Source organism: Rutidosis leptorrhynchoides, chromosome 4, assembly GCF_046630445.1.
Source record: "Rutidosis leptorrhynchoides isolate AG116_Rl617_1_P2 chromosome 4, CSIRO_AGI_Rlap_v1, whole genome shotgun sequence".
NCBI lineage: Eukaryota > Viridiplantae > Streptophyta > Magnoliopsida > Asterales > Asteraceae > Rutidosis > Rutidosis leptorrhynchoides.
In genome coordinates, this window is record NC_092336.1 from 140,046,992 (window position 1) to 140,119,080 (window position 72,089).

Below are 72,089 nucleotides of genomic sequence, written 5' to 3' on the forward strand. Positions count from 1 at the left end.
AAAATTTCAAATCACATGATAAAAGAATTAGCCTAAGACTTAAGTGCGCACAAGTTGGCTAATGATGTGGGATTGAAGTCCAACCAAATCTTCCAAAGTGAGACGCCTAATTCCCTTCTAGTACAACGCTAGGAGCTGAATTCAATGAGGTAAGCTTACTTTCTGAAGATTGAAACACATAAATATTCTGATCCTAAAGTATGTGTTTAGACCCATAAGTGGAGTTAGGTTAAAGTTTATCTTCTTAATAGTTCTTTTGAAAAATTGCAAATGCGGGTGCAAGATGTAAAAGAACTACTTATATGAACATGAAGTTTTGCCGCTTCAATGGAGCTTTGGACTTAGCTGCCAATATGTTCACTGAAGGATTGGGACACATGGCTTATAATAGTGTCAAGATTGTCTTAGGGATATGTAAGAAACTGATGTGTATAATATTTTATAGTTTTCATATGAGTGGAAGGGTTCAATTTCTGAAACACCCTGATACTCGAACTCTCGTAAATATTATACTAAGTGAAAATTCAATTTCTGAAACATTTTCATTTATGCATTGGTTTGTTCTGTTTGTTTAATTATTTTAGTAAATCAAGGATTACACTAAAATGGGGGGATTTGTTGGTGATTTTAGTGTTATCAACAGTCATTTTAGTTAATTGGGATTTGCTAGAAAGCAAAGGCTTATCGAATTAAGCTCAATGATGAGTTTGGAGAGTGCGGAGTGCACGCTCGTTCGAGTTAATTCAATAAGGTCTTGGAAATTACATCTTTTGATGAAAGGTAACCATGAATGGTTACATCATTTCATGAAGAGTGATGTCATTTCCTAAATGATGTGAACGAAAGGTTGCGTCTTTTCGTTGAAGGGTTACATCCTTTGGTTGAAAAGTTGCGTACTTTCACTCGTACCTTTTCGCTTCCTATAAATATAGGAATATGTTTTTTCTTTCATTTTAATAAACAGAAAACACACACATACTCTCTGACAATTTGATCAGTGATTTCATTGCCAAAAACACTGATTGCGTTCTTGTCTTATCCCTGTAAAGATTTCGTGCAACCAAGGCAATCGTTGGGTCAAAATTTTTTATAGAGAAAGTGATTACACGATTCAAGAACGAATCCGGCAGTCAATTCTATCCGTTATTTCTAACAGTGGGTTTATTAGTAACACATACATTGAATTTCATCAATTGATAAACCTAGTTGCTCGACATAAATTGTTTATCAAGGACAGAAATAGAATAAAAAAATAAAAGTGAAAGGTATGTTAAACTGATTTTTGGTTTCAATAGACTGGAATCAATTTGGAGATTGGATCCAAAATCATCTACAGGATGATAGGAACATACAACCAATTCGGCTTCCAAATCCATTTTCACGATTTTTTATATAAATGATTTTAATAATTAATAATATTAATTATATTAATAATAATAATCTAAATAGAAATGATACAAATATTAATATTAATATAAACATAATAATAATGAAACTACTAATAGTAATATTAAAATAACAATCATATTTTTAATGTGTAATTATATTTAACCTATTAATAGTATATATTATAACTCTACCACATATAACCTATGTTGAATCTTATTTATTCGTTTTACTATAATACATTATATGATATGTTTTTGTATATTAAATGTAATTATCTTATATATATATATATATATATATATATATATATATATATATATATATATATATATATATATATATATATATATATATATATATATATATATATATATATATATATATATATATAAGTATTATACGTATATATTTACTTGATGTGTTATATTCTCTTATTAAAATAAATTGTGACATATAATATCTATACGCACAAGGACTAGCATAAAGTGCTGTGAAAAACCAAGACACCTCCTCCTTCGTATGGATGCAGCAGGTTATGGCTTGGAAATTGACCGCCTGTTGCTTCTTTTGTTGGGTAGGTTGGATGAGTCATAGGGCTTCCCCTCAGCTCAGTCTTTTTGGTTCTTGAGAAAAAAGAAATCTTTCTGTGAGATTCCAGGTATTCTATAGTTCCTTCCCGCGTCAATTGCTAACTTTTATATATATATTCACATGCATATTTATTTACAACCAAATATTCGTGAATCGTCGAGAATAGCCAAAGGTTACAGAGATTCATGTAAACAGTTCAGCACTTTTGAGACTCGTTCTAATAGACCTTGATTATCATGTCGAAACTATATAAAGATTAAGTTTAAATTTGATCGGAAATTTCCGGGTCGTCACAAGATTGAACTTGTAAACGTTGGAAATTGACTTAGAACAATGGTAGATGACAGATAGACTTTGTGTATGGCGAGGGTTGTGCAAATTTGTGTAACCTTGACTTGGAACCCGAAACTCTCTATTTATAGTGTCTGTTGACTAATCCGTACGTATGCAACTTACATCCGTAGGGATGTACCTGCATCCATTCTGTCGGGCCCGTCTGACTTTAAAAAAATGATCTAAAATCCTAAAACTAGTTCCAGCCGTTTCTCTCTACCAAATCAGTCTCATAATCTTTTGTCCATAATCTGTCCCTAATTCTTTAAGTTACCGACGTATTAGGGACGAACATTTATTTTATATTTTTAAAAAATACTATTTACATAAAAATGCATAAACACACACTCCTACATACAACTATATCACTAACTAAACATACCTGGAAATTAAAAACTTAAAAAATTCACGCACATGTGCCACTATACATACAACAACGGATCTTCAAGCCTGAAACTACAAACACATGTACTCCGAGAAAGGTTTAACCGCAACAAGAATATCATGTATTTGTGTATATATCGTTCCATTAGTACACTATATGTGTACAAACACTTATTAGCACTTCAACGTGCGTACAAGTGCTCGGGTATATGAGAAAACGAAATATTTCATAATCTTCTGTCCCTAATCTGTCTCTATTTCTTTAAGTTACCGAAGAATTAGGGACGGACATTTATTTTGTATTTTTTAAAATACTATTTACATAAAAATGCATAAACACTCACTCCTACATACAACTATATCACTAAATAAACATACCTAGAAATTAAAAATTAAAAATTCACGCACATGTGCCACTATACATATAACAACGAATTTTCGAGCCTGAAACTACAAACAAATATACTCCAAAAAAAGGTTTAACCGCAATAAGAATATCGTGTATTTGTGTATATATCATTCCATTAGTACACTATATGTGTACAAACACTTATTAGCACTTCAACGTGCGTACAATTGCTCGTTTATGTGAGAAAACGAAAAATTACATAATCTTCTGTCCCTAATCCGTCCCTAATTCTTTAAATTACTGACAAATTAGGGACGGACTTTTATTTTATATTTTTTAAAAATACCATTATATTACTAAATAAATATACTTAGAAATTAAAAACTTAAAAATTCACGCACCCATGCCACTATACATACTACGGATGTTCGAGCCTGAAACTACAAACACATATACTCCAAGAAAGGTTTAACGGCAACAACATTATCTTGTATTTGTGTATATATATTGTTCAGTTATTACACTATATGTGTACAAACACTTATTAGCACTTCAACGTGCGTACAAGTGCTCGTGTATATGAGAAACGAAAAATTTCATAATCTTCAGTCCCTAATCTGTCCCTAATAGGTATCGTCGGATTTGGGACGAACAATTATTTTTATATTTTTTAAAAATACGATTTACACAAAATTCATAAACACTCACTCGTACATATAAACTATATTACTAAATAAACATACTTAGAAATTGAAACTTAAAAATTCACGCACGTGTGCCACTCTACATACACCTAATGCGTCCCTAATTTATTAAAGTTACCGACGGTTTAGGGACGGATAAAATTTGGTCGTCCCAAATCTGTACCTATGTATATTATTTACTGACGGATTTGGGACGGGCTTTATTTTTTATATATTTTCTAGTTGACTTAAAAAGTCCGTCGGCAATCCGTCGCTATCACTCAAATTTACCGACGGATTTTAGATTTTTTTTTTTAAAGTCAGACGGGCCTGACGATCGACTGTCGGCCCATATGAGTATATAAGGGAGCTTATGTATTCATTTGTGGCTAATGATCCTATAACCCTAAAACTAGTTCCAGCCATTTCTCTCTACCAAATCAGTCTCAAAAACCTACCAAGTCGAATAACGATTTTAGGCGTCGATCTAATCCGATCTACACAATCCGGTTCGACTAGGATCTAATTCGATCTACGCAATCCGGTTCGACTAAATCGATACCGAAAGTCAACGATTCTCTAGAACATCGATCCGAAGATCCGAATAGCTCCAACACATTCCAAACTGATTGATCCGTACGAATGGCTTCCTAATCCATAAGGATAGATACAAACAATGTATCCTACATATAGAACGTATATACTTGATTACTTAACGATATAACAAACATGATAATCAATAACCAAGCATATCATCATTCACATTGTTCAATAACATCCATGAATGAACTAGGAATTTACATTATGCACTAACAGTTTTTTCATGAACGTACAAAGCATCTTGACATTGATTGTCACTTTACTTGTGACAAAATTCAAGAAGGTTTCTTGCAGGCTGCTTAGATCCCCACAAATTTATTGCTTGTTGATGTGATGACCAAAGCATTGGGGAACAATCAACATTCATTTCTTATTGACAAATTGGCACTTGAAGACTTCAAACTTGAGAGGAGGATATGAAATATTGTAGGTTTTACGCCAGGTTTGTACATTTACAAAGGAAAGGGTAGAAAATGTTAATATTTCGTTACCAATGTTTAGGCGGCTAAATTAGTTTGAAAGTTAGTTACGTTCTCGTTAGCTAGACTGAAATTAGCTAGATGCTCCGGTAATTAGTCGTATATATAAGCTTGTAAACTTCTCAACTTTATAATTAATGAAATCATATTAGCTTCCGTTTATATAAAATTGGGGAAAACCCAAATATTAAGCTAAAAGGGAACATGACAAATGGGTTGAAACTTGAAATTATCCCTAAGTGCATCCTAAATGATTATCTTAGTATTTATTGGTTTCTTATCTAAATCATATATGAGACACTACTAATTTCCAGCAAACGTGAGATATTAAACAACAAGTGTTTGGGTCAACCCAACTCGACCTCTTAAATTGAGTCTCAATGATTCTATGATACTAGTTACCTGAATATGTTATTTCCTTACTGGCTGACGATGCACAAATGCACAAAGTAACTATGTTTTCTAGGTGTCTCTTAGAACATATTAATTCATACACTTGAAGAGCCAACCTCCTCTGAACAGCAGCCGGAAAGCTCAACTGTAGGTGGTCATTGATAAGTTGAACCATATAATAAGGGTGTAAATGAACCGGGTTATTAGAGTTCTGCTAGTCAAAAGCTCGATTATACTCAATTGTAAATGGTCATTGATAAGTTGAACCATATGATAAGTAATGGTTTAATTGAACCAAGTTTTTCGAGCTCAACTCGTTAAAAGTTAGATTGAGCCGAGCGTAAATGAGCATGAACAAATTTTGGATGTCGTTTAGTAAATGAGCTCGAGCTTTTTACGTGTAGCTTGAATAACCTCGCGAGCTTAGCTTTCATTTATATACATTAATTATTATTTTATTAAGATATAATATAATAACTAATCTATCTATATATACTTATATAAAAAAGAGATTTCATAGCCTAATTGTCAATAGAGGAGCATTAATAGGGAACTATGACAAGTGAAATTTACACATGTCAAAATCCTATTTTTTTATTATAATTAATCTATATAATTAACAACTTAATAATTAATAAAAAAACTTCATTGAAAAGAAGATTCATAAAATAAATCGATTAGAAAATATACGTATAGATTATGAAAACGTGCATACCCCATCATTTTTTCAAAAAACTTATCTGTTGCTAAAAAAGAGTTCTCTCTCACCCCAATCATACCCTAAAAACCCGATCTGAAAAAACGATACCAAAATTCACAATGAATTGTCAAAGGCTGTGGTCAAAGAATATGGAAAAATTAAAGGCTGTAATCAAATTGCTTAACATCCAGCTAACAATTGTATAACTTGGCATCAATGATCTTATCTACAACCCGTATCTCACTTCAAAAAAGTAAGAAATCGATGATTTTAATCTATATATTTATGTCATAATGAAAATCAATTGTTTTAAAATACGATATGTTTGAGGTAATTTTTGCTCAGTATTGTGGATTCTTTGCTTTAGCCGTAAATAGTTTGAAATCAACACGGTATTTGTTTTCTGCTTAATCATCTCTATCATGCAAGGTTAAGTTTTGTTTGTGGATAATCTATAGCATATTGGCATTCATTCAATAATACATTGCCTGTAAGTTTGATAAATTGTTTGATGTATGCTCTAAATATTGCTATGTGATTTATACATACGGATGATGTTTCATGGTCTGTGCTTGCGGCCATATTAGACTTGCATAAATATTTCCAGCTAGATACTACTAGAAAATCTCGAATTAGGGACGGCAAAATCTGTCCCTAATCCGTCCCAAAATGAGTTTAACGACGGATTTTTGACGGAAACAGGCCGACCCTAAAAACGCCCTCGGTAAAATTTAGGGACAGATTTGGGACGGCACTGAAAATTAGCGACTGATTAGCGCCGGACATTTTTGGGACAGATTAGCGACGAACTATTTAGGGACGGATTAGCGACGAACTATTTTGGGACGGATTAGCGAGTAGCGACGGACTTTTTTGAAACAAATTAGCGACGGACGTTTTAGGGACGGATTAACGACGGATGTTTATAGGGACGGTTAGCGACGGACCACTTTCAGACGAATTAGCGACAACTAGGGATGGCAATGGATCGGATATGGATCGGGTGAGGCCGTATCCATATCCATATCCATTTATTTTTTTACTTTTCATCCATCCATATCCATATCCGTCGGGTGAAGCGGGTTAATGGATAATTATCCATATTCGTTTAAATTTATTTTATTTTTAACAATTATAAGCGGTGGTTCACTATATACGATCAAAAGTAATATTTTTAATAGTTTATGCGACCGAAAGTCACATTTTACTAATCTATATAACAAATATTCAATAGATAACCTATTAAACGTGTAAAGATATCGATATGTAAGTTGCTTACTTTTAGTTACATGAAATCACATTTGAACCACCAAAGTACGATAAATACATTTGATTATTTAAATAAAACAAACTATAAGAAGAAAGTTATATTTTTAAAGAAAATATAAAGAAAGATGAATATGAATATGAATATAATTAATGAAATATCACTACATAAATGATACTAATTTGAGTGATAAATTTATATATTTAGTTATTTCGGGTGAAAGCGGGTTCATCCATGGATGAAATTTTTTTCATCCACATCCATATCCATATCCATTTAGATCGTCCATATCCACGAATAATCGGGTGGATCGGATGGATATCCACTGGATCGGGTATCCATTGCCATCCCTGACTGCCGACAACCCACTTAGGACAGATTAGCGACGACACCTTCCCTCTGCACAAATCCATCGCTAATGATATTTTCTGGGCAGATTAATTTGTTCAAAAAGTTCATTTTCCCAAATGTTTCTAGCTTTTACATCCAGTTTTATTCGTTCACAAATCAAAATGTAAACACTAAATTACAGTTCAATATACGTAAGACAAACAAAAGTTACCAAAATTCATGACCAAATCGTAGATTTATTATATTAATTAAGAACCAATAGAAATAACATCAACATCAAATGAAATTCAACTTAAACATCCTAAAAGTTCAACAACCCAAACCCAGACCATAACCATAGAAACCATACGATATACGGCCATGACTGTAACCATCTTTCTTCTTGCGTGTCCAGTATACATAAAAGCATATCTAATCACATTCTCTAGAAAGATCTTGATGACGCTAGGAGTCTCTTCGTAAATTAATCAGCTTATACGTTTCACTTCACCTTTTAATGCTAACCTTTTAATGCTAACCTTCACCTTTTAATCCTCCTGGGCAGCGATGGGGGCGGAGTTATTATCGCTGTATCGGCATAGTGTAAACGAAAGATGATCGCAACGGGTGATTTAGTCCCCTCAGGTGATCACAATCGCTCTTTAAAAAAAAAAAAACGGGGGGTTCTTTTACATATATGGATGGATGGAGGGACTTTTATGTTGGAGTATATAATACGGACTAATCAATAATAATGGACGTTGATGAGTAGTTAATCGCACGGTGGACAATTGTTTGATATCATGATCCGTGAGTGTGTTTTCTCATTCAAGTAGCTACTCTCTAGTGTCCCTCCTTTGACATACGGAGTAATATTTATCAAACTAGACTTTGAGAGCCCGTGCGTTGCACGGTAGCTCTAAAAAATAGTTTTTTTGTGATTGCTAATATATGTACAGCTTTGTTTGTTGTTGTTGTTAGCATGTTTATGACGAAACACTTAAGTATATGGGTTGATTGTCATCAAGTTCTGCAAGTGATGGTGTCTTCTTTCTTTGAATATTCGTGTTTGGCGTTTGAGTTATGTTGCCTAAATGTTTGTTGTGCATGACTTTTGTTTTGGATGATATAGGTTCCATGTATGGCTACAATTCAAAATCAATTATTAAACAGCACTGGCTTTCTTTGCTATGTGTATATTGAAATGTTGAATGCTTACATTAGTTGAGAGTTGCTCATATCGATATGTAGTGTTGATGATTGAGTTTAGCCGTGATTTAAGGTCTTCTATTAACCTATTGTAAAATAAATGATTTAGAAGGATCAAGGAATCGTTTTTGCGAAGATGATGTATGTTTTTGTATTTGAATATTAATAACTGGCACACTCACACATAATTAGCCTAAATAATAGGTAATATATAAAGTGTATCATTTGAATCACGGTTGAATAAATTCAAAACAATGATTTGGAAAAAAAATAATAAGTTCCTTTAATATAGTCAAATTAGTCGACTATCCATATACGACCAATGATATGATTATTGTGATCAAGTAATTAAGGAATATATGCATTTAGATATTATAACTGCTACTAAAATGATAGTTGAGATAAGATTACAATGTACAACCATTGAGCCCAGTGAGTTTACATTCAAAATGAAGCTTGTCATTTCCACACATAGATACAAACTACTAAATCCGACCTATTCATTATTTATTCTGCATACATATTTAAAAAAATAGCAAAGCCAAACCGATCTAAGCCCTGGCCAAAACCGGTGTAGTTATCTGAGTTTCCAAACCTGTGTGTTGTACGACAAAACAAAAAACAAAAAAAAAGAAGAAGAAGAAAATTAGTTATAAGTGTCTACACTAAAACTTAATGTTAGGATAAAAGGTAATATCACAAATCACTAACAAAATTGAAGAGAACTTAATTACACTATATTGAAACTATTAAGTTTGACAAACGCGATCTCATAATTTGGAGGGACGGTTGGCGTGGCGTAAACAAAATGGCATGTGACAAACAAGACCTCTTCAAATCGTCCCCCAAGTGAATTATCTTAAGCTTTAATTATAGGTTCGATTCTACTGATATCTTAAAAATACGACTCTATGTCACACTTCCCTTACTCATAATAAGGAGTAGTACGATTTAGGCCCCGCTAAATATAAATTTAAAACTATTATTTGCTACTCTGATCGCCGTACGGCCTAACGACACCGCACGAATAAAACCGTCCATTTCAGTCATATCACTTACCTGTGATTACCAATAAGCCTATAAGGTTACCATAATACATACTAAACAAAATACTTACCATAGTACAGCATAAGCATCAGCATAAGCATAAGCATAAGAGCCAACTCTAAAAAATAGTTGCTACACTCGTATCCGTGTCTCTGTTGCCAGTGGCGGAACTTGAACTCGGATACAGACGGGGCGGTGTAAAAACTTAATAAATTTTTCATTGTCAGCAGGGGTAAACACTAAAAAAAAACCTTATTTTTTTGAAAATTATTTTTTTTTAGTGTAAAATTTTTTGTTCCGTAAAATCCAGGTGGGGCGGATACCCCCTTTGGGTTCCACTAAGTACCGCCACTGTCTGTTGCACAATTTGATCAGCTCCAATATTTATATACATAAGCTATTATTCCATTTATTTAACAAAATAAATATAAGAAATTTACCATAGTACAACATAAGCATAAGCATAAGAATAAGAGCCAACTCGCAAAAACAGCTGCTACACTCGTATCCGTGTCAGTGTTTCACAATTTGATCAGCTACAATATTTATATACAAAAGCTATTATTCCATTTATTTAACAAAATAAATATAAGAAATTTACGTTGCATTATTAATAATTTATAATGAATTTAAGCATGATAAACAACTTTCCGATACTATAGAGACGTCAACAAATCTGTCCAAATCTGTCCAAATAATTTACAGAAGCACATAGTGGTCTAAACTTAAATTTAGTGTGCATTCAATCAACTATTACTCTATCAGTTATCCAACCTCCTACCTGACCCACCCATATTGCTATTTCTAAGGTCATTAACAACTTATCTTTAACCTCACACTATCTTTTTAGATTTAGTTGTCTATACTCTGTCATATATTACCTCTATTCTTCTATTTGGAATCTCAATTATAATATTTATAGGTGAAAAGCATTTTAACTAAAAGCACATGTTAAAGCCATGAATAAATCACTTACGTTTTTTGTTTATATCTTACATAGTTACATATATTATTAATGTTGCCAATAGCAATAGAAACTATTATAGCTATGAAATAGTAAAGATCGGTACATATTTATATATAAGATGCAGCAATCTAGTAATCAGAATAATGTTTTTTAACCTGAAACACTTACTGTTTGTGTTACCTTAGAATGTAAGTAAAATATTTAAAGTCAAACTTGAAAAACTTATCTATATGAGTATAGTAAAAATTACCATTCAATCTCTTTTAGTCTCTTTACATCATCAACAACCTGCATATTTCAATTCACATTCGAATGTAATGGCATACCTCAAACTCTGATAGTCGATAAAATATTAATAATACTAAAAAGTAGAAAAAAAAATACTTACTCGAGCTCTTAATTGATCAGCACGTTCCCTTCGTCGATTCTTGTGGGCATTTCCTTCAACTTTTTAAGCGATTAATGTGTGGCTTACAATACTGCATATACACATACACATTACTCGATTAAAATCAATAGCTATATAAACATATCATGATCCGGTGACCAGCTAGTCGCTTAACATAATTTAATTTTCAAATCATTTTTGTCCTAGATTCAAAAAACCTTAGGTAAAACTTATGTAAAGGGCTTTAACGAAATAGCATAAAATTAAAGACCTTAGTATTTTTATTTCTTTTTAAGATTCAAAGACATTTTCCAAAAAGTGTACAAAAGCAACTTCATATGGTTGGTAGCTAAACAATCGATTTGAAGTATTATGACAATCATATAATTAGCTGGGCCTCATAATGAGTCCAACTAAAAAATCAGATTACTTTTTAGTATAAAAATATAGTTAGACTAATTAAGTTGACTGAATGCACATCATATTTCTTTGATAAGTGTATATATATGATGTACATAATAAGCTCTTATCAACTGTTTTATGATTTTGAAGACGTGGGAAAACTCGATTCTAGCGAAAGGTATTTTTTTACTTCTGTAATCGTAAGTAGGCAACAGGACATTGAACAAATATTATGCGAATTTGACATACATTTAACTTATATATGGTCTTTCACTTTAGCAACTTGGGTTTCACATTCTCACTTAGTGAAGAGGGAACTAAATTCAGATTATGCTATCCTGCCACCACAATTTTGAGATTCTATAATCCATAGTAAAAATAAACAATTAACCGACCCACCCAATTTGTCACCTTTAGTTAAAAGATATCCAATTTAAAAAATAATAGAGAAAACAATGTGAAGATGTAGATGTATATATATACCATGTAAATATATTGAGTATATATGAAATAAAAGTTTTTTATTTTCAAAAAACAAAAGATGAATACCAGTATGAGCAAACACCACATATACAGTATTTGATACATTTAAAACAGTACACCATCATCATCATCATCATCATCATTATTTAACCATGAAAACAAAAGCAAAAAAAACATCATCAACAACAACAACATCAGCAAAAAAATTGAAATACGGAAAATAGAAACAACACATACCTTAAATACTTTCAATCACATAAGCACCATAAAATAACAAATACAAACAATCAAGAACAGTACGATCATAAAAATGCATCCAAACAACAATAAACTTAAAACAAACAGACATACCAATAGGCACGAAATCGAAATGTTGTGGTGATCCTATAACAAAAAACATATAATTACACAATCCAAAACTATGATAATTATACAAAAAAAGGAAATAGCACATAACTTACGCAGCTTATTCAATTTGCTGGACTAAAGAAAAAGCGAAATATGATAACCCTAATACAATGAAATTCAAACAAATAGGATTCAATGGATTAACGATAAAAAAAAATAGGATTCAATCAATATAACGGAAATCAAACAAATCAAAATCAATGGATTGAATATCATATTGGTTCAATTATAACATGGATTCAAACACAATTAAAATCATACCTGTTTAAGCACGCTACTTATTACTCAGTAATATATAAAAGGTCGCCAAAAATCGAAAAACCCTAACCGGAAAACGTCCCGACGAGTTTATGTATATCGGCAATATTATACAAAATTAGTACCGTTCTGTGCGTAAAATTGCAGCGATTAAATCTGCTGTGGTGGCGAGGTTTGTCACGGGCGCCGGAGGCCACAATCGGCGGTGTTAATGGTGTGGTTGTAGGAGCACTGAAGAGAGAGGGTAAAGGGAGAGAGGGAGGGATCGGTTTTAGGTGTTTTTTTTTTTTTTTTTTTTTTTTATAAATGAAAAGGCTAATGGGATGTTTGATTGGGACGCATGTAAGTATCTTGTGATTATCGGGAATAAATTGTAATTAGCAACTAAATTACACGTGTCATTATGGTTTCAGAAGTTCTGACAGACTGACATGTCAAATTTAAGCTTTATGCTTTGTAAAATGTAGAGATTAATTAATTTAATTTAATTTAATTTAATCTATATATAATAAGAAACACAAAATGAGTCATCACTAAAATAAAAAAATCATTCCTAGCCCTCCATTTTATACCTTTAGCTAGATCACAGCTATTAAAAATGACATCTCACCTTTATGACCTCATAATCTTCAAACTTTGAATTAAACACACTAAACTACCCCTAATATGAATAAAACACACGGGAAAGAATATCTAAATTAGGGGTTCACAAAATATCATTCAGTTGCAACATTCAGAAAAAAAAAAAAACCGAAACCTACTTGATTTCCCCAAATACTCTGATATCAAAATCCGCCAGAGAAACTAAGATTCCTGATCGAAGCATCAATAACTACACTACGATCGTTGATTTTATAGTATCAAACCCTAAATCGGCGTCAAATTGGTTCTTTAAATTTCCATCTATGATTCTTGCTAACAATCTAAATGATTTTTCGTTTGCATCAGGTAATCAATTCATATGATATTTAATCGATTTATAAATTACTGTAAATATTTTGCGATCTTCAGGTTAGTTAACAATTATTATTATTATTTTGGTATATAATGGCCATAAAAATACCATGTGTTCATTGTAAATGGATCTAATGATGTGTTAATATTTGTAACAGGTTTTAAAAAGCAAAAAATTTACCTTTCAAATCACACTTGATTCATATGTTTACGCATGAATGCCATTTTTTGATGTTTAAAATAGGAAAAAGTATATGAAAATGCATTTAAGTTTCACCAAATTTCTATTGTATGCATCTAACTTTGAAAACTCCTATTGTATGCATTTAACTTTTAAATATGTACTATTGTATGTAATCCATGACTTATTAATCAGGTAACAGGTTACTAAAGTTAATTTTTTGACGTAGTTAGTCCCTCAACATAACGAAATCAAAATAAACATCAATTTATCTAACGAAATCATAACGAACCTTATACATATCTTTTCGAAGCAGAATTTATTCACCCATCTACACATACGAAATCATCCAAATGAATTTATTGTGCAAATAAATTGCAGCTTCAAATCTCACGTACTTGCCCTAAATGGCTTCACTCCTTCAAACAATAAAAGGTCACTACCTCCTTGAAAATCAATATATGCCTAATATTTCAATTTAATCACCAAACACACCTGAATTTCAACAACCGTAAAAATTTCATCCCAACCTTCATCACCAAATCAATATATACCCATGACTTGTTCTCAAATCAAAAATCAAACTAAAACCTACTTCAAACTAAAATACATTTCGTTACCTCAAATCTGGAAGTTTGAAGATATACTCGATGACGAAGGAAGAAAATTTAGAAGGAATTGTCTATGAGTTGAAACCAAAAGCTTCAGATCTAATTTTGCTTCACATCTATTTTAGTGGTTGAAACCGACCACCTGCAACAACTACTGTTCAGCCGGACCTGGGTATTACGGCGGTGGGATGCGATTGAGGGTATTACGGTGGTAGATCCAGATCTAGTTAAAGATGTGTTATTACCTTTGATGATTTTCAAACACACATCTAAACAATTCACTGCCATTATTTGTGAGAAAGATTTGAATTTGGGTTCTCAAAAATGAAACGTGAAACATCAGTGGCTTAAGAAATGTGAACCGCTTCTAGAATCTGAAGTTAAGGCTCTTTTCTTGAAAGTAATGGAAATACTTAAAGAAAGAAATGTTCAATTTTAGGTTCTGGTGTACATTTAATTTGATTTTATTGTGAATATTATTATTTTTGTGATAATTTGTTGATTTGTACTATTTGGAATTGTTGTTGACTGTTGGTTTTTATTTTTAATTTTAGGATGTTGGTAAGAAACTTCGTGTGATGAATGATTCTAGAAATGATGAAATCTGGGAAATCTAGAATATCTAATGGAAGGAAGATGAAGATTAACAAACACGATGAAGGGACCAATGAAATTAGGATTTACAAACACGAGGGGCTAATAATATAAATATCTAATTGAATGTTACCTATTATAACAGGTTAAATACATACAATAGAACAGTTTAGATAGTTAAATGCATACAATAGCAGATTTCAAAGTTGGATGCATACAATAGGAATTTGGTGAAAGTTCAATGCATTTTCATATACTTTTCCCTTTAAAATAACACGTAATTCAATAGTTCGTAGTTCTCGGACATTTTATGGTTTCAGTTTGAAACTTTCACTATATATACATGTGTCTGTCAATGGATGGATATTATAAAACAAACTTCATGATGAAACAATTAATGAGGTGATTAGATGATAAATCGAGTATTGTGGAAGTTAGAATTATAAATATACAATTTTGCTTATATGCGTATCTGATGATCTGTTACTTGATTATATAGTTATATGCATTGCAATCTTCTTTAAGGCATAATTGGCGCCCTTATGAGCTAGAGGAGAGATGTAATAAGGTATACATGCGACAACTAATATGCGGCTATAGTTTCTTTGATATCAAGTATCAAATGGCAATGTATTTTGTATTAATCTATTTTTATTTTATAGCTTAGAGTGAACCAAGAAACTACTGAAGTAGAAAATGAAATGTCTATTCAAGTTGATTCTGAGAATTATGATGCTTATGTTGATGATGACAGAGCAATGCCGAAGCAGGTTTGTACAAGTGTTTGCAGAAGAATAAAATTTGTATTACGGAGAAGTTGCTAGACACCTAGAGTGACCAAAAATGACTTTTTTGAGGTGAAAAGAATAGTGGATGCCTCTTTGTCATGAAAATATGTGTTTATCAAATTAATTCTAAAAAATGGTTAAACAGTTAAAGATGTAAAAGTTTAGTTTATCTTTATATATTCATTTTGTATTAGATGTAAGTGGTGTATACTGATTATCCTTTAATGAGTAGGTTTCTATGCTAGGTTAGCTGCTTGGCATTTAATCATACTTAATGAGTGGGTTTTTTCAATGGGGTCGGCAGAAAAGACCGTTGAATTGTTTTAAATTAAGAAAATAATCACCGCCCTTCGTAACTTTGATTATCACAAGTAAGACGTTTTACATATTTTGTTTGGATTACCTTTCATTTATTTGGTTGTAATAGATATGGGTGACGAAGCCACAACTGAGAAGTGGAGGAAGAGGAACACTGGAGGAGGATGAGGAAGGGTAATGACGCGACTGTAGAAATGGGGAGGCCAGCTGGTGATGATATAGAGGAAGGGGCATGAAGCTAATCGATTTAGACATTGAGCCGACTTGCGAGATTGTTCCAAATGCGGCAGCTGTTGGAATTGGAATTGTAGAACCGGTTGTCATCGGATTTGCCGATAAAGATATTGCTTCTCAAGGTTTTCCCTATTCTGGCAGCTGCTTTAATGCTACTGCGTCAATGATGCTCGGGTACATTAATATCTTGCCATCAAAGTTTATACATGATACAAGGGGTTAATTTTGTTAATGATGGTTGCCTACATCAATGTTGGTCTAAAACTTTAGAAGTAATAGTTGATTAAATATTTGTCTGTTGTTACTGTAATTGTTCTTCTAGGTAGCAAATTTTTTATTGAAATTGTTTATTACATACAATCAATCAGACTGTTGTATATGCACGCTTAACTAAGGTTCGATCTTTACATAGAAGAACAACTAATTTTTGGTATATTGGTGTAACCGATGTTGGTGTACAGTTTAGTTGATAGTATATAAAACGGGAAAAAATGGTAGATTTTATTTACTTGACAGTATATAAAATGGGGAAAAATGGTAGATCAGTTAGTGTTAGTGGGCATACAATGCTGATCCTTCTACGCATCCGTCATAAACTATCCCTACTCTTAAGTAAGTAGTTCTTTATTGCTATCGTTATCTCCATTTGTTTGGGTGACTTGATGTCTATTAAATTATAGATTACTTAGGTTTTTCTATGAGCGAAATAAGTTTTCTTATATGCTTTAACTGTAATGTAATGTAGGTTTCATAATGTAGGTTCTTTTTGTCTATGTTTGTATGTAGGTTTTGTAATGTAGGTTTTTTTTTGTCTATGTATATATCCTTTGCCTATGTATGTATGATAGGTTGTTTTGTAGGTATGTATGTATGTTTTGTTTGTTCTGTAGGTGTATGTATGTACGTAGGTATGTTTCATGTAGGTATATAGGTAGGTTTATGCACGGATGTATGTAGGTATGGATATAGGTTTATATGGGTGTGGGTGTGGGTGTGGGTGTGGGTGTTTATCGCATCGTTCGGTGCATCTTGGGGTTATTATGGCTGAGGACGACCTTCCTTGCTCCCGAGCTTGATTGGTATTCTTTTAGCTGTGTGTCTTCGGGGATGTCTACTGTAAAGGTGCATGAGTGGTGTTCTGGTTAGTTACGGGTGGTTGGCTCTTTGCTCGCGCAACAACTTCCACCTGACATACCTTTCGAGTATTGTTTACAAGGTCCCTTGGCTTTATTTATTGAGGCAATACCAAGCGTCGATTAAGTAACGAATTGAATGCCGCTTAGAGCCTAAATTGATGTTTTCAGGCACACTTTTAAACCCATGGAAATTTGATTCTACCATTTTCATGGCGTCCCTTTTTTTATTTTTTTATTTTTTATTTATTTATTTATTTATTTTTTATTATTATTTATATTTTATTTTTTCTTTTATTTTTTTATTATTATTATTTGTTCATCCGCTCTGCCACTCCATTTTGTTGAGGAGTGTATGCCGTCGTGAATTGTCTTTTGATACCTTCTTGTTTGCAGAACTTATCAAATTCATCACCAGTGTATTCTCCTCCATTATCTGTCCTCAAACACTTGATCTTTTTACCAGATTCAAGTTCGACCCGCGCTTTGTAAACTTTGAAAACTTCAAACACATCTGCCTTCCTCTTGATTGGGTACACCCAACATCTCCTAGTGTAATCATCAATAAATGATACAAAATACTTTGCTCCTCCTAGGGATTGAACTGGTGCTTGTCACACATCAGAGTGAACTAATTCTAGAACCAATTTACTTCTAGAATTTGATGTGTTAAACTTCAGGCGATGCTGCTTGCTGATTACACAATGCTCACAGAAAGGTAGCGATACCTTTGTAAGACCAGGAATAAGATTTTTATCAACAAGAATCTTCATACCTTGTTCTGACATGTGTCCAAGCTTTTGATGCCATATTATAGCAGCTTTATCACTTGAACTATTCAAAGCAACAGATGCTTTCGCTTCCCGTACCGTCTCGCCTTTCAGAATGTATAGATTAGCACCCACCTTTTCTCCTTTTATAAGTACAACTGCGCCTTTCATGATTTTCATGATCTTGTCTTTTATCTCCATCTTACAACCAAGATCATCTAATTGTCTTAAAGACAAAAAGTTCTTCTTTAAACCCTTCACGTGTCGTACTCCTTGAATAGTATGAACAGTACCATCATGCATCTTCAGAATGATATCTCCAATTTCAATGATCTTTAGTTTATGATCACTGCAACTGTATACAGATCATCCTGAGATATGTTCATATTGTTTGAACCATTCTCTTCTAGGGGTCATGTGAAAAGTAGCTCCCGAGTCAAATAACCAGACATCAACAAATGTCTTTCTACCTTCATTTGCTACCACTGCTTCACTAACTAAAGCAGTCCCATCTTCTGAAATGCTTGCAATATTTCCTTGAGGATTAGAGTTATTTAAACTCCAACAATCCTTCTTCAGATGACCTTTCTTGCCATAATTGTAGCATGTATATGTCTTCTTCTTTCTAGACTTCGGTTTACCATGATTGTGACTCCCACTTGGGCCACGTTCCGTTGATCTCCCTCCTGAAACCACCAAGGCCTCCACTTGTCGCGAACCAACCTGTCTGTCTTCCTTATTATTGCGTCGATTTTCTTCTTCTAGAACGACAGCTGCAACATCATCATAGACTAAATATTCCGTGAGAATATTATTGGTTAGGTTGATAATGAGTTGATCATACGAGTCAGGTAGACTCTGAAGTAGAATTTCAGCACGTTTTTGTAACTCTATATTGCAACTCAATGAAGCGAGTTGAGAAAATAGAGTATTTAAGCTATTAATGTGCTCATTCACTGAAGTGGATTCACTCATGCGTAAAACATATAGTTTCCTTTTTAGGAATATCTTGTTGTGGAGTGATTTGGTCTCATACAATTTTACGAGGTGATCCCAAATCTCTTTCGCCGTCTTCTTTTCATCAATGCTAGACAAAACGCCATCTGCTAGTGCCAGATGAAGATTTACGATAGCCTGACCGTCCATCTCTTCCCATTTTTCATCAGTCTTGGATGACCGTCCACTGATTGTCACCAAAAACTTATCCTTTCTCATGATAGCTTTCATCTTTAATTTCCATAACGAGAAATTACTCCCGTTAAACTTTTCAAATTCAAATTTTGTAGACATTGTTATGATTACAATCTTCTTTTCGACAACACTATTTTTCGAGAAATAGTACTTGAAAACTTATATTGAGTGAAAATAATCTTACTTAGATAAGTAGATTAATACACACTAGATATAAGAACCTGGCTCTGATATCACTTGTTGAGAAAAGTGACACCGAATTATAGCAAATCGCTAGTAATAATTGAAATAAAGACTGTAAGTAACTAGGGGGGTGAATAGTTACTTGATACGTTTTTAACACTTTTTCGATTGATCACCAAATTCGATTAACTTTGATCAACCAATTCAACTCAAACTTGATGTGTGTAGTGTATATGTTCAAAATGATAAATGAAGTAATGTAAAGAACATAGACACAAGGATTTATAGTGGTTCGGGTAGATGTTAACTAATCCACCTTAATCCACTCCCCGATTACACTAATCGGGATTTGTTGCTTCACTAAGCACTTTTCTCCAAACCCGGTGGAGATCCGATTTACAAGTCTTCAACTTCTTTGGTATACAACAAACCTAATCTTTCTATCCCTTTGAAAGATCAACTCCAACTTAGATCAACTTGTCTTCACCTTGGACAAGTATTAATCTCCAAATGAGATTAATCAACTTCCTAAGTCCTTTTAAGGAAGTAGATCACTAAGCTAGCCTATGCTTCTACTAATTGAAGTTACAAGACTTATACACTTTGTAATGATGATCCTAAGACAATACTATGACATACATTACACTAAGTAAACTCACAAGATTAATAATTTTGATTAGTAAGTTTACAACAACCAAATTCTATATCTATAAGATCATAGAATCTTCTCTTGCTTGATCACATTTGAGTAGTAGTTAGAGCCCCTGTGATCTCTGGAAATAAGCCTTTAAAATATGCAAGAGGGTCAGCTTCAAATGCTCTTTAATGCTTGCCTTTTATAGTGGGATTCAAAAAGTAGCCGTTGATACACGGTTGCCTGCACGGTCGACCGTGGTTCGACCGTGCGTGCTCCAGTCCAAATTTAGTATCCGTTGTATAGCCGTTTGACTCAAATTTAAACACCACATTTTGGCATCTTTACTCCTTCTAGCACCTGCAAAAGAAACCAAACATCCTATACAATTACTATATGCATTAAGTGTGTGATATTTGGTCTTATTGCATGAAAGTGACATAACACTCCATTAGTGGTAAACCCAACATTCTTGGAGAAGTGTCTTGATTGATATTTTGAGAAATCTCATATTGGTCAAGACTTAGGTAGTCACTTTAATGCATTTGGTTCAATTCTAAAGACTAGTCAATATGTCATTAACTTCCTAGTTTCAATTAATCACAAGTCATGTTTGTTTTAAGCTTAGGTGGATTAATTGAATGATGTCTTTCTAAGATGATCATTAAGTATATAGAGACATCAAAGTTAAGTCATACTTGAACAAGCAATCACAATTTGTTACTTAGACAAGATCAAGTAAACAGTTGATCATAATTTTATTGTGAACCAATTTACACTTAATTTGTTGGAGTAGACTAGTTACTTGAATCCTAACTAGTAAGTACATAGCAAACATGTTAATCAAGTTGATAAATTTATGAGTATTAAACATATTAGCAAGTAGCAAGTAATACTCACACATAGCAAGAGATAGTTACTATAAGATCAATCATATAGATATTTGCACAACTTGTAATTTAAGCTTTTAGCAAGCTTACTTGCAATATAACATATTGTATGATTAATATGTAAGCACACTATAATGTCCAACACATGCACAAGGTAAAAGCAATCTCTAGTTGGGACTTGGTGACCATCCTAAATGTATCTAAGTGTATTTTAGAATTACAAGTCTTTACTAGTTACACTTGAGAACACTGTTCCTCATTTAGCCTTAATTAATCACTAAGTCTTTTTTAATAACAATTATTGTTCTAGTGATGTTGGCTTAAGTGTGTTGGTACTTGATGATCATACTAAGGATGTCTAGATAAGAATTAAGATCACAAGTTGTTGATTAACACTTATGTGTTATGCCTAATCTTGGTTAATTTGTCATTAAGATGTCATTAGACGTAATTAATCACAATTAGTGTTTTTATGACCAAAACTCAATTGAGTATGGAGAAGGCATCTATTCTAAGCATGTTGAGACAGGCTTCATGAATTATAGATGTAGGAAACTAGTCAAACTTTATTTGGTCAAAATTGGTAACAAAGAAAACTGATGTCGCACTGCGGTTGACCGTGGTGGCGACCGTGCAACATAAAACTGCGTTGCAATTCAGTTTGGGGTTCTACGGCTGGCTGTGCGGTCGACCGTACCTTGACCGTGTATTTAGCTGATCTTTTAATTTTATTCTTTAAGCTATGTTTGACTTGGTCATTTACAAGATAAAGTATGGATTAGTGACCTTGCGTGTTTTATATTAAGATGTCAGTCATCACTTATGCATATGTATGTGTCATTATCAAAACATATTCTTTGGTTAATCATACTTAAGTTTGTCGTTTAGTTCATTAACCAACATTCAACCAACAAAGACAATAATAGAAATACCGAGATTTAACTTGAAAAACCCCAATAGGATAAAAAACTACGGGCAAGGAAAGAAACGTTTCAATATCAATAATAAGAATAATAGGAATTACACTTCTCTCTAATTACAAGGATAAACACTAATCTTTATATCTCTTGTAATTAGGAGATTAACACTCACTAACTCTCTATTAATTCTTTAGTATACAAGGAAGAAAGAATTGATTTTGGGATGCATAAGTGTGCATGTATGATGCCCTATTTATAATACTTGGAAATGGAAGAAGTAGTAAACAAATTGACAACTATGTGTTAGTTGTAAACAAGTTGAGATAGTTGTAAACAACTTGACAACCATATGCTAGTTGTGATCAAGTTGACAACTATACGATAGTTGTAAACAACTTGACAACCATGTGCTAGTTGTGATCAAGTTGACAACTATATGGTAGTAAATGTTGTCAATTCAAATTTGTCTTCCACAATTATAGGCACATTTAGTTCATATGTATCCACACTATATTATTCAATAATGCAGATAGTATTTGTAATTTGTTACTACTTCCAATATTCATATAATGAGTGGTACTTGAATAGTTTAATCAATAATCTGATGTAAAATCAGAAAAAAAAAAAAAAAAAAACAACGAATCAATGATAGCAGTGGATGATACCTCCATGGAATAATCAATCAAAGTAAATTTGATACCGCTGCCGCCGCCGCCGCCGCCGCCTCCACCACCACCACCATCACCACTCGGTAAACGGATAATTACACTAAGAATATCTAAATTCAATAATTGTATTAGGCCTAATATACAGTCATGAATGATGTTTAACAAGAGTTGCTTAGCCCGCTTGTTGCCTCGGAAATTTACCATTTTTAAGTTAGTATTCAGTTTAGTCTTATGCAGTTTCATAATGCGAATTTGATGGATACACGTTCCTCATTTCTTACATCTCTCGAAGGCAATCTACAATCTCGTTGGCAACTAGAAACCCATTAATGATTTGGCGCCCTTCAATGAAACCGGATTGGTTTGGACTAATCTTGTAAATTACCTTCCTCATTCGATTAGCCAAGAGTTTGACAATTATTTTATATAAGCAACCAATTAGGCTTATCTGGCGGAAATTTATAAAGGAAACCGGACATTGACATATCATCAGAAATGACTAATCCACCCATTTACAAGCTCTTACATTGACAAATAAATTATGGTGTTTTCAAAATGTGAACCTGGCTATTTTCAAGATGTCAAAAGCTTAGCCCATGCTTTAGGTAGTTTCAGCTTTGGGCTTTGGCAGTTGAACCATGAATATCCAGTTTCAGCAATTTTCTTGATGACCAGGTAAGAAGACTCTGGTTGAAATTGTATGTCCAGTTTGGTGATTTAAGAATTCGGATTCATATACCGTTAAGCATGAGCTACCTCTGTTCCAAGTATACACTATTTATTCGAACTCAGTGGAAAACTTTGGGAGTCTGAACACATATCTTTTTGAACTGGAGTTCGAAGATGTTAGCTTGAGTTAGAACAACTTACTTGTTCGAATGGATGATGTATTTCAGAAAGAAAAAAAAAAAAATTAATAATAATAATAATAATAATAATAATTTAAGAAGTGGAAAACGTAATAAAATTTCATAAATTACACATCTGAGCTAATTCCCTATATAATTATAATTTAGTACTATCATCATTTAAATTATCATATTAGGCCCAATATTAGTATTTGGTAATTACTAAATCTATAATAATATTGGACCTAATATGAAATCAAATGAAGATGACTTATATATTTAAGAGTACTAGTAATGTAAAAAAAGGACCGTGGGTAAACAATGATAATAGGATAGATAGGTGATCAACCTTCTCGGCTTGATCGATTGGAATAAACCTTCATGGTTTAAGAAACGAAAGCTTCTCGGTTTTCTTTTTACTTAACGTAACTTTTTATTCAATAAAAAAAACTGAGTTACATAAACCCATACGTACACTATTTATAACTAATGATTACAATATAACTAGGAAACAATTAAAATATTAGGAAACAAAATAAGATATAATAAGAAACAAATCAAATTGGAATAAACTTCTACTTGCTCCTTAAGTCTTGTCAGCATCCTCTTATCCTTCTCCCCTACGTTTTCTAAACGTGTTTCTAAACTTGTTTCCAGCTTCCCAATTGTCCCATTCTGTGGCCCGAACAACAGCTTGGCCTAACTTATCATTAGATGCAGGCCCAACAATAATATGGCCCAAACCTACATCATTCTCTCCTTCTTCGAAAAGACTCGTCCTCGAGTCTGGGAGTGCAATCTTTCCGGAATACTCATTAATTTTTCCATCCCAAATAGCAGGTATAACACCCAATGGGAGATCCGTGATAAAAAAAAGAATACCCATCAGTTTCCTCATTGTGAATAATTTTTTCATAAACACCCTTTTCTTCCGTAAAAGTACACATCCTCGAGTCCGTCTCACCGATGATGAATGATCCTGAAGGCGACCAGGTGAGATGCACTCCGTCCTCTTATGCCTCTTCATCATCAGTATCATAGATGGGTTCAGAATCTTCATCCACAAGAGGTTCGCGAATAAATTCAAGATTAAAAGTTTGTTCAACCTTTATACCAATGGTATGTAAGGGATCATCATGATGGTCCCGTCTGAATCCTCTCGGCGCATTAGCGAATGGATTCATAACTTCCCACCGATCCTCTGTTTGATCCGAAGCATAGCGTGCATCATATTTATGATGTCGACACGTTCTAATTTTGCTATCCTTCGTTGCAAATGCTCAGTCTCTAGCTCCCTAACTCGTTGCTGCAAATGAGCAATCTCAGCATCACGAGGATCATGATCACTGACTCTCTCGGCGAATCTGTGGCTCGTACCCTTGTAATACCGACCAATCTGTTCTTGTTTAGCTATGCCTGGAATCTGATACCAAATAATGTAAAAAAAAGGACCGTGGCTAAACAATGATAATAGGATAGATAGGTGATCAACCTTCTCGGCTTGATCGATTGGAATAAACCTTCACGGTTTAAGGAACGAAACCTTCTCGGTTTTCTTTTTACTTAACATAACTTTTTATTCAATAAAAAAAACTGAGTTACATAAACCCATACGTACACTATTTATAACTAACAATTACAATATGACTAGGAAACAATTAAAATATTAGGAAACAAAATCTATATCTATACTTCTATCTATCTATATCTATATCTATACTATACATTAAAAGAAAAGAAAAATTGAGTTATACTTTTTTAGCATTATTGAATCTGGACCCTTAGATCAAAAAAATAACCTCCATTGCTCTTGCTTAATAACCATTAGATCTAACTATAACCTTATAACTAGGGATGGCAATGGGCGAGAAAAAACCCGTGACCCGCGGGTACCCGATCCGTAATGGGCGGGTAAAATCATAAAATCATACCCGCGGGCACGGGTACGGGTACAAAATTATACCCGCCAACGGGTCGCGGGCGGGTCGCGGGTACATACTACCCGTCGCGGGTAAAACCCGATCCGCTAATTTATGAGACTTTTTTTAATTTATCCGCGAGTTTATACATAGAATTATCAATTTAAAAGGGTTTTTACTTGAAATGCAATAATGATTAAAAATACAATATTATATATAAGTAAAAAACTTGACTTTCACATCATTTTACACGTGTTATTGGTAAATATTGTTTATAATTAATAAAATTTCCTAATTTTTCTAAATTTTTTTTAACAAAGTTGTATATTATTATTACCCGCGGGTTTACCCATGGGTCACGGGTATCCGCGGGTCACGGGCATGGGCGAAATATTTTTACCTGCAGGCGGGTAACGGGTCTCTACGAGCAAAAAAACCAACCCGACGGGCGGGTCGCGGGTATATAGAACCCGTGCCCATTACCCGCGGGTGCCATCCCTACTTATAACTATTTGTTATATCACTAGACTACCCATAATACCCTTTAAAGATTAAAAAATACAGGAGTAAAACAAAGAATAGGGGTCACGCTACTTACGCCATACACCCCAATTTCAATTTCAGGAGCCCTAATCTGGTTTCTCTCTTCAAAAACATACTGTTTATTCTTTTCTTCTCTACATCATCGATACAACCAAAATACCATCGCCTTCATACGAAAACGACGGAAATCAAATCCCACAATCAAGTTTGCATAATCGCGGGTGAGATCTCTTGAAATAATACTTCGATTAATAGGTGCGTATTTCATCAGGGTTGGCTGATTTCATCAGCGACTCACAAAATTAATTAGGGTTCTTTGATTCCATCAGCATGTTGCGAAAATTTTGATAGCAGAAATATGGAATCAGTCCAAATCCGATATAGTGAAGAGATTTACGCATTCAGGTTATTACTCTCAATTTCATCAATTCGATTATGATTGTTGTAGGATTATAGTCTTTCATTCAATTAAATGGAAACGTTTCTAACTATACGTACGTATATCTTATGCCAAAACTTTAATGAAGAGATTTCTAACTACAGTAAAGAGATTTCATCATCATGTAACTTTACTGTTGAGCGCAGGTATGTTGCAATACTAAAATATAATCACTTTTCTAACAAGTAAAAACAAGTACCTTTGATTTAATCCTCAGATCGTTATTTTTTCTTTATATCATCTTTGATTGAGTGGTTCCATTGTTAATGATTATTGATTGAATGATATATCTGCTGTAATTATTTTCTGTCATCTCAAATTTGCTAAGTCAGTTTGAATTATATGTTTGTATGTCTGTTTCATCAACACATCCAGAAGCATATATATTTGAATTTGAATTAGTCTATGAATCTTTTGTTGGTAAATTAATGGTAATAGCAAAATGCAGGTAGTCTAAAGTTCAAGCGGGTGAACCTTCATGTAAATTCACCATAGGTGTCAAAATAGACGGGTCAGTCCGGGTCATCTAAATTATTTACTTTAGCTTACGTCAATGTTAATGAATAGAATATAACCTACAACAATGTTAATGTTTTAGGTATTAATGGAAAACTATATAACATGAAATGCGATGTATGTAGTTTCCAGAAATCTACTATTCAATATTTGGTCCCTAAAAATAATCCTTTTAATTATGGAATTGATTATGTTAGTTAAGACTCATTAATATATTTTTAAATTTAAGGAATCAATATATTATCTAAAAATAAACTGTAACAAACTTTCTAAAATTTTGGCAATCAAATTAATTAACATAATTAAAACACGTATTAAAAAAAGATAACTACAAATCAATTAACCCAGGGAATTTCGTGATTTTCTTCAACTCTGTTCATTATATATAGGCCAATCATTCCTCATTTTTATTCATACTCTTAACCACTGGTTTTAGATAGGTTAAAGAAAATCCAATTTTATGTGTAATGAAAGATAGATATGAAGTCCAGATTGATACAGAAATTTGGGTCCGTTTACATTATCAATCTATTTATGACATTGGAGTGGATATGACTAGATTTTCCTCCATCATTTAATTTGTTATTGTTTGATACGCAAAGATAACCAACTTTTCTTCATACTCTTTTGCAACTAATTGTCTGTTTTATCTTTGTTGGACTCATTCTCTATTGCACCCCTATCTTTCATAGTACATTTTCTTAATCACTCCATTTGTCTTTTTCTACAGGATGATGAATCATACATATAATCTGTTCTTCTGCGTTTCGATGGTCAACCAGATGTGGATGAAGAGGTATGTAGCTAGATGATTGATAGTCAAACGATGTGCATATGGAAGTTGAAATGAAAAGAGTTACTTGTATAGTTCTTAGATTAATACGGCAATTTTTTAGCTATAAGAGTGGACGTGCACTTGAAGTACATGATATCTCCCTTAGAAGGAAGGTATTATTGAAAGTTCTTCAGTAATTTTAATTATCTGACTAAAATTTTCAAAATTTGTTCATTTTTTTTAAATAATTGATGGTTGTATTATTGGGTGTTTTGATAAGTGCTTTTATATATCAGCATGTATAGAATATATGTCCAGTTATTTATGAATGGGTCATTTTGAGATGCCTTTTATCTCTAATGTGTCAAATTGGCCATTTAAAATGAGCTTAACTAAAAGTGTAACGAGCCAAGTGGGTTTCAAGTGTCCTAAAGTCTTTTAACTCTAACGGGTCAAGTCTGTTGCGTTTGGGTTTTAGTGACATCATACTATAATTTAGGTATTAGTGACATCAAATTCATATTAGGTTTAAAATATTTCCTCACTAAATGTATTTCATATCTGATGTAATTGCAGGACTTTCAATGTTGTCGAAAGTGGTGACCCTAACACAACAGAGTGGATATCACTAAAAGCTGCGAGAGAAGTGAAAACATTGATTGACAAGTTTACAAAGCCCGAAGCGTATGTTGTCGACGATCTTAATCATTTAAAGAGGGTAATATGATTATTATGTTGATACAATTTATAAAGATGCACCTTTACAAGAAACGCGCACAATTGTAAAACTTAGTTGAACAACAATCACATATATCTTTGAATAAAAACATTCACATCACACTTATGTGAACACGATTCCTGAAAACAAACCCACTCACGTGTATGTTTTAATTGACATACAGACGGCCAGACAAGGTAAAATTGTGGTTCGTCGAAATGTCAGTAGAATTTGTGATAAAGATGGTTGGTTCCAGCATTGCTGCAAAAAATGTCAGAAAGGTAGTAGAGATGTCAGTGGACAAAGAGGAAGTTGTTTTTTGAGTGTCCTAACTGTAAAACTGAAGCTGAAATATGAAATATCTGCCAAGTGAGTGTCATTACTCATGAACTCTGAAATCTGCGTTTAATTTATTTAGTCACATTATTTAGATCAAAATTTTTGATGAATCATGTTTTTTATTAAACACGTCCATACTGCATTTGTTAACTGGGCAAGACTCTATTAACATGATTCGTGTTACCATCTGCATTCTTGATAAGACTGGATATTGTGAATTGATTCTACTCAGCTATTGAAATTGACTGCTAAAAGCACCACCTGGCTGAATGCGCTTGCACCTACTGTAAGTAATGTTTTCCCATGGTCTATAACCATAACATCACTATAAATAAATGTTGGGGTATACTAAGACTTAATTTCACATTTATTCATCATTGTAGTGTGTTATCCACGGGATATCCCTTAGGAGCTGTACGATGTCATACATAAAAACTTTGTTTTCATAATCCAGCTGTCTACTTTCAACCTTAACATCAATAATGATGGGTTCACTGTTGTTAATGTGACTGATGAAGGTGACAACATGGGCGGGACAAGGCTGATTACATGTCAGATTGAGAAAGGTCATTTTATCATTGGAGCCAAATTTTAATAAATGAATACATTTTGTAGAATTCAAAATTAACTATGGCTTATCTGCAGAGCCCTATAAGAGAGACTTTAAATATGTTGATGCTACTTGACCCAAGCATAAAAGCAAAGAAGAATTTATGAATAGTGAAGAAGTTTCAAAGTTACTATCAGGATAGTAAGAATCATTGCTATGTACAGTGTACATAATTTTTCTCTAATATAGCGAGTTGAAAGGCTTTCTCTAAAGCGTACATAGAGCGGCTAAACATGGTTGTGTCTGTTAGTTATGTTTATGCTGATATATCACTCAGGTTTTTCTGCTGCTGGTTTTTATAGATAGCATAATGGGTGGGTCAGGTGGGTTTTACAAGGTCAAAATAATCTAACTTGTGACTATATAAAACGTGGTTCGTTAACCCATCTTCAATCTTTTGTCCATTCATGGTAATTGAATATTTGTAACCAATTACAAATATTTATATTTATTTTAATTATTTTAAAACAGGTATAGATTCATAATTATTTTAAGAGAGGAGATAAAGTGAGATAACCTTAGCCTTTTGGTGTTGACTGCAAATAATCTGAACTGACTATGATTACCTACTTTCTAATCATTTGCATATGGTTTTGAAAGGTTTCAACCATGGCGACAAGAGAATTCTTTACCAAAAAGGAACATTTTCCTGGATTTGAATGGGCTTTTTTTTAATGGTTTTTAATTTAATGCCAATATCCTGCTCAAGTATGAAAATTTATGGTTTTAGTTATATAATGGGTGTTAATTTATTGTGTTTTGCTTAAGTTGTTTTTGGATATTGTAGGTTTGGGCTTAAGTCAGAAGCTAAAGTTGCCACAAGAGGAGCATTAAAGTCGCCATGGTGGGCTTTAGGTTGTGCAAATCAGGTTGTGGTTAGCATTCTTTTTTGAAAGCTTAACCCAAAGTTGTAGTCCATGAGGTTTGAACTTGGGCCCTCACTAAAATTAGTTAGTAGTTCAAAAGGTTAGCACTATTGTTACTTGTTAGTAGCCTCTTACTAACTTTTTTATGTGACGACCCGGGAATTTCCGACCAAATTTAAACTTTAATCTTTATATGTTTCCGACACGATAAGCAAAGTTTGTTAAGTTGAATATCAAGAATTTTAAACTGTGTTTATACATTCATTTAAACCTCAACCGAGTTTCGACGATTCACGAACAACTGTTTGTAAATATATATATAGATATATGTGTGTGTATATAATAACTTGAAAACTTTAACGAGATATTAAATGTAAATTGAATGATTTAAACTTACTCGCTTCAACTCTCAATATGTATTTAATATATATATATACAAAATAATATAAGAAGTTGAATAGTTAGTCCCATATATAAATTGTAACGATCACGTATATAGCTAGTTGGGACAATTGAGATTAGTGGCGGAATTTAAAACCAAACTTTTAAGGAGGCCGAGAACATTGATTTATAAATTTTTGCGGCATGTGCTACCAAACAAGTAAACCCATAAGAACCCTTAAACATTCGCTTGAGATATATATCTAAAACGTATACTATATTGGTTTATCCATATGATCGCGTTTCTAATTCATTTAACAAGTCTAATAAATGATCATTTAGTTAAACTACAATATAATTGACAATTTATCGTTAATAATAATGATGTAGTACAAGTTTGTTTAATGTCCACATCAACTTGTTATATAATATCATATATATATATATATATATATATATATATATATATATATATATAGTGTTACATGCACCTAAAACCCACTAATCAAAACTAACCATCTATCTATCTCTATTACAATAACAATCATCATATCAATCAATTATTAATACATTGTTTTGAATGATTATTCAACCAATCCTACTTTCCTTTCTTTTGAATTATCGACAAACAAGAAATTACCAAAAACATCTACATCTTATAATATTTATTACTTTATCATGATGTATTCATGCATATCCTACATAAATCATCACTATCTCTATTTTTTTTATTTCTTTTTCTCAACCAAGAGCCTATCCTGATATTCCCCAACAACTCCACCATTAAAACACCCACTTGTAATCTTCTTTTACCTTCCTGTTATCCATTGACAAACAAACCGAACCATTTATATTATATAGTATTACATACTTAATCATTGATATTATAATTACATAATAAATTCTATAAGACTAGGCATATACTTACAACTTGAGAAAAACACTTCACACCTTCACTTGCAAATTATCAATTTCACCATATGAACTCTCAGTCACCAATGTTGCTACTGCTGCCATTTTGTTTTCTGTTATTTGTCGATGAAACCACCTCCAACTGTCGAGCAACCACCTGCAAGTTATTCAAATTTCATGTTTTATATGAGAAAACCAAATACCATTCAGGAACTTGTAAATTACTACCCTCCTTGATGACCAAGCACCACCATTCTAAGCCGACTGCGGCTACACTTTCATTTTTCTGTTACCGTTTAATCAAACATCAAACAACCATCGCCCTCCAAACTCATCACTTTTCTTCTTCATCATATTAAATCGACACCCTACTGTTTCTATTTCTGGTCGAGTGCATCCTAAACACCATGTACAACCACACCATCATTCTGCTCCAAACCCACTGTTCACGCTTCTGTTTTCTGTTTTTCTATCGAACCTGCAACAATCAGAAACCACCACTGCTACACCATCCTTTGTGCTTGTTCTAATCAAACTATATTATCTATTACAGCTTCTGTTTAAATTATGTTAGGAATTGGCTGCTGCAGTTCTTTTCTTTTGTTTCCTACTCGAACAAACAACCGCCATATCTTATTTTTCTTGCTCATCACTGTTGAGTTTGGTTGTTGCTAAACGGATCAGGTTTGACCCTTGAGTGGTCGACCTACCTCCTGCAGATTTTGTTAATTTCTATTTCTATGAAACCATTGCAACCCACCATCTACAAAACCACTAGATCACCAACGAACGCCACTACAATTTCCTATTTAATCAAGTCACAAATTTCTGCTTCTTTATGGATCTTCAATCAAATAACATGCCACAAATTGTCCTATGATTCGCTGTTGCTACAATTAATAATCAAAACCACAAACAGGTAATTAACTATAATCGATTATCACTTAATCCTTCAAGAACACAAAATTATTTTTTTTATTTCCCGTATTCAATTCAATTAAAATACGGAATATATATAAATAGATAATGAAATTAAGAAACTATAATCAAACCAATTATCCATTTGATCAATTAATGAACCGAATACCTGATCGATTGGTGAAGGATGACGATAAAAAGGGATAATGAAGACGTATGATGACGTTGATTAATGGTGATGATGATGAATCGACGATCTAATAAACATTAGTGATTGTTGCTTGATCGAGTGTTTGATTAATGAATTGAATAAACCCTTGAACCGTGACTTGTTCCTCCTGCGTGTTTACCATCTTCGATCCATTTGAACCATCGACAAAAGCAGATCCCTTTTATTAGGTATATCATCATTATCATCGAATATTATTATTATTATTATTATTATTATTATTATTATTATTATTATTATTATTATTATTATTATTATTATTATTATTATTATTATTATTATTATTATTATTATTATTGTTATTGGTATTGGTATTATTGTTATTATTGATTGATATTATTATTAAGTATTAGTAGTATTATTAGTATTATTATTATTATCATTATTATTATTATGATTATGAATATTATGAATATTATTATAATTTCTATAAAAATCATAAAATTTATTATATATTCATTAAAAACTAATACTTGTATCAATTTATAAGTTATAATATTATTATTAATATCATTACTAGTATTATAATTATTATCAGTATTATAATTATCATTATAAGTATCATAATCATTATTATTATTATTATTATTATTATTATTATTATTATTATTATTATTATTATTATTATTATTATTATTATTATTATTATCATTATAAGTATTAATATGTACAACATAATGATTATTAATACTATGTAATTTCTAAAATCATTAACATGACTAACACTAACAATAAAATTAATATATTTTTATATATTATTAATATCATTACTTTTATTACTAATAGAATTATTTTCATTATTATCATTATTACTAATATTAAGTATTATCATTATCGTATTTATCATTACAAATATTAATCGGGTATTATGATAATAACTATCTTAATAAACAAATGATATATATATATAGATATATAAAGATATATTTAATACATATATAACATAACAAAATATTATTATATATAAAAGGAATATGTGAAACATAAATATATTATTAATATAAAAATAATATAACTAATAAATTATTATATATATAAATTTATTAACTTACAATTATGTGTATTAATAAATATACAAATGATATAGGTTCGTGAATCCGTGGCCAACTCTGCATTGTTTAGTTGTTCAATGACGTTATATGTATTTTTACTACAAAATACATTAGGTGAGTTTCATTTACTCCCTTTTTTTCTCTTTACGTTTTTGGGCTGAGAATACATGCAAATGCTTTATTAACTGTTTTACAATAATTATATACGTGAGTTTCATTTGCCCTCTTTACTCTTTATGTTTTTGGGCTGAGAATACATGCAAATGCTTTATTAACTGTTTTACAATATTTATATGCGTGAGTTTCATTAATCCCTTTTTAAATGCTTTTGTGATATATATTTTTGGGACTGAGAATACATGCGCTATTTTTATAACTGTTTTACGAAATAGACACAAGTAATTGAAACTACATTATATGGTAGAATGATCGAAATCGAATATACCCCTTTTTATTAAGTCTGGTAATCTAAGAATTAGGGAACAGACACCCTAATTGACGCGAACTCTAAAGATAAATCTATCGGGCCCAACAAGCCCCATCCAAAGTACCGGATGCTTTAGTATTTCGAAATTTATATCATGTCCGATGGAGGATCTCGGAATGATGGGGATATTCTTATATGTATATTGTGAATGTCGGTTACCAGGTGTTCAATCCATATGAATGATTATTTTTGTCTCTATGTATGGGACGTATATTTATGAGAACTGAAAATGAAATCTTGTGGTCTATTAAAATGATGGAAATGATTATTTATGTTAAACTAATGAACTCACCAACCTTTTGGTTGACATTTGAAAGTATGTTTATTCTCAGGTATGAAAGAAATCTTCCGCTGTGCATTTGCTCATTTTAAGGACATTACTTGGAGTCAATCATCGCTCTGAGATCAAATGTTGATGACTTCGTCCAGATGGATTAGGACGGGGCATTTCAGTTGGTATCAGAGCGGAGGTCTTAGCGAACCAGGTCTTGCATTAGTGAGTCTAACCGATAGTCGTTAGGATGCATTAGTGAGTCTGGACTTCGACCGTGTCTGCATGTCAAAAGTTTTGCTTATCATTTCTAGTCGGAAATCATCTACTTATTATCCTTAGGAAATTACCTGCTTATCATTCCTAGTCTAGACACATCTTACTGCATTGATTGCATAAATAGTGTATAGACAAAACTTATATCTTAGCGTATCCGCTAATTCATATCTTAGCATATCTATTACTGTAAACTCTGCCTGACATACTCCGTATATTCCTCCGTAACTTATGGGATTTTAGTATTATATATGCATATGTAAATTATGTATTGCAGAGTAGTAATCTACATCCTATAATCTATTTCTTATCGAAAATCTTTCATCTGATCGTACGAGATGAATCCCTCAACCAGTTCGAGTCCTTCAGATTTCGATAGCTATTACGATAGTTATTCCGACAACTATTACGATAAGAATTTCCACTCGAACTCCGAAAGCAGTATAACCAGAATGAATCAACCAATCATCCATTCCCAATTCATCTGATGAGTTCGTAGTCGACTTAATCAATGGAGACGCGCAGAAGGCGATCCCTTCCCCCAACCGAATTCACCGATTGGCAAAGAACCTGAAGCACTTACCGGCTAACCTATCTGAAACACCATTTTCAGCCTCATTTCCAGAATAACACGTCACAATTATATTCTATCCACAATTTTAAACCTTATTCATTCGCTCGTTCCTACCGACAATCATCCCGAAGTAATAAAAGTCAACGAGTTTCGCGCCCGAGCTGTAGCCTTGGAAAATATGGTACAAAATGTACCAGCTTCAGCAACAACAACAGCATCAACAGTACCACCAGCAACACATAAACCATAACAACACACGCCTCAACATCACAATCTATACCTCGAACTTAATCATCATTCTACGTAGCGTTCTACATCTATTATCTTCGTTCAGTATGGCGATTATGTAATCTCTAATGTTTTAGAGATTATATATTCTTGTTCTAACAATAAATCAAATGAGTTTAATATCATATTGACTCATTAAATCCATGATTATATCTGAAGAAAATATATATGTATATATATTTTCATAAAGATTATAATTAAAAATTCTTTCGTACAAACTGTTAATGATGAAAATATTTTAACGGGTAGGTAATACCCTAGAAATATTGGGATTTCGCATTAATAAGTTACACTGTACATTCTTCGAAATTGATTCAACGATCATTTACTACCCTATTTACAACCACCGATATACGTATCCGTTCACCAAAGAATAACTATTTTCATTTAAATTCAATTTCATATTTGGATTTTAACTTATCAGAATTCAACAAGTGGCATAATGAAGAAATAATGGACACAATAAAAATTGATTAGAAACAGACTAATTAACAATATGAAATTTTGTTAAGAAACCACGCTAACAAGATCCTAGCTAACTGTTAATTCCGTATTACATTTTATTTATCGCAATTTACATTCTCGCAATTTTAATTATCGTCATTTAATTTCTGTTATTTACTTTACGCACTTTATTTATCGTTATTTAATTTCTGTTATTTATTTTACGCACTTTAAATATCGGGACACGTATACAAGGTTTTGACATATCATATCGACGCATTTATATATATTATTTGGAATAACCATAGACGATCTATATACAGTAATGAACAAGTTCTCTATACAAGGTTGAGGTTGATTCTACAATAATATATATAATTTGAGTTGTGATCGAGTCCGAGATGTATACGGGTCACGATACGTATTAATTAATTCGAATATTATATAATAAACCATATATGAATCATTGGATTGTTAACTGTGGACTATCGACTGTGGACTAATCACATTGGACAAATAAAAAGGAATTAAAATATTGATTATAACATATGAAATTAAACAATTCTTCAAGTTTGCCATTTGACTTCATCTTAAACCTCAATTGTATCTTGACGATTACAATCTGCGCTCAAACTCTTTATGATTCTTGAAAACACCTCAATCGATAGGATGAATCAACCGCACTTCATCTACGGAAAGAAAGATTTAAGCATATAGTTATGCACCTGAGAAACTCTCGGCAACTGAGTAAAAGTTTAACACATAACCGCGTCAGATCCTTTGGCATTTATTAGCAAAAATAACTTTACGATCCCTTTTCAAAGTAGCCAATTTTCTCACAGCTCCAGCAAGTCAACTTCGACTTTTCATTCGAAGTAGTCTTACTATAATCCTGATATATATGCAATTACCCTTTTGATACCGGAGAATTTTTTTTATATTCCACCATATTACCATCAGCGTTTAATCATCTAAAAACACAATTTTCCTGAAACCACCTCGGATTAATAACCGATGATTCAGATATCATAGCATTAAATGCAGAGGAAACAGAAAAATGGTAGATGGTCTAAACGACCAAAAGTTTGATGATAAAGAAAGGAGTGTTAGGAACGCTCGATAGAAAATTGGGTATTGAAAAATAGATTGAGCTACCATGAAGGAGACCAAGGACAAATACAAGAACCAAACCCTATATTCAAAGAATTCAGGTAATTCTGGATCAGTCGAAATCTTTAGAGAATATCTTGCTCCGAAGTCATGTTAAAATCTTTCGGAAAATCTTTCTCCATCAACCATCGAACTTAGAAATTCCAAAATATCATCATCAATATCTTCGATATTTCTGAGGATATTTTCAAAAATATTCTAGTCCGAAATTATATACCTCTTCGTGCTTCCTGTGTATCAATATATTGGAAACATTCAAGAGAAAATTTAGTACCGAAAAGCAGATTATGCGAAACTATGAAGAAAGCCGTGGACAAATCACAAAGAATAAGTTTGACTTCAAAGAATCTAAATGATTCAATGTCTGCTGAAGTCTTTAGCGAATATCTTGCTCCTTACTCTAAACCCTTGTGGACGATATTCTTCACCATCCTTCGATATTAGTAATTCCAATATATAATCATATCTTTCATTATAAATATCCTCCATATTTCTGAAGTTATTTTTATAACTATTCTTATCTGAAATCATTAATTTCTTTATGCTATCAGTGTTACATCATATAGAAACTGTTAGTTTCTATATTCTGTAAACTTTCGAGCTTAAAATATGAATGTTATTGAAGTAATGTTGGGAACTGATGCATGAGTTAGTATAATATAATGACACTTGATCAACGTGATTATATTACAGTAAGTCATGCTGAGTTTCTAAATGGAACATGATGATTCACATATTATAACGTCATCATGTGTCATGCCACATAACTCTTTCATTCTACTTAACTCATGAACAAATCAAGAAAATGTATTCTTGATGGTTCTATCTTCCGTGATGTTGATAAATTTGAAAATCAAATCGTGCTATCACGTTCCTTCCCGCTTTAAACATTATAATCATTCGAAACTCTATATCTACAAATTCTGGACCATTATTCGCTTGATTTGAAGTCGGGAAGAGAAAACAAAAGCATAGAGCTTTGAAATATAAGGGAGAATATAAAGCCCGATAACAACACACAAATTACAAACTGTAGTGACCCGAACTTTTCCATGTTTATATATATTAATTGAGATTGATATTTACATAATTAAATGTTTCTAACATGTTAAGCAATCAAACTTGTTAAGACTTGATTAATTGAAATATGTTTCATATAGACAATTGACCACCCAAGTTGACCGGTGATTCACGAACGTTAAAACTTGTAAAAACTATATGAAGACATATATATGGATATATATATAGTTAACATGATACTATGATAAGTAAACATATCATTAAGTATATTAACAATGAACTACATATGTAAAAACAAGACTACTAACTTAATGATTTTTAAACGAGACATATATGTAACGATTATCGTTGTAAAGACATTTAATGTATATATATCATATTAAGAGATATTCATACATGATAATATCATGATAATATAATAATTTAAAATCTCATTTGATATTATAAACATTGGGTTAGCAACATTTAACAAGATCGTTAACCTAAAGGTTTCAAAACAACACTTACATGTAACGACTAACGATGACTTAACGACTCAGTTAAAATGTATATACATGTAGTGTTTTAATATGTATTTATACACTTTTTAAAGACTTCAATACACTTATCAAAATACTTCTAATTAACAAAAATGCTTACAATTACATCCTCGTTCAGTTTCATCAACAATTCTACTCGTATGCACCTGTATTCGTACTCGTACAATACACAGCTTTTAGATGTATGTACTATTGGTATATACACTCCAATGATCAGCTCTTAGTAGCCCATGTGAGTCACCTAACACATGTGGGAACCATCATTTGGCAACTAGCATGAAATATCTCATAAAATTACAAAAATATGAGTAATCATTCATGACTTATTTACATGAAAACAAAATTACATATCCTTTATATCTAATCCATACACCAACGACCAAAAACACCTACAAACACTTTCATTCTTCAATTTTCTTCATCTAATTGATCTCTCTCAAGTTCTATCTTCAAGTTCTAAGTGTTCTTCATAAATTCCAAAAGTTCTAGTTACATAAAATCAAGAATACTTTCAAGTTTGCTAGCTCACTTTCAATCTTGTAAGGTGATCATCCAACCTCAAGAAATCTTTGTTTCTTACAGTAGGTTATCATTCTAATACAAGGTAATAATCATATTCAAACTTTGGTTCAATTTCTATAACTATAACAATCTTATTTCAAGTGATGATCTTACTTGAACTTGTTTTCGTGTCATGATTCTGCTTCAAGAACTTCGAGCCATCCAAGGATCCGTTGAAGCTAGATCCATTTTTCTCTTTTCCAGTAGGTTTATCCAAGGAACTTAAGGTAGTAATGATGTTCATAACATCATTCGATTCATACATATAAAGCTATCTTATTCGAAGGTTTAAACTTGTAATCACTAGAACATAGTTTAGTTAATTCTAAACTTGTTCGCAAACAAAAGTTAATCCTTCTAACATGACTTTTAAAATCAACTAAACACATGTTCTATATCTATATGATATGCTAACTTAATGATTTAAAACCTGGAGACACGAAAAACACCGTAAAACCAGATTTACGCCGTCGTAGTAACACCGCGGGCTGTTTTGGGTTAGTTAATTAAAAACTATGATAAACTTTTATTTAAAAGTTGTTATTCTGAGAAAATGATTTTTATTATGAACATGAAACTATATCCAAAAATTATAGTTAAACTCAAAGTGGAAGTATGTTTTCTAAAATGGTCATCTAGACGTCGTTCTTTCGACTGAAATGACTACCTTTACAAAAATGACTTGTAACTTATTTTTCCGACTATAAACCTATACTTTTTCTGTTTATATTCATAAAATAGAGTTCAATATGAAACCATAGCAATTTGATTCACTCAAAACGGATTTAAAATGAAGAAGTTATGGGTAAAACAAGATTGGATAATTTTTCTCATTTTAGCTACGTAAAAATTGGTAACAAATCTATTCCAACCATAACTTAATCAACTTGTATTGTATATTATGTAATCTTGAGATACCATAGACACGTATACAATGTTTCGACCTATCATGTCGACACATCTATATATATTTCGGAACAACCATAGACACTCTATATGTGAATGTTGGAGTTAGCTATACAGGGTTGAGGTTGATTCCAAAATATATATAGTTTGAGTTGTGATCAATACTGAGATACGTATACACTGGGTCGTGGATTGATTCAAGATAATATTTATCGATTTATTTCTGTACATCTAACTGTGGACAACTAGTTGTAGGTTACTAACGAGGACAGCTGACTTAATAAACTTAAAACATCAAAATATATTAAAAGTGTTGTAAATATATTTTGAACATACTTTGATATATATGTATATATTGTTATAGGTTCGTGAATCAACCAGTGGCCAAGACTTACTTCCCGACGAAGTAAAAATCTGTGAAAGTGAGTTATAGTCCCACTTTTAAAATCTAATATTTTTGGGATGAGAATACATGCAGGTTTTATAAATGATTTACAAAATAGACACAAGTACGTGAAACTACATTCTATGGTTGAATTATCGAAATCGAATATGCCCCTTTTTATTAAGTCTGGTAATCTAAGAATTAGGGAACAGACACCTTAATTGACGCGAATCCTAAAGATAGATCTATTGGGCCTAACAAACCCCATCCAAAGTACCGGATGCTTTAGTACTTCGAAATTTATATCATATCCGAAGGGTGTCCCGGAATGATGGGGATATTCTTATATATGCATCTTGTTAATGTCGGTTACCAGGTGTTCACCATATGAATGATTTTTATCTCTATGTATGGGATGTGTATTGAAATATGAAATCTTGTGGTCTATTATTATGATTTGATATATATAGGTTAAACCTATAACTCACCAACATTTTTGTTGACGTTTTAAGCATGTTTATTCTCAGGTGATTATTAAGAGCTTCCGCTGTCGCATACTTAAATAAGGACGAGATTTGGAGTCCATGCTTGTATGATATTGTGTAAAAACTACATTCAAGAAACTTATTTTGTTGTAACATATTTGTATTGTAAACCATTATGTAATGGTCGTGTGTAAACAGGATATTTTAGATTATCATTATTTGATAATCTACGTAAAGCTTTTTAAACCTTTATTGATGAAATAAAGGTTACGGTTTGTTTTAAAATGAATGCAGTCTTTGAAAAACGTCTCATATAGAGGTCAAAACCTCGCAACGAAATCAATTAATATGGAACGTTTTTAATCAATAAGAACGGGACATTTAAGTTGGTATCCGAGCGTTGGTCTTAGAGAACCAGAATTTTGCATTAGTGTGTCTTATCGAGTTTGTTAGGATGCATTAGTGAGTCTGGACTTCGACCGTGTTTACTTGAAAAATGATTGCTTAACAAATTTTGTTGGAAACTATATATTTTTAACATGTGAATATTATGTGATATATTAATCTCTTAACGCGTTTGATATTATGTGATAGATGTCTACCTCTAGAACAAGTCCCATTGACTCACCTAATAATAATGAAGAGTCAAATGTAAATTGGAATGATTCGTGGACTGATTCACAAGTTCCCGAAGAGGAACCGGAAGAAGAGTCGGAACCGGAAGAAGAATCGGAACCGGAAGAAGAATCGGAACCGGATGAAGAAATAGAACCGGTGGGGGAAATAATAAAACGGTTAAGTAAAAGAAAATCCTCAACCAACCGACCAAGGTTAATTATGGTCAATGGTGTTTCCGCCAAGGAAGCAAAATATTGGGAGGATTACCAATTCTCTGATGAATCGGATTCCGACGAGAATTCCGATGATGTTATAGAAATTACCCCAACTGAATTTAAAAAGGAAAAAGAAAATAATAAGGGAAAGGGCATAAAAATAGAGAAATCTAATTCCAACCCCGATGAACTTTATATGTATCATCAACCCCCGAAGTCCTTAAGTTGTAACAATGACCCGGGAACCTCTAAACCACCAGGTTTTTCTAAACCAATGTGGAAAACAACAGCTCGTATTAGGGGAACATCATATATCCCTAGAAACTTAGCAAAACGAACCAAAACCGAAGAAGAAGAAACAAGCGAGTCGGAATAAGATAGTTGTATTCGTGTGGTGTAATATATGTAATATAGTGTGCTTATGCTTTATGATATATGTAAAAATTGCTTGTATTAATAAGTATTTTTTTTATGAATCTAACTCTTGTCTATTTTACAGTATAAAAACACAAAATGGATAGACAACCTAATATTTTAAGAGACCTACCCGGAGACATGATTGATGAAATCTTGTCTAGAGTCGGTCAGAATTCTTCGGCACAACTATTTAAGGTGAGATCAGTTTGTAAGACATTCGAAGAACGTTCCAAGAATGCCTTGGTTTATAAAAGGCTTTCGTTCGAAAGATGGGGGATATCACATTGGGAAATCCATAAGTTACGATGTGTTTACTTTGACGCATATATTGCGGGGAACCCAAATGCTATTTTACGCAATGGGTTAAGAAATTATTTTGACTCAATATATCCGAATATTGGACTTCGTGATTTAGAAAAAGCGGCTAACATGCAACATAAAGAAGCATGTTATGCTTACGGATTAGTAATGTTCGCTTCTCACCAAAGTGAGAACAAGAACATCGGGCTACAACTATTAAACAAAACGTTCCCACAAGTGACGGAGTCGGTAATTGGGATAAGAAATGAGGTTTTTAGATTGTTACGGGACTGTTGGACATTACGTAACCCTCGTCAATTTGACGACGTTACAACACGCTGTCTTATCAACGGCCATAACGGTTATGTTCCACAAGACCAAGGATGGGAAGTAATCCTAGTAAAACCAGAATGCATGACTTTTTTCTGGACGTATGAATTACGTGTCTTTATTGCCTTTGCTGAACGACTTGTGTACTAGCTAGAATTATCTTCACAACCATCTTGTATCAAATTTATTGTGTGCTATATTTCATGCTATATGTAAAATAAGCGGTATTGTAAGTTTGTAAAATATTGTGTAAAAGTTTGAACGCGAAATATTATTATAATCAGTTTTTCATATAGAATTGTAGTAGTTGAATTGTATATTAGCTACTAAGTATGAACTTAACGGGTAGGTACTACCCGAATTTAAACTTATAAAACGCTAATATGAAGAAAAAGCTTTTATAAATGAGTTCATATTATGCTACGAAATACTATTAACTACTCTTAATATTCTGTATGATTAACTTGTTCCATTTGACTATTTTGAAGGAAATGGCACCGACTACTCGACACACCGTGAATATGAATGAAGAGGAATTCCATACTTTTCTAGCTTCAAACATAGCCGCAGTACAGGCTACGCTTCATACCAACCATAACCTTGGATCTAGCAGTACAGGAAATCGTGTAGGGTGCACCTACAAAGAATTCACTGCCTGCAAACCTTTGGAATTTGATGAAACCGAAGGACCGATCGGATTGAAACGGTGGACCGAGAAGGTCGAATCGGTGTTTGCCATAAGTAAGTGTGCTGAAGAGGACAAATTGAAGTACGCTACGCATACCTTCACAGGTTCTGCGTTAACATGGTGGAATACCTATCTAGAGCAAGTGGGACAAGACGATGCGTACGCACTACCGTAGTCAGCATTCAAGCACTTGATGAACGAGAAGTACCGTCCCAGAACCGAGGTCAATAAGCTCAAGACAGAACTTAGAGGGTTACGAACCCAAGGATTTGATATTACCACATACGAAAGACGATTCACAGAATTGTGCCTATTGTGTCCGGGAGCATTCGAAGATGAGGAAGAGAAGATCGACGCGTTTGTGAAAGGATTACCGGAAAGAATCCAAGAAGATATAAGTTCACACGAGCCCGCCTCCATACAACAGGCATGTAGAATGGCTCACAAACTAGTGAACCAGATTGAAGAAAGAATTAAAGAACATACTGCTGAAGAGGCCAATGTGAAGCAAGTCAAAAGAAAGTGGGAGGAAAACGGTGATAAGAATCACCAATACAACAAAAACAGCAATTACAACAATAATCGCAACAATTATCCCAACAATCACAACATCAATCGCAACTACAACAAACGGCCCAACAACAACAACAACAACAACAGCAACTACAATAATCATCCCAACAACAATAATAACCGCAACAACAACAACAATCAGAAGCAGCTATGCCAAAGGTGTGAAAAGTATCACTCGGGGTTCTGTACCAAATTTTGCAACAAGTGTAAAAGAAATGGTCATAGCGCGGCGAAGTGTGAGGTCTACGGACCAGGGGTTAATAGAACGAAAGGAACAAATGGTGTCGGAACGAGTAATGGCGGAGCAAGTAGTGTCGGAGCAAGTTATGCCAATGTAGTTTGTTATAAATGTGGAAAACCGGGCCACATTATTAGAAATTGCCCGAACCAGGAGAACACGAATGGACAAGGTCGAGGAAGAGTTTTCAATATTAATGCGGCAGAGGCACAGGAAGACCCGGAGCTTGTTACGGGTACGTTTCTTATTGACAATAAATCTGCTTACGTTTTATTTGATTCTGGTGCGGATAGAAGCTATATGAGTAGAGATTTTTGTGCTAAATTAAGTTGTCCATTGACGCCTTTGGATAGTAAATTTTTACTCGAATTAGCAAATGGTAAATTAATTTCAGCAGATAATATATGTCAGAATCGAGAAATTAAACTGGTTAGCGAAACATTTAAGATTGATTTGATACCAGTAGAGTTAGGGAGTTTTGATGTGATAATCGGTATGGACTGGTTGAAAGAAGTGAAAGCAGAGATCGTTTGTTACAAAAATGCAATTCACATTATATGAGAAAAAGGAAAACCCTTAATGGTGTACCGAGAAAAGGGCAACACGAAGCTACATCTTATTAGTAATTTGAAGGCACAAAAACTAATAAGAAAAGGTTGCTATGCTGTTCTAGCACACGTCGAGAAAGTACAAACTGAAGAAAAGAGCATCAATGATGTTCCCATTGCAAAAGAATTTCCCGATGTATTTCCGAAAGAATTACCGGGATTACCCCCACATCGATCCGTTGAATTTCAAATAGATCTTGTACCAGGAGCTGCACCAATAGCTCGTGCTCCTTACAGACTCGCACCCAGCGAGATGAAAGAACTGCAAAGTCAATTACAAGAACTTTTAGAGCGTGGTTTCATTCGACCAAGCACATCACCGTGGGGAGCTCCTATTTTGTTTGTCAAGAAGAAAGATGGCACATTCAGGTTGTGTATCGACTACCGAGAGTTGAACAAACTTACCATCAAGAACCGCTACCCACTACCGAGAATCGACGACTTATTTGATCAACTACAAGGCTCATCTGTTTATTCAAAGATTGACTTACGTTCCGGGTATCATCAAATGCGGGTGAAAGAAGATGATATTTCAAAGACTGCTTTCAGAACACGTTACGGTCATTACGAGTTTATGGTCATGCTGTTTGGTTTAACTAATGCACCAGCTGTGTTCATGGACTTTATGAACCGAGTGTGTGGACCATACCTTGACAAGTTTGTCATTGTTTTCATTGATGACATACTTATTTACTCAAAGAATGACCAAGAACACGGTGAACATTTGAGAAAGGTGTTAGAAGTATTGAGGAAGGAAGAATTGTACGCTAAGTTTTCAAAGTGTGCATTTTGGTTGGAAGAAGTTCAATTCCTCGGTCACATAGTGAACAAAGAAGGTATTAAGGTGGATCCGGCAAAGATAGAAACTGTTGAAAAGTGGGAAACCCCGAAAACTCCGAAACACATACGCCAGTTTTTAGGACTAGCTGGTTACTACAGAAGGTTCATCCAAGACTTTTCCAGAATAGCAAAACCCTTGACTGCATTAACGCATAAAAGGAAGAAATTTTAATGGAATGATGAACAAGAGAAAGCGTTTCAGTTATTGAAGAAAAAGCTAACTACGGCACCTATATTGTCATTGCCTGAAGGGAATGATGATTTTGTGATTTATTGTGACGCATCAAATCAAGGTCTCGGTTGTGTATTAATGCAACGAACGAAGGTGATTGCTTATGCGTCTAGACAATTGAAGATTCATGAACAAAATTATACGACGCATGATTAAATGTTTATATATATTAATTGAGATTGATATTTACATAATTAAATGTTTCCAACATGTTAAGCAATCAAACTTGTTAAGACTTGATTAATTGAAATATGTTTCATATAGACAATTGACCACCCAAGTTGACCGGTGATTCACGAACGTTAAAACTTGTAAAAACTATATGATGACATATATATGGATATATATATAGTTAACATGATACTATGATAAGTAAACATATCATTAAGTATATTAACAATGAACTACATATGTAAAAACAAGACTACTAACTTAATGATTTTTAAACGAGACATATATGTAACGATTATCGTTGTAAAGACATTTAATGTATATATATATCATATTAAGAGATATTCATACATGATAATATCATGATAATATAATAATTTAAAATCTCATTTGATATTATAAACATTGGGTTAACAACATTTAACAAGATCGTTAACCTAAAGGTTTCAAAACAACACTTACATGTAACGACTAACGATGACTTAACGACTCAGTTAAAATATATATACATGTAGTGTTTTAATATGTATTTATACACTTTTGAAAGACTTCAATACACTTATCAAAATACTTCTACTTAACAAAAATGCTTACAATTACATCCTCGTTCAGTTTCATCAACAATTCTACTCGTATGCACCTGTATTCGTACTCGTACAATACACAACTTTTAGATGTATGTACTATTGGTATATACACTCCAATGATCAGCTCTTAGCAGCCCATGTGAGTCACCTAACACATGTGGGAACCATCATTTGGCAACTAGCATGAAATATCTCATAAAATTACAAAAATATGAGTAATCATTCATGACTTATTTACATGAAAACAAAATTACATATCCTTTATATCTAATCCATACACCAATGACCAAAAACACCTACAAACACTTTCATTCTTCAATTTTCTTCATCTAATTGATCTCTCTCAAGTTCTATCTTCAAGTTCTAAGTGTTCTTCATATATTCTACAAGTTCTAGTTACATAAAATCAAGAATACTTTCAAGTTTGCTAGCTCACTTTCAATCTTGTAAGGTGATCATCCAACCTCAAGAAATCTTTGTTTCTTACAGTAGGTTATCATTCTAATACAAGGTAATAATCATATTCAAACTTTGGTTCAATTTCTATAACTATAACAATCTTATTTCAAGTGATGATCTTACTTGAACTTGTTTTCGTGTCATGATTCTGCTTCAAGAACTTCGAGCCATCCAAGGATCCGTTGAAGCTAGATCCATTTTTCTCTTTTCCAGTAGGTTTATCCAAGGAACTTAAGGTAGTAATGATGTTCATAACATTATTCGATTCATACATATAAAGCTATCTTATTCGAAGGTTTAAACTTGTAATCACTAGAACATAGTTTAGTTAATTCTAAACTTGTTCGCAAACAAAAGTTAATCCTTCTAACATGACTTTTAAAATCAACTAAACACATGTTCTATATCTATATGATATGCTAACTTAATGATTTAAAACCTGGAGACACGAAAAACACCGTAAAACCGGATTTACGCCGTCGTAGTAACACCGCGGGCTGTTTTGGGTTAGTTAATTAAAAACTATGATAAACTTTGATTTAAAAGTTGTTATTCTGAGAAAATGATTTTTATTATGAACATGAAACTATATCCAAAAATTATGGTTAAACTCAAAGTGGAAGTATGTTTTCTAAAATGGTCATCTAGACGTCGTTCTTTCGACTGAAATGACTACCTTTACAAAAATGACTTGTAACTTATTTTTCCGACTATAAACCTATACTTATTCTGTTTAGATTCATAAAATAGAGTTCAATATGAAACCATAGCATTTTGATTCACTCAAAACGGATTTAAAATGAAGAAGTTATGGGTAAAACAAGATTGGATAATTTTTCTCATTTTAGCTACGTAAAAATTGGTAACAAATCTATTCCAACCATAACTTAATCAACTTGTATTGTATATTATGTAATCTTGAGATACCATAGACACGTATACAATGTTTCGACCTATCATGTCGACACATCTATATATATTTCGGAACAACCATAGACACTCTATATGTGAATGTTGGAGTTAGCTATACAGGGTTGAGGTTGATTCCAAAATATATATAGTTTGAGTTGTGATCAATACTGAGATACGTATACACTGGGTCGTGGATTGATTCAAGATAATATTTATCGATTTATTTCTGTACATCTAACTGTGGACAACTAGTTGTAGGTTACTAACGAGGACAGCTGACTTAATAAACTTAAAACATCAAAATATATTAAAAGTGTTGTAAATATATTTTGAACATACTTTGATATATATGTATATATTGTTATAGGTTCGTGAATCAACCAGTGGCCAAGACTTACTTCCCGACGAAGTAAAAATCTGTGAAAGTGAGTTATAGTCCCACTTTTAAAATCTAATATTTTTGGGATGAGAATACATGCAGGTTTTATAAATGATTTACAAAATAGACACAAGTACGTGAAACTACATTCTATGGTTGAATTATCGAAATCGAATGTGCCCCTTTTTATTAAGTCTGGTAATCTAAGAATTAGGAAACAGACACCTTAATTGACGCGAATCCTAAAGATAGATCTATTGGGCCTAACAAACCCCATCCAAAGTACCGGATGCTTTAGTACTTCGAAATTTATATCATATCCGAAGGGTGTCCCGGAATGATGGGGATATTCTTATATATGCATCTTGTTAATGTCGGTTACCAGGTGTTCACCATATGAATGATTTTTATCTCTATGTATGGGATGTGTATTGAAATATGAAATCTTGTGGTCTATTATTATGATTTGATATATATAGGTTAAACCTATAACTCACCAACATTTTTGTTGACGTTTTAAGCATGTTTATTCTCAGGTGATTATTAAGAGCTTCCGCTGTCGCATACTTAAATAAGGACGAGATTTGGAGTCCATGCTTGTATGATATTGTGTAAAAACTGCATTCAAGAAACTTATTTTGTTGTAACATATTTGTATTGTAAACCATTATGTAATGGTCGTGTGTAAACAGGATATTTTAGATTATCATTATTTGATAATCTACGTAAAGCTTTTTAAACCTTTATTGATGAAATAAAGGTTATGGTTTGTTTTAAAATGAATGCAGTCTTTGAAAAACGTCTCATATAGAGGTCAAAACCTCGCAACGAAATCAATTAATATGGAACGTTTTTAATCAATAAGAACGGGACATTTCACAAACCGTGTATATCAATGGTTATCGCAACATAAAGACACGGGAGAATTAAAAACATTATAACCCCGAGGGGAAAGTAGAAATAAACAAATTCCTCCGGTGGTAGATGAAAAAGGAGGAAGACAGAAGTGATTGACAGAAGAAGGACAAGGACTAGAACCGGATTAAGCATTTTTACAATCTTTTGGATATATGAACTGAGAAAGAAAGTATAGGAATGGTGAGAATAATGGGAAGGAAGAGTTTAATTTATAATGAAAATATCAGACAGAGTAATCGAGGCAGATCACTGTATTTAATTATAGAGATCTTAATTTCCTTACTCGCCGAAGAATCAAATCTTTTAGATTTCGAAGATTTTCTTTATATCCCTTGAATTCCGGAATTCACCCGAGAGGACGTCAAAAGTTAAGACGCACCTTATTTTCTAAATTCAACCAAGACAACGTCAAAAGTTAAGACGAAACTTTATTTCTCATTTCATACCTTTTACGATAGCTTCACTTGTACTCTTCAAGTAATCGAATCGTTTTATCTATATTACTCAATAATGATAAAACTCTATATATCAACACATATTCGTCATAAAAATATTTTTATGATTAGTCATGACGATCACGATCAAATTTCGGGACGAAATTTCTTTAACGGGTAGGTACTGTGACGACCCGGGAATTTCTGACCAAATTTAAACTTTAATCTTTATATGTTTCCGACACGATAAGCAAAGTTCGTTAAGTTGAATCTCAAGAATTTTAAACTGTGTTTATACATTCATTTAAACCTCGACCGAGTTTCGACGATTCACGAACAACTGTTTGTAAATATATATATAGATATATGTGTGTGTATATAATAACTTGAAAACTTTAACGAGATATTAAATGTAAATTGAATGATTTAAACTTACTCGCTTCAACTCTCAATATGTATTTAATATATATATATATATATATATATATATATATATATATATATATATATATATATATATACAAAATAATATAAGAAGTTGAATAGTTAGTCCCATAAATAAATTGTAACGATCACGTATATAGCTAGTTGGGACAATTGAGATTAGTGGCGGAATTTCAAACCAAACTTTTAAGGAGGCCGAGAACATTGATTTATAAATTTTTGCGGCATGTGCTACCAAATAAGTAATCCCATAAGAACCCTTAAACATTCGTTTGAGATATATATCTAAAACGTATACTATATTGGTTTATCCATATGATCGTGTTTCTAATTCATTTAACAAGTCTAATAAATGATCATTGAGTTAAACTACAATATAATTGTCAATTTATCGTTAATAATAATGATGTAGTACAAGTTTGTTTAATGTCCACATCAACTTGTTATATAATATCATATATATATATATATATATATATATATATATATATATATATATATATATATATATATATATATATATATATATATATATAGTGTTACATGCACCTAAAACCCACTAATCAAAACTAACCATCTATCTATCTCTGTTACAATAACAATCATCATATCAATCAATTATTAATACATTGTCTTTTGAATTATCGACAAACAAGAAATTACCAAAAACATCTACATCTTATAATATTTATTACTTTATCATTATGTATTCATGCATATCCTACAGAAATCATCACTATCTCTATTTTTTTTTTTATTTCTTTTTCTTAACCAAGAGCCTATCCTGATATTCCCCAACAACTCCACCATTAAAACACCCACTTGTAATCTTCTTTTACCTTCCTGTTATCCATTGACAAACAAAACGAACCATTTATATTATATAGTATTACATACTTAATCATTGATATTATAATTACATAATAAATTCTATAAGACTAGGCATATACTTACAACTTGAGAAAAACACTTCACACCTTCACTTGCAAATTATCAATTTCACCATATGAACTCTCAGTCACCAATGTTGCTACGGCTGCCATTTTGTTTTCTGTTATTTGTCGATGAAACCACCTCCAACTGTCGAGCAACCACCTGCAAGTTATTCAAATTTCATGTTTTATATGAGAAAACCAAATACCATTCAGGAACTTGTAAATTACTACCCTCCTTGATGACCAAGCACCACCATTCTAAGCCGACTGCGGCTACACTTTCATTTTTCTGTTACCGTTTAATAAAACATCAAACAACCATCGCCCTCCAAACTCACCACTTTTCTTCTTCATCATATTAAATCGACACCCTACTGTTTCTATTTCTGGTCGAGTGCATCCTAAACACCATGTACAACCACACCATCATTCTGCTCGAAACCCACTGTTCCCGCTTCTGTTTTCTGTTTTTCTATCGAACCTGAAACAATCAGAAACCACCACTGCTACACCATCCTTTGTGCTTGTTCTAATCAAACTATATTATCTGTTACAGCTTCTGTTTAAATTATGTTAGGAATTGGCTGCTGCAGTTCTTTTCTTTTGTTTCCTACTCAAACAAACAACCGCCATATCTTATTTTTCTTGCTCGTCACTGTTGAGTTCGGTTGTTGCTAAACGGATCAGGTTTAACCCTTGAGTGGTCGACCTACCTCCTGCAGCTTTTGTTAATTTCTATTTCTATGAAACCATTGCAACCCACCATCTACAAAACCACTAGATCACCAACGAACGCCACTACAATTTCCTATTTAATCAAATCACAAATTTTTGCTTCTTTATGGATCTTCAATCAAATAACATGCCACAAATTGTCCTATGATTCGCTGTTGCTACAATTAATAATCAAAACCACAAACAGGTAATTAACTATAATCGATTATCACTTAATCCTTCAAGAACACAAATTTTTTTTTTTTTTTATTTCCTGTATTCAATTCAATTAAAATACGGAATATATATAAATAGATAATGAAATTAAGAAACTATAATCAAACCAATTATCCAAATTATCAATTAATGAACCGAATACCTGATCGATTGGTGAAGGATGACGATAAAAAGGGATAATGAAGACTGGTGATGACGTTGATTAATGGTGATGATGATGAATCGACGATCTAATAAACATTAGTGATTGTTGCTTGATCGAGTGTTTGATTAATGAATTGAATAAACCCTTGAACCGTGACTTGTTCCTCCTGCGTGTTTACCATCTTCGATCCATTTGAACCATCGACAAAAGCAGATCCCTTTTATTAGGTATATCATCATTATCATCGAATATTATTATTATTATTATTATTATTATTTTTATTATTATTTTTATTATTATTATTATTATTATTATTATTATTATTATTATTATTATTATTATTATTATTATTATTATAGATTATTATTGTTATTGGTATTGGTATTATTCTTATTATTGATTGATATTATTATTAAGTATTAGTAGTATTATTAGTATTATTATCATTATTATTATTATGATTATGAATATTATGAATATTATTATAATTTCTATAAAAATCATAAAATTTATTATTTATTCATTAAAAACTAATACTTGTATCAATTTATAAGTTATAATATTATTATTAATATCATTACTAGTATTATAATTATTATCAGTATTATAATTATCATTATAAGTATCATAATCATTATTATTATTATTATTATTATTATTATTATTATTATTATTATTATTATTATTATTATCATTATAAGTATTAATATGTACAACATAATGATTATTAATACTATGTAATTTCGAAAATCATTAACATGACTAACACTAACAATAAAATTAATATATTTTTATATATTATTAATATCATTACTTTTATTACTAATAGAATTATTTTCATTATTATCATTATTACTAATATTAAGTATTATCATTATCGTATTTATCATTACAAATATTAATCGGGTATTACTATAATAATTATCTTAATAAACAAATGATATATATAGATATATAAAGATATATTTAATACATATATAACATAACAAAATATTATTATATATAAAAGGAATATGTGAAACATAAATATATTATTAATATAAAAATAATATAACTAATAAATTATTATATATATAAATTTATTAACTTACAATTATGTGTATTAATAAATATACAAATGATATAGGTTCGTGAATCCGAGGCCAACTCTGCATTGTTTAGTTGTTCAATGACATTATATGTATTTTTACTACAAAATACATTAGGTGAGTTTCATTTACTCTCTTTTTTTCTCTTTACGTTTTTGGGCTGAGAATACATGCAAATGCTTTATTAACTGTTTTACAATAATTATATGCGTGAGTTTCATTTGCCCTCTTTACTCTTTACGTTTTTGGGCTGAGAATACATGCAAATGCTTTATTAACTGTTTTACAATATTTATATGCGTGAGTTTCATTAATCCCTTTTTAAATGCTTTTGTGATATATATTTTTGGGACTGAGAATACATGCGCTGTTTTTATAACTGTTTTACGAAATAGACACAAGTAATTGAAACTACATTATATGGTTGAACGATCGAAATCGAATATGCCCCTTTTTATTAAGTCTGGTAATCTAAGAATTAGGGAACAGACACCCTAATTGACGCGAACTCTAAAGATAGATCTATCGGGCCCAACAAGCCCCATCCAAAGTACCGGATGCTTTAGTACTTCGAAATTTATATCATGTCCGATGGAGGATCCCGGAATGATGGGGATATTCTTATATGTATATTGTGAATGTCGGTTACCAGGTGTTCAATCCATATGAATGATTATTTTTGTCTCTATGTATGGGACGTATATTTATGAGAACTGAAAATGAAATCTTGTGGTCTATTAAAATGATGGAAATGATTATTTATGTTAAACTAATGAACTCACCAACCTGTTGGTTGACATTTGAAATCATGTTTATTCTCAGGTATGAAAGAAATCTTCCGCTGTGCATTTGCTCATTTTAAGGACATTACTTGGAGTCAATCATCGCTCTGAGATCAAATGTTGATGACTTCATCCAGATGGATTAGGACGGGGCATTTCATTTTAGACCAATCAACCTACAAAACCATTAAGAACTTCAAATATGATATATGTTGATTATTATTCAAACCTTGCCTTTTTATATTTTACTTAGATTTATTTGCAAAGTAACCATTATTGTTGAAATGCAAGACTACTAAGGTACGTCAAAATAGCAATATTAGGAAAAGATTTTTAAAGGTTAAATGCAACAAATATAAAAATGATGATTAGGATATTTTACTTATGCACATCTTAGTATAGGTTTAATATATTAACAAAATGGAAAATTAACACTATTTAATTGCAGTGATATATATACATATTCAATATTCAGTAATGTTAGTTAATCATGTTTCACACAGATGGATTCCAGTTGTTAACTAACATGCCTACGACCTAAAAGTTCACAACCAACACTGAACATAAAAGAGTAGTGATGTACAGTTTAGCCAAGATTGATTTTTATAATTACGGGAGTCATGAGCTACAATGAAGCCAAAAGAAGGTTAAATGTTACAGGTGGAATAGATATTACAAGGTTCAAATTCTTTGTTCTTTTTTGCACCTTTATTTTTTCAAGTGAACTTTCATTGTCATTGGTGGTATCAGTTTGTAAGTTTGCAATGGAATCCTTATTACTAAGGGTTGCTGAAATAGTTGCTCTTGGTAAAGGACTATACATATTTCATTGCATATGTGTGTAAAGAATGTCTTAATTGGGCTCGTGTATTCTTTAAATTATATTTCCCAAGTAATTGAAAATGTGTGTAAAGAATGGAGCATCGGTTATGAGTACTGCAAATGAGGCAAAGTTTGTGAACATCATAGTTTTTTCAAATCTATTAGGCTTCTTCCTATTTGCGCTAGCAAAGGGTTTGGCGGATGTCAAAAATTTAACATGGATAGGTAGTATAGCGCCAAGTGGGTCGCCAACCATTTGGTGCCATAATATCACTCATATTACTCATCGTAAGGTATTGCCTTTACCTATCTAAATTTTGTACACAATATTAGTATATGAATCAACATAAGTTTGGCAAGTAAAGGTTTTTAGTTTTATTTGTGCTATCCCATGGGCAACTTTTTGCAATTCAATAATAAAGATAAACCGAAACGCTTTAATAATGTTTGAAAATTTTGATTCGATTTCTCATATATCTAAAGTTCATTAAGTAATACGTATAGTTCGTCATATCTTTAGCTCCATTATAACGAATATGTTTGCATAAACCCGCGATTCCGCGGGTCTTAAGCTAGTAAGATATAATAAGAAACAAATCAAATTGGAATAAACTTCTACTTGCTCCTTAAGTCTTTGACTTGTCAGCATCCTCTTATCCTTCTCCACTACGTTTTCTAAACGTGTTTCTAAACTTGTTTCCAGCTTCCCAATTGTCCCATTCTGTGGCCCGATCAACAGCTTGGCCCAACTTAGCATTAGATGCAGGCCCAACAATAATATGGCCCAAACCTACATCAACTAGCCTACTACTAGAGAAATTGTTCAAAATACACTTTTTTAAGGCTTCAAACAAAATACACTTTTTTTTAAAAAAATTATCTTTTTACACCATTCGGTAGACGGGATTTCTGTCTACCACCTTTATCTGTCGTCTACTATTATTTTTACAAAGTAGTAGACAGCTTTTTCGTCGACTACTCAATAAAGGTGGTCTACTATATAGTAGACGAAGTTATAAGGCAGTAGACGTAACCCTGCCTTATAACTTCGTCTACTACGTAGTAGACCAGGGTTACGTCTACTGCCTTATAACTTCGTCTACTACGTAGTAGACCACATTTATTAAGTAGTCGACGAAAAAACTGTCGACCACTTTGTAAAAATAATAGTAGACGACAGTAGACGAAGTTATAAGGCAGTAGACGTAACCCTGCCTTATAACTTCGTCTACTACGTAGTAGACCAGGGTTACGTCTACTGCCTTATAACTTTGTCTACTACGTAGTAGACCACATTTATTAAGTAGTCGACGAAAAAACTGTCGACTACCTTGTAAAAATAATAGTAGACGACAGATAAAGGTGGTAGACAGAAATCCCGCCTACCGAATGGTGTAAAAAGGCAATTTTTTTAAAAAAAGTGTATTTTATTTGAAGCCTTAAAGAAAGTGTATTTTCATTAATTTCCCTTTTTATTAACCTTCCTCCATTTTCTCTTAGCCCGACTGGCTCAACATTTATTTTAAAACCTTAAAGCCCAATAAAAACATTGCTTGATAAATACGGTTCTTGAAAACCTAAAAGCTGCAACTCCATCTTCTATCTATATATATATTACGGAGTATATTTTTATTTATACTTATATTTATATTCATCTTTAAAATAAACCTGCTATTTTCTTCTAATCAAACACTATTTTTTATTTTCATTATAATGGATGTGGTTCGGGAGATACTTTCAAGATTGGATGTGCTAGATGTCCTCCGATGCAAGAGCATATGTAAATCATGGTATAATTTAATATCAACTAATTGCGTCGTTAAAGCTCATCTCAAACATAGTTACATATTTGTGGTTGAGGATATACTTGCAAGATTGGATGTAAAAGATGTTTCTCGATGCAAGTGTATTTGTAAGTTATGGTATAAGTTAATATCATCTAATTATTTTGCTAAAGCTCATCTTAAAAGTAGCTATAATAACAATCGCGAACATGGATATTTAAGAATCCAATTACATCGGATGATCAATAATTACACTGAATTGCCTTATTGTATGATGGTTGGCTCATGTGATGGGCTTGTTTGCATCTCTCCTATTGATGGCAAGTTATTAGTAACTAATCCTTCCACTCGAGAGGTTAGAAAACTGCCAAACCTTCCTTACAATAGCAGGTTCAATGTGTGTTGGGGTTTTGGTTATGATTTTTCTACCGATGATTACAAGGTTGTTGTCGGATTTAATGAATCTGAGCATCATATGCGCTTTCAAGTATTATCTTTAAAATCAAATCAATGGAAAATCATTGGAGAAATAGATACTTTAACTTATTATACTCTTATTCCTGGTAGTGGTGTTTTATACGATGGGGCGCTTCATTGGCTTGTGTATGATACAAAGGAGAAGAAGACAGTTCTTCTTTCATTTGATTTATCTCTAGAGAAATTCAAAGAAATTCCCCAACCATGTGATTATCCAAACACACTAGGGACATTTGAAGAATGTTTATGCATAGTTGGTCCATATAATTCTATCTCTAATAGCCGTGACACATGGGTGATGAATAAATACGGTTGTTGGCAAATGCTCCCATGTGATTACAAAGGTGATAAGTATGCTGATGCCACTACTGTTTACTTACTCCATGTTGTTAAAGATCACACTTGGCGTTTACGTTATGGTGATAAAGAAAATGTAGATATGTCTTGGCAGAGGTGCTACCATATTGCTTCCCCTATATTTGTCAAGTCACTTGTATCTCCATATCCCTATCCCTGTTGGAGTCGTCGATCTAAAAGTAGTTTCTAGATCTCATTAATTATTATTATTATTATTTTGCTACTAGTTGTTAGTAACAGACTATTATTTACTGTTAATAGCAAACATCTTTAGTTATTTGTTTGCTTTATTTTCCATACATTGCAACTATATTTACTGTTAATGTTAAGTTGTTCAAGACAACATTCATGTATGGATTTGTATTTAAAATTTTCCAATTATTTAGGGGTTGATGGTTTTTGAGGAGCTTGTAACTAATAGATTCAATGAGTTGTGTGTGATTGTGTTTATATTGTGTGTGATTTTGTTTATATTGTGTGTGATTGTGTTTATATCGAAGACTTGGAATATACGGGACTCCTATTCAAAATTTGTTCTCGGGTGGTCATGAAGATAAGAAGGCCGGTTCTTCGACTGCGGTTAATGTGTCGTCGAGCAAAGGTCTTTTTCAAAGATTGTATTGGCGGACCGTGGACAAATCCCACCTTCATCGGGCACTTTGATTGGAGACGGCACCTCTAATTTTCTATCCTTTAAGATCGAAAATCGCCGCAGCAAAGATATTCGGCGGGAGATTATCGACGGTAAATTGATCAAAGTAGACCCTTAGTTTCCTTATTTGTTATGTTTTATTGTGTTTTTCTTTATCCCGGTTTGTGTGGTTTAGTGTCTTACTCAGTTTGTGTTGAGGTGTGGAGACATTTAAACAAAAGCTGAAAAAGAAAAAAAAAGTGTCACTAAAAACTGTTTAAACACTTGCACGGATTTTGCAGATTTCGGTAAGCGTGAAACAGAGCAAAACAGTGCAAAAACAGAGAAAAATGATGGTGCGCGGTGATGGTGCGCGGCGCGCACCCTGCGCGCACTAGGTGAAACTTGATCAGAAGGTTTGCTCGAAGAATCAAGAGTGCACGGCGCGCACGTTTAAGTGTGCACGGCGCGCACGTTGTCTGGCAGTGAGCTGTCAGCATGTTGATCAACTTTTACACATGGGATCCGTATTTGGTTGTCCAAGTTGTCACTTTAGGTGCATGTGGGCTACTTTACACCTTGTTTTAGAGTTGTGATCATGCTAATACAAGGGTGTAAAGAGGATCAAGATGGCTAGTTGATGATTACTTGAAGCATGCTTATGTATTCTTGTTCTCCTATAAATGTTCCCGATTATAACTCATTGTAAACTCACCACCACGAAATTTAATCAATAAGAACACTCTTTGGTTGGCCGTGGACTAAAGCAATCACAAACGATTGCATATAACCACGTTAAATTCCCGTGTTTTTATCATTCTTGCTTGTGTTACGATTATCACTATATTTTTCGTTTGTTGGAAGTGGGTTAGATAACTTGGGTTATCTTGTCTTGTTTGGGCTCACCTAATCGGGTTTCCTAACAAGTGGTATCAGATCTCTCGGGTTTACGAGTATTCGGGAACAATGGCAGAAAAGAGTGATGTGAAGATCGATCGGTTTGATGGAACCGACTTTAGTTTTTGGAAGATGCAAATGGAAGATATGCTCTATCAAAAGAAGCTTTACCAACCCTTGAAGGGTGTTAAGCCGGAGGGAATGGATCAAGGCGAGTGGGAATTGTTGGATAGGCGAGCCTTAGGAGTTGTTCGGCTTTCTCTGGCCAAGAACGTCGCTTACAACATTGTGGGTGAAACCACAACGGAGGGATTGATTACGGCTTTATCTAACATGTATGAAAAGCCATCCGCTTTGAACAAGGTTTTCCTAGTTAGGCAATTGGTGAACACTAGAATGATGGAGGGATCCTCGGTGGCGGATCATGTGAACGAATTTAATTTGATTTTAACCCGGTTAAAATCGGTTGATATTAAATTTGATGATGAGCTACAAGCGCTATTTTTACTATCTTCATTGCCCGATAGTTGGTCAAGTTTATTGACGGCGGTTAGTGGTTCATCCGGAACTACTAAACTCACTTTTGAAGGAATCCGTGATTTGATTCTTAGCGAAGGTATTCGTAGGAAAGATTCGAATAGGAGTTCGGGTTCGGTTCTAAGTGTTAGTCGGGGAAAAGCTAAGTCGCGAAGTATGTCAAGGAGCAAGAGTGTGGTGTGTTGGAATTGTCAACAAGTAGGTCACTATAGGTCGAAGTGCCCGAGTTTAGTGTCGGGTGGGAGTTCAACGAATGCGGTGATCGAAGATGCGTTGTTGTGCCAAGAAGAGGTTCTTGACGAATCTTGGGTTTTAGATTCGGGTGCCTCGTTTCATGCTACCCCATACATGAACGAGATGGTAAATTTCAAGTCGTATTCCGGTAAGGTTCGAGTCGCGAACGGGAGTATACTTGATGTTGCGGGTATTGGTGATCTAATGGTTAAACATACTTGGATCTTGAAGAACGTGAGGTTCATTCCAAAGCTCAAGAGTAGGTTAATCTCGGTTGGGCAGTTGGATAATGATAAGTGTCATGTCCTATTTGGAGATCAAAGGTGGAAGGTGTTTAATGGAGGTCATGTGGTTGCTCGCGGGTATAAGAGGGGAGCCAAGTATATGGTTGAAGAAGGGCTAGGTGATTTTGGTGGTGTTAAAATTCCTAGTATGCTAATGCTTTCCGGGTTTGTTGAGGGATCTTGTTTGAGTGGGAGCTCAAGGGAAGTCGAAGGTAGTGAAGATTCAGGATGAATTGGTTATACTAGAGCTTTCGTTACTTCAGGTAGATCTTCTTCAATGGCAACTTTGTTGCAATCGGCCGAAGAAGATGAACAAGAGATTTTCATGAGAGTCACTGTTAAAGAAACATCTGTACAGTGGGAGTTGGCTCGTAGTGGAAAATCGGGTTTGTCAAAAGACGTGCGCGCGTATGTAGTCGGTGTTCCAATGGTGAAAGCAAAGGCGGTTATGTGGAAGATCAAGGGTGTGAATGCATTCTCACACGGTTGCCTTGTTGGCATTGTCCACATGTTTGATCTACCGGGTGGTTTATTCTATGTTGGAAAGATAAATCGGGTGGATGTTATTGTGTACGGGTGGATCGCTTGGGCGATGGGGTTAATTGAGTCGGGTCGGACTCAAACGACCTGTTATCTCCTAGTGTAAGGAGATATGTGTCAAATCCAAAGAGTTGTTGTTGTTTGTGTTTTATTTTCCCAAGCAAGTAACATGGTGATCAAATTATAGCTCAACGGAAGGAGGTGTAATTAGTAGGTCAAAGTTGTTATTGTGGGATAATAATGTTTGAAGTCTAACAAGTAGCATTGAAGACCTTATATCGAAAGTCTACTCATCCGTGAGTTGAGGTGCGTGTTCTAAACGGTAATTGGAGGACCCAAATGGCGTTTGGCGGTGTGTAAATGGTATTTAATGTCCTTGGTTAGATTAGGCGAGTTTACGAAGATTGAGTTTGTTAAAAGTCTCCAAGTGGGAGATTTGTTGAGGTGTGGAGACATTTAAACAAAAGCTGAAAAAGAAAAAAAAAGTGTCACTAAAAACTGTTTAAACACTTGCACGGATTTTGCAGATTTCGGTAAGCGTGAAACAGAGCAAAACAGTGCAAAAACAGAGAAAAATGATGGTGCGCGGTGATGGTGCGCGGCGCGCACCCTGCGCGCACTAGGTGAAACTTGATCAGAAGGTTTGCTCGAAGAATCAAGAGTGCACGGCGCGCACGTTTAAGTGTGCACGGCGCGCACGTTGTCTGGCAGTGAGCTGTCAGCATGTTGATCAACTTTTGCACATGGGATCCGTATTTGGTTGTCCAAGTTGTCACTTTAGGTGCATGTGGACTACTTTACACCTTGTTTTAGAGCTGTGATCATGCTAATACAAGGGTGTAAAGAGGATTAAGATGGCTAGTTGATGATTACTTGAAGAATGCTTATGTATTCTTGTTCTCCTATAAATGTTCCCGATTATAACTCATTGTAAACTCACCACCACGAAATTTAATCAATAAGAACACTCTTTGGTTGGCCGTGGACTAAAGCAATCACAAACGATTGCATATAACCACGTTAAATTCCCGTGTTTTTATCATTCTTGCTTGTGTTACGATTATCACTATATTTTTCGTTTGTTGGAAGTGGGTTAGATAACTTGGGTTATCTTGTCTTGTTTGGGCTCACCTAATCGGGTTTCCTAACAGTTTGTCCAATTGTTGAGTTATTTTTGTCTAGATTGGCCCATCTTGTTTTTAGTTATATTTGGTTTCTATAGATGAGGCTCGGTATAGATAATTACGAGCCTTATCGGGTTTTTTCTTGTCCTTTGTTGGAGATGTTTTCTTTTCGAAAACGTTTCCCGTTATTTATAAAAGATTTCGTGATTTTTGCCAAAAAAAATATTGTTTCAAATATGGTCACTTTTGTTTTGTCTTATGTTATTATTATAGGTTGTATTAGTCTATAATAACCCTTCTTAAAACACTTGCAGATAGAACAGTGTTGTATTGGACATCATATATTTTCCCCGTTGCTTTTGGAATCCGTTGTTTGGCTATGTTTCATCTTCAACAAACAGTGTGAACAGTGTTGTGTTGTATTGGACCTCACCGGCTTGTTCAGAAACTCTGCTGCAGCCTAAATTGCTGCTTCGAGACCCATCTGGTTACTCAACCTATAACATCTAAACACCTCGTCATGATATAGTTAATAGTTAAACAAATATCTACTGACAGAATGGAATAACATACAAATTACTCATCTGGGTTCTTGACTGTAAGTAGGATGAAAAGTTGCTAGTAAATTGCAGCAACTAATGCTGATATAAATGTCTCATGTGCATCTTCTAAATTATTAGCCACAAACTACATATTTGATACTCCATATATTGATGATCTTTTGAGTTGGTTAAAGTATTCTGGGCTTAAGTGATGATGCCTTTGTAGTCTTACAAGTACATTTATTGTTTTTAATTGTATCTCTTTAAAAGATTGGCAATTTTTTTTTTTTTTTTTTTTTTTTTTGAAAATAAGGTTATATTAATTGGGCTTTTAAATTGAGAAGATGAACATATGATAAGTTTAGGTATGATAGGTCGCTACTCAGCTATTGTATTCTATGTCTGTAACTGGATATGCAGATCTTAGTTATACTGTACTAGGATGGTTGGACAGGGATTTTATACTAAGTTGAAGTTTAGATGGATGGTTGATAATATATGAAAAAGATAAATATGACATGCATCATCGTGTCATTAAAATAGTGAGATTATCATTTTAAATAATCATTTAACGGTCGAGATTAAATACGCTTACCTAATTTTATCTTTCTTTAAGGGTTAAGCCTATCAAATAGCTTTATAATTTTATCTTTCTTTTCGATCTGTTGCTCAGAAATGAATTTTAACACGATTTGATGCAACACGGAGCTTGAAAGAGTAATCAAGAACCTGAAACTCTAATCAACTCGATTTATGAATGCTTCTTATTAAAGTCTGTTAGCCACAGAGACTGCACACGCAGGTAACCGGTCACCAATACCCTACATTAGAACATTTTTTGAAAGTGTATGACGTACAATGACATTTTTCTGGGTATATTGCTTATATGGGAACAAAAATAAAAGTATAAAGCTATTTGGTAGCCTTAACATTTCTTTTAATAGATAAGTTAGAGTTAGAAGTTAAAACTGTTAGATTAGATTAGAAGTTAAAACTGTTGATTATGTTGACTTATTGACCCATTTGACTTGTTCAACAACAACAACAATAACAAAATTCAATATCACATAAGTGGTGTATGGGGGGTGAGATGTAGATAATCTTTTCCCTATCCGAGAATAAAGACAAGTCATTTCTCCACTCAGAGTGAAACACTCAAAAGTAGAGAAAGTCATCACATCTCTATTCGACGGATAGAGAGATTGATTTCGAGTGGACATCCGACCAATAAGTTGGAAAACATTTGAAAAAAATAAAAATAAAATTGAGATGCCATGAAAATGGTAAAATCAAATTTTCATGGGTTTTGAATCCGGTCTGAAATTTAATTTAGGTTCTAAGAGTCAGTCAAGTCGGCAATAAATCAACGCTTGTTGTCGACTCATTAACTAGAGTCAGTCAAGTTGGCAAATTTAATTTGACTTGTTCACTTTTAGCTAAATATCATTTGACACACTTGACATCAAACAAGAGTGTCACATTCCTCAAACCTCATATTTATGAGATTGAGTATTGTATATAGTGACTCGAACTTTTCCATGTTTATATATATTAAATGAAATTGTTATTTATATGATTAAGTGTTTCCAACATGTTAAGCAATCAAACTTGTTAAGACTTGATTAATTTAAATAGGTTTCATATAGACAATTGACCACCCAAGTTGACCGGTGATTCACGAACGTTAAAACTTGTAAAAACTATATGATGACATATATATGATTATACATATAGTTAACATGATATTATGATAAGTAAGTATCTCATTAGGTATTTTAACAATGAGTTATATACATAAAATTGAGTTTATTGAATTAAGAAACTCGAAACGATATATATAACGATTATCGTTATAACAACGTCTTACTAAATACATATGAATCATATTAAGATATTGATACACTATGTTTAATCATGATAAATGATAAGTAAACATGTCATTAAGTGTATTAACAATGAACTACATATATAAAAACAAGACTGCTAACTAAATGATTTCGAAACGAGACATATATGTAACGATTATCGTTGTAACAACATTTAACTGTATATATATCATACTAAGATATATTAATATATCATAATATCATGATAATGTAATAATTTAACATCTATTTAGATATAATAAACAATGGGTTAACAACATTTAACAAGATCGTTAACTTAAAGGTTTCAAAACAACATTTACATGTAACGACTAACGATGACTTAACGACTCAGTTAAAATGTATATACATGTAGTGTTTTAATATGTATTCATACACTTTTGAAAGACTTCAAGACACTTATCAAAATACTTCTACTTAACAAAAATGCTTACAATTACATCCTTGTTCAGTTTCATCAACAATTATACTCATATTCACCCGTATTCGTACTCGTACAATACACAGCTTTTAGATGTATGTACTATTGGTATATACACTCCAATGATCAGCTCTTAGCAGCCCATGTGAGTCACCTAACACATGTGGGAACCATCATTTGGGAACTAGCATGAAATATCTCTTAAAATTACAAAAATATTAGTAATCATTCATGACTTATTTACATGTAAACAAAATTACACATCCTTTATATCTAATCCATATAACAACGACCAAAAACACCTACAAACACTTTCATTCTTCAATTTTCTTCATCTAATTGATCTCTCTCAAGTTCTATCTTCAAGTTCTAAGTGTTCTTCATAAATTCTATAAGTTCTAGTTTCATAAAATCAAGAATACTTTCAAGTTTGCTAGCTTACTTCCAATCTTGTAAAGTGATCATCCAACCCCAAGAAATCTTTCTTATTTACAGTAAGATATCTTTCTAATATAAGGTAATACTCATATTCAAACTTTGATTCAATTTCTATAACTATAACAATCTTATTTCGAGTGGAAATCTTACTTGAACTTGTTTTCGTGTTATGATTCTGCTTCAAGAACTTTCAAGCCATCCAAAGATCCTTTGAAGCTAGATCTATTTTTCTCATTTCCAGTAGGTTTATCCACAAAATCTTAGGTAGTAATGATGTTCATAACATCATTCGATTCATATATATAAAACTACCTTATTCGAAGGTTTAAACTTGAAATCACTAGAACATAGTTTAGTTAATTCTAAACTTGTTCGCAAACAAAAGTTAATCCTTATAACTTGACTTTTAAAATCAACTAAACATATGTTCTATATCTATATGATATGCTAACTTGATGATTTAAAACCTGGAAACACGAAAACTACCGTAAAACCGGACATACGCCGTCGTAGTAACACCGCGGGCTGTTTTGGGTTTGATAATTAAAAACTATGATAAACTTTGATTTAAAAGTTGTTCTTCTGGGAAAATGATTTTTCTTATGAACATGAAACTATATCTAAAAATCATGGTTAAACTCAAAGTGGAAGTATGTTTTTCAAAATGGTCATCAAGACGTCGTTCTTTCGACTGAAATGACTACCTCTTACAAAAACAACTTGTAACTTATATTTCCAACTATAAACCTATACTTTTTCTGTTTAGATTCATAAAATAGAGTTCAATATGAAACCATATCAATTTGATTCACTCAAAACGGATTTAAAACGAAGAAGTTATGGTTAAAACAAGATTGGATATTTTTTTGATTGTTGTAGCTACGGGAAATATTGTAACAATTCTATACAAATCATATGCTAGCTAACTTATATTGTATTATACATGTATTCTAATATATTATGTAATCTTGGAATACCATAGACACGTATGCAAATGTTTTGACATATCATATCGATCCATGTATATATATTATTTGGAACAACCATAGACACTCTATATGCAGTAATGTTTGAGTTAGCTATACAGGGTTGAGGTTGATTCCAAAAATATATATACTTTGAGTTGTGACCTAGCCTGAGACGTGTATACACTGGGTCGTGGATTGATTCAAGATAATATATATCAATTTATTTATGTACATCTAACTATGGACAACTAGTTGTAGGTTACTAACGAGGACAGCTGACTTAATAAACTTAAAACATCAAAATGTATTAAAAATGTTGTAAATATATTTTGAACATACTTTGATATATATATATATATATATATATATATATATATATATATATATATATATATATATATATATATATATATATATATATATATATATATATATATATATATATATATATATATTTGTTATAGGTTCGTGAATCGACCAGTGGCCAAGTCTTACTCCCGACGAAGTAAAAATCTGTGAAAGTGAGTTATAGTCCCACTTTTAAAATCTAATATTTTGGGATGAGAATACATGCAGTTTTATAAATGTTTTACGAAATAGACACAAGTAAATGAAACTACATTATATGGGTGAATGATCGAAGCCGAATATGCCCCTTTTGCTTGGTAGCCTAAGAATTAGTAAACCGATCTACTAATTGACGCGAATCCTAAAGATAGATCTATTGGGCCTAACGAACCCCATCCAAAGTACCGGATGCTTTAGTACTTCGAATTCGTTTTTATCATTTCCGAAGGATTTTTCGGAATGGTAGGGGATATTCTTATATGCATCTTGTTAATGTCGGTTACCAGGTGTTCACCATATGAATGATTTTTATCTCTATGTATGAGATGTATATTGAAATATGAAATCTTGTGGTCTATTATTATGATTTGATAATATATAGGTTAAACCTATAACTCACCAACATTTTTGTTGACGTTTTAAGCATGTTTATTCTCAGGTGATTATTAAGAGCTTCCGCTGTTGCATACTAAAATAAGGACAAGATTTGGAGTTCATGCTTGTATGATATTATGTAAAAACTGCATTCAAGAAACTTATTTTTGATGTAATATATTCTTATTGTAAACCATTATGTAATGGTCGTGTGTAAACGGTATATTTTAGATTATCATTATTTGATAATCTACGTAATGCTTTTTAAACCTTTATAGATAAAATAAAGGTTATGGTTGTTTTAAAAATGAATGCAGTCTTTGAAAAACGTCTCATATAGAAGTCAAAACCTCGCAACGAAATCAATTAATATGGAACTTTTATAATCAATATGAACGGGACATTTCATTGTAACCTTGATTGAGTAATGTTGATGTTTTACTCTTGATATTAAACACCACATATATGAAATAGAATTTGCCTATTATTTCTTTTTATTTTGCTAGCATGTCTAAGCTTAAAAATTTAAAACTAGTTTTTATACCGTGATGCAACCCGACTTTTACATTTGGATAAAAGATCGAAAACATAGCTTCAATTCAAACCCTAATTTGAAACCCTAATTTCCATTTGAAACACGTTTTCTGTTTAATAATAGGTAAATTCCCCTCACGTAAATATGGTGCGAATAGATAAAAATGCTCCTCACATGATCAGCACATGATATGTTCTAACGGAGCAAATATACGTCTGTGAGATTCAGTGATTAAATTTTGTAGTTTTTTTAAAATCACAGTGACTAAACTTAAAATAAAAAATCATAGTGACTAAAATTGTAATTTTTGATAAAATACAATGATCAACGTTTATGGAAAAAAAATTATATAATATACTCTATTTTGTTATAATTGAGTAGATAATAACTATCTTTAGTAGCCTATGCTCTAATTTAAACTTGTAATATTAGAAGAGAGGAAATGTAAACTTCAGTAGTTTATTGAAGTATTGGTATATCATATGCTTTCAACTGAATCCATATTTATACTAACAAGTCTACTGTACAAATTATGACCATATTCATTACTTAGTAGGTGAAATAGTAGTAGTAATAAAATTGTGCAGACAATTCCTTGACTTTGTGTATCATAACACTCCCCCTTGGATGACAATTTTATTTGATTAGAGATCAACTACTACTGCCTCGTTAAAAACCTTGCTAAAGAAAACCCATTGGGATAAAACTTTAGCTAATGGAAAAAGAGTGCAGCATAGAGTTGACTCCCCCTCAAGTAGGCAACGCCTGAGTTGTTACATCTTCTGAACATGCCTCATGCCAATATTATGAACGTGTGTTCTGAAAATAGCAGTTGGAAGTGCTTTGGTGAAAAGGTCAGCAGAGTTTTTGCTAGACTGAACATATCTCATTTCAATCTGGTTGTCCTTAATGAGATTTTGAGTGTATGAGAAGAATCTAGGAGGTATGTGTTTTGTTCGGTCACTTTTGATATACCCTCCTTTCATCTGTGTTATGCAAGCTACATTATCTTCATAGATAGTTGTTGGACTTTTATCGCGTTCTAGTCCACAAGAATCAGTAATGAGTTGTGTCATTGATCTCAACCAAAAACATTCCCGAGTAGCTTCATGTAATGCAATCACTTCGGCATGATTTGATGATGTTGCAACAAGTGTTTGTTTTTTAGAACGCCATGATATTGCGGTACCTCCATTTAGGAATACATATCCATTTTGAGATTTAGCTTTATGTGGATCAGATAAATAACCTGCATCTGCATAACCAACCAAATCTTGTTTCGATTCGTTAGAATAAAATAATCCTAAATCAGTAGTTCCTCGAAGGTATCGAAATATGTGTTTGATCACATTCCAGTGTATTTTGGTAGGAGCTGAGCTGAACCTTGCCAACAAATTAACTTCAAAAGAAATGTCAGGTCTTGTACAATTTGTAAGATACATAAGAGCTCCAATTGTAATAAGATATGGTACTTCTGGTCCCAGGATATCTTCATGATCTTCATAGGGACGAAATGGATCAGTGTCAACATTAAGTGATCTAACAACCATAGGAGTACTTAATGGTTTTGCCTTGTCCATATTAAAACATTTTAAAATCTTTTCAGTATATGTTGTTTGATGTACAAGTAAACCATTAGGCATATGTTCAATTTGTAAACCAAGGCAATACTTGGTTTTTCCGAGATCTTTCATTTCAAATTCTTTCTTTAGAAGTTGAATGGCTTCATGGATCTCTTTATTTGTACCTATAATATTAAGATCACCAACATAAACAGCTATGATCATATATCTGGATGTTGTTTTCTTAATGAAAACACATAGGCAAATAAGATTATTGGTATATCCTTTGCTTATCAAGTAATCACTTAATCGTTTATACCACATGCGACCCGATTGTTTCAACCCATATAAAGACCTTTGTAACTTGATTGAGTACATTTCTTTGGGTTTTGCATTGGTTACTTCTGATACCTTAAATCCTTCAGGTATCTTCATATATATATATATATATATATATATATATATATATATATATATATATATATATATATATATATATATATATATATATATATATATATATATATATATATATATATATATATATATATCACTATCAAGTGATCCATAAAGATAAGCAGTCACAACATCCATGAGATGCATTTCTAAATTTTTAGAAACTGCCAGGCTGATTAAGTATCTAAAAGTAATTGCATCCATAACAGGAGAATAAGTTTCCTCATAATCAATTCCTGATCTTTGAGAAAAATCTTGAGCTACAAGTCTAGCTTTATACCTTGTAACTTCATTTTTCTCATTTCTTTTTCGCACAAAAACCCATCTATATCCCACAGGTTTCACATCTTTAGGTGTGAGAATGATAGATCCGAAAACTTTTCTTTTATTGAGCGATTCAAATTCAGCTCGTATTGCTCCTTTCCAATGATCCCAATCATGTCTATTTTGACATTCCATGACAGATTTTGGTTCTGGATCATCATCATCATTCATGATGTCATATGCAACATTATATGAAAATATCTCATCAAGATTTTTCATTTCATTTCGGTTCCATAATATTTTTGAATGTGCATAATTGATTGAAAATTCCGTATTGACATCATCAATCTCCTCTGCAGAAGGAGTATTGATTTGTAGTTCTTCTTGAACACTTTCTTTTACCTCATTATTAGCTGATTTTCTTTTTCGAGGATTTTTATCTTTGGAACCAATTGGTCTCCCACGTTTCTGGCGTGGCAAAGACTCAAGAATGACATTATTGCCAGTTTTTGGAATTTCAATTCGAGCTGGAGCATTTGCTACTGGTATATATGATTTAGTCACTCTTTTTGTATCTGTAAATGCATCAGGCAATTTATTCGCAAGTTCTTGCATATGCATTATTTTTTGAACTTCGGTCTCGCATTCTTTTGTGCGAGGATCAAGATACATTAATTGAGGTTCACACCATGAAACATCATTTTCTTTATTTTTTATTTCTCCCCCTAATCTAGGGAATAATGTTTCATTAAAGTGACAATCAGCAAAACGTGCTGTAAAAACATCACCCGTCATGGGTTCAATATATCTTATTATTGAAGATGTTTCATATCCAACATATATTTTCATCCTTCTTTGAGGACCCATTTTAGTGCGTTGTGGTGGTGCGATAGGAATATAAACCGCACAACCAAATGTTCTAAGGTGGGAAATATTTGGCTGATGGCCAAAAGCAAGTTGCAAGGGAGAATATGTATGACTTGCGCTTGGTCTAATGCGAATCAATGATGCAGCATGCAAAATTGCATAAGTAATCATAAATGTTAGATAACATAAATATAAATGTTAGTGAAGTTAATAAGAGTTAGATTACAGAAAATATAATTCAGGCGGTATAACCGACCATATATAACTTAAATAACATAAATATAAATGTTAGTGAAGTTAATAAAAGTTAGATTACAGAAATATAATTCAGGCGGTATAACCGACCATATATAATTTAAATAACATAAATATAAATGTTAGTGAAGTTAATAAAAGTTAGATTACAGAAATATAATTCAGGCGGTATAACCGACCATATATAACTTAAATAACATAAATATAAATGTTAGTGAAGTTAATAAAAGTTAGATTACAGAAATATAATTCAGGCGGTATAACCGACCATATATAACTTAAATAACATAAATATAAATGTTAGTGAAGTTAATAAAAGTTAGATAATTTCTTACCTTGATTAGTGACGCGTGCTTACTTAGATAAACCTTGATTATACGGAGCACTTCGTGCTGATAACGTGTTATAATTGAGTAGATAATAACTATCTTTAGTAGCCTATGCTCTAATTTAAACTTGTAATATTAGAAGAGAGGAAATGTAAACTTCAGTAGTTTATTGAAGTATTGGTATATCATATGCTTTCAACTGAATCCATATTTATACTAACAAGTCTACTGTACAAATTATGACCATATTCATATCTTACATAGTAGGTGAAATAGTAGTAGTAATAAAATTGTGCAGACAATTCCTTGACTTTGTGTATCATAACATATTTTTTATTCCAGTGACATTCTAAGTTCCAAATTGAATATACTCGTTCATCATACCATCATCTTCACATCACAAATCACAATAAATTAGCCTCTGAAAAACAATTACTCCGTATAGATTAAATGTCTGGATACCCCCATTACCC

General features: G+C 32.6%; 3 protein-coding genes and 1 long non-coding RNA gene across 27 annotated transcripts in view; 3 read left to right on the top strand and 1 right to left on the bottom strand.

Annotated features, from left to right (window-relative positions):
• Window positions 1-9,091: 9,091 nt before the first annotated feature.
• On the bottom strand, window positions 9,092-12,919 carry LOC139841189 (uncharacterized). Of its 4 annotated transcripts, XR_011757402.1 has the most exons (7): window positions 12,664-12,919; window positions 12,456-12,504; window positions 12,061-12,378; window positions 11,110-11,200; window positions 10,972-11,009; window positions 10,195-10,290; window positions 9,092-9,302 (listed from the first exon to the last, which is right to left on the bottom strand). It is a non-coding gene; the product is annotated as an uncharacterized lncRNA (long non-coding RNA). The 4 variants fall into 4 exon arrangements; XR_011757401.1 differs by having other exon boundaries at window positions 12,061-12,504; XR_011757403.1 differs by lacking the exons at window positions 12,061-12,378; window positions 12,456-12,504.
• A 13,190-nt stretch (window positions 12,920-26,109) lies between these two features.
• On the top strand, window positions 26,110-55,380 carry LOC139840222 (uncharacterized). 21 transcript variants are annotated; one of them, XM_071830454.1, is made up of 11 exons: window positions 26,110-26,444; window positions 27,725-27,790; window positions 28,346-28,487; window positions 28,672-28,856; window positions 28,986-29,112; window positions 29,210-29,392; window positions 29,472-29,577; window positions 30,037-30,144; window positions 30,224-30,449; window positions 54,631-54,764; window positions 54,968-55,380. In XM_071830454.1, the coding sequence occupies exons 1-5, from the start codon at window positions 26,398-26,400 to the stop codon at window positions 28,993-28,995; spliced, it is 450 nt and encodes a 149-aa protein (XP_071686555.1). In that variant the 5' UTR covers window positions 26,110-26,397; the 3' UTR covers window positions 28,996-29,112; window positions 29,210-29,392; window positions 29,472-29,577; window positions 30,037-30,144; window positions 30,224-30,449; window positions 54,631-54,764; window positions 54,968-55,380. The 21 variants fall into 21 exon arrangements, with proteins under 21 accessions (XP_071686555.1, XP_071686564.1, XP_071686566.1 ...); XM_071830463.1 differs by adding an exon at window positions 26,927-26,989 and having other exon boundaries at window positions 26,110-26,294; window positions 26,369-26,444; window positions 29,472-30,449; XM_071830465.1 differs by adding an exon at window positions 26,927-26,989 and having other exon boundaries at window positions 27,725-27,942; window positions 29,472-30,449.
• A 1,619-nt stretch (window positions 55,381-56,999) lies between these two features.
• LOC139841067 (F-box/kelch-repeat protein At3g23880-like) lies at window positions 57,000-58,567 on the top strand. The gene is made up of 2 exons (XM_071831300.1): window positions 57,000-58,000; window positions 58,405-58,567. The coding sequence occupies exons 1-2, from the start codon at window positions 57,000-57,002 to the stop codon at window positions 58,565-58,567; spliced, it is 1,164 nt and encodes a 387-aa protein (XP_071687401.1).
• Window positions 58,568-71,980: 13,413 nt separating this feature from the next.
• Window positions 71,981-72,089, top strand: part of LOC139840224 (calcium-binding protein CBP-like) — a 2,637-nt gene continuing 2,528 nt past the window's right edge. The window contains exon 1 of the mRNA XM_071830470.1: window positions 71,981-72,089. This exon is cut by the window's right edge and continues 566 nt beyond it. Coding sequence (XP_071686571.1) covers window positions 72,067-72,089 — 23 coding nt within the window. The 5' untranslated portion in view covers window positions 71,981-72,066.

Coding starts and splice junctions, on each gene's coding strand:
- LOC139840222 (XM_071830447.1), top strand. CDS start 26,398: ATGGAATCAGTCCAAATCCGATATAGTGAAGAGATTTACGCATTCAG. Junction 26,445..27,724: donor GAAGAGATTTACGCATTCAG/GTTATTACTCTC, acceptor CTTTTTCTACAG/GATGATGAATCATACATATA. Junction 28,488..28,671: donor ATCTTAATCATTTAAAGAGG/GTAATATGATTA, acceptor ATTGACATACAG/ACGGCCAGACAAGGTAAAAT.
- LOC139841067 (XM_071831300.1), top strand. CDS start 57,000: ATGGATGTGGTTCGGGAGATACTTTCAAGATTGGATGTGCTAGATGTC. Junction 58,001..58,404: donor GTAGATATGTCTTGGCAGAG/GTGCTACCATAT, acceptor TTTATATCGAAG/ACTTGGAATATACGGGACTC.